At 39.9% G+C, this 71216-nt stretch overlaps 1 long non-coding RNA gene across 1 annotated transcript; it reads left to right on the forward strand.

Moving 5' to 3' along the window:
* The first annotated feature begins 16387 nt into the window (after positions 1–16387).
* LOC125372802 lies at positions 16388–31954 on the forward strand. Its single transcript, XR_007218235.1, has 2 exons — positions 16388–16470; positions 31882–31954. It is a non-coding gene; the product is annotated as an uncharacterized LOC125372802 (long non-coding RNA).
* Positions 31955–71216: the final 39262 nt, after the last annotated feature.

Here is a 71216-nt window from a genome sequence, read left to right on the forward strand (position 1 = left end):
TACTTTTCCCACACAGGACAAAAAGAAAAGTATGATAGAGAAGTATAAAGCGTAGTCGTTATAAAAGAGCGGAGGAATAGTTAAGCTATACATTTAGTACAGCAAGGGGTACTTCGAAAAAACAGAAATTAGATTTTTCAAAATGACGTCTAAAGAGGTTTTTTTAAGGTCGCTTGGAATACAAAGTGAAACCGCTGAACCAAACAATCGATCGGCGCTTTTAGTGGAAAAACAAATCCTTTGTTTGGAAGCACAGACGTTAATTGCTGATTATTATAAAAGAAAAGAAAAACTTCGAAATAAGGTGAGAAGAGTGTCAAGAAAAACACATACCTTCTGCAGAAAATATAAACGTCATTCGAAAACAAAGAACAAGAAAGTGGTTGTGAGAAAATTCAACAGAACACTGTTATGTGATTTACGTACCAACGATTCACTGAGTGAACTGTTTTCGTGTACAGTACGAGGATATTACGAAACTTGTGCAAGAAAATAGCAACTTAAGGATAAAACAAAGAACAAAAAAGTAGATGTGGGAAAATTCAATAGGATCCTGAAGAGTGATTTACTCATCAACGATTCGCTTCGTGAACTGTTTTCATGTACAGTAAAACTCGAAGATATTACGAAACTTATACGAGTAAAAACTTGAGGTTGTTGAAAAAAAAATGTAACTGACATACACTCGTTCGTATATAAGATTTCAGATAGTTCTATATAATGAAACTTGAAAACGTTGACAATTTAAAGAAAATTTATTGCATTTGTAGAGCTCAAGAGATAAATATGAACAGTTATTGTTAAACTCTAATTTGCTATGTTCTGAGCTTTTTCTTGTGTCATACACTGTATCGGGAAGCGATCGGCAAGTTAGTGATTTAGTTAAAAGTATATATTAATTGATCCTGACTGATTTATGTTTATATATATATGATATATGTAATCCGGAGAAGCATTTACATAAGCCAGCTCGGCTTGTTTGCTAAATACTGTTATGAACAATTGATGGAATAAATATGATTAAACCAAAATATGAACTGAGCGAATGGTTAATTCAAAACGGAATATATGGAGGAAATGATTAATGAAACAGTGTTGAACAGTCAAAAGGTAAGTTCACTTTATTTTCATTATTACTATTACATCAATAAGTTACATGACATAAAGCAGAAAACACACGAATTACACATCTGTTGATGGGTATAATGTATACTTTCTACTCAAGTTCTAACATAATGACGAAAACAAGTAACAGCGATATTATCTAGTTGGTGATCGTCTAAAAGCAACATTTAACCCTTAGTGTTACGTTAGCACACTGAAACAGATACAAAGTTAAAGAGTGATAGAAATGTTAATAGATAAAGGTTAATGAATGCCGCTATGAACAATAACATAATATTTTAACACTTATTGAAACGTGAATGAAGTAGAGAAAAATGTTTATAAATGAATTGACACCGGTGAAAGGGTTAACAGGTTCAGCGGTCAAAACCCACACACGAATAGATTTACTCTTGCGTGTAAAGAGTGGGGTGAGAGAGAGCTACCTCTAGTGTATTGATACTAATGTGCGGTGGTGACATAGTTACATGTTTGAACAGAGCGAATATATACAGAGCCAGCCTTACTGCTGGTCTCCTTTAGCAAAATTTGCTTCTATTGTGTGAAAGGTATTGACTGGCCTCTGTGGTATGCTCCACAAGAATGCTTTTGTTTGTTTCATTACTCTACGCTCCTTTAACACTTAGTGAAACGTGAATGAAGTAGAGAAAAATGTTTATAAATGAATTGACGTCGGTGATAGGGTTAACAGGTTCAGCGGCTAAAACCCACACACGAATAGATTTACTGTAAAGAGTGGGTGAGAGAGAGCTACCTCTAGTGTATTGATACTAATGAGCGGTGACATAGTTACATGTTTGAACAGAGCGAATATATACAGAGCCAGCCTTACTGCTGGTCTCCTTCAGCAAAATTTGCTTCTATTGTGTGAAAGGTATCGACTGCCCTCTGTGGTATGCTCCACAAGAATGCTTTTGTTTGTTTCTTTACTCTACGCTCCACAGGAATGCTTTTATTTGTTTCTTTACTCTACGCTCCACAGAAATGCTTTTGTTAGAAAAATTCCATGCTCCACAGGAATTTGTTGAAATTCTATGCTCCACAGGAATGCTTTTGTTGGTGCTCCACGCTCCACAGGAATGCTTTTGTCCGGAAGGTATTACTTTCTCTCTACTACTCTCTTAGTATTTACTTCTATCAAAGTATTTCCTCGTCTCTCAATGTTCAATCTGCTTCATAATTTTTCTGCGTGGCTGAGTGATCTGAGTATTATCTTCGGTTTTCGGATTTAAAGAGCTTTTTATTCTCACTCCATTATTCATTGTACAAAGAGGATTCATCATGCAACATATTTAAGGCTACCTTAGAAATAGCACGTATCTAAATAACTTGACTAAAATATATGAAACCACTTTAAACTTGTCCGTTTACAACATAACATTGATGTGCGCATATCAGGCGACTCGAACTTGGCCATCAAGTCATGAATATTAAAAAGCATCTCGTTACATGACACGGCAATACAAACTGAATCCTTATCGTGTCTTTATGTGAATTTCAATCAAGTATGAAACTTGAAATAAACGGCACAGTATGAGAGACACAGATTTAACTTTGTAAAAGTCAGTGAGTGAGTATGGTTTTACGACCCTTTTAGCAATATTCCGGCAATATCACAGCTGGGATTACCAGAAAAGTGAATCTCTATCACTGTACCCACTTCCGTTGTTTCATATTCTGTGACACCCCAGATACACTTGTTTCTGGTGATTTCATCAATGTCTCCTTGCTTGAAACGATGGTTTTCCCATACAACGAGTGACTGAGTGAATGTTGTTTTACACCACGCAGTCTGCAGTATGCCAGATTTATCGTCATGTTCGTCTTGGCATGGCAACCAGTGGTTGACAGCATGAGTAAGGATCAATGCCGTCGGGGTACGATGACACAAACCAGGATGGTCACACTTGTTAATGTGACTCCATACTCACTCACCCACTCACCCACCCACCCACCCACCCACTCACTCACTCACTCACTCACTCACTCACTCACTCAATCACTCAATCACTCACTCACTCACTCACTCACTCACCAAGCCACTCACTCACCCACCCACTCACTCACTCACTCACTCACTCACTCACTCACTCACTCACTCACTCACTCACTCACTCACTGCAAAGGCAACCGGTGATCTTGTGAAGAACAACAACCAACAACAAACAAACATGAGCATACCGTATCCACTCCCTAAAGCATGCTCAAAGCTGCCTTATGACGCCCTAGAAGGTAAACAATCAAAGTATTATCTCATCCACCCGGGTACCCATTCACTGCTGGTTGAACAGATTCATATTGCGAACAAAGTCCCTAACTAAGGAGACACCGCATGTGACACATGTGCTTCAGGAAGGGGTAGGAGTCGTATTTCATTGTTTAACAATGATTGTGACTGTGTTGCATCGTTTCTGTTGGGATTCGATGGACGCTCATTGTATTGTGTTTGGACAGTGATCAGTCGTCAGGAAGTTACTATATTGAGATGCTGGTGTCGTGTGTAAACTTCCGGTCCAGTTTACCGCGGACGGTAATAGTTTGTTATAGAAACCTCTGTAATGTTCTCGTGCCGTTATACTGGTGAAGGCTCTGTGTAGAACTTTCCAGTAGATAGTTGGGCTGTATATAAGGGGACAATAACGTGTTAACGTGTCTCTCACGCATTTTCATCACATCGGAACCAGCTTTCATGTGAGGATCACTCATCGTCCCTGATTCCCTGCCTAGCCCATCTCGGAAGCTTGACCACTGTCGCCACTGGGTGAATATGTATTATTATCACTGACTTTTGCTATCACCACTGTATTTTTGTATTTGGTACTGACCACAGCGAGTATTTATTGCCATTGAATATTGTACTACAACTCTATTGTTTACTGCAATTGTAATTGCTGTGCAGTAATTTGTATTGATTTGTAAACTTAATTACTTTTGTAATTACATTTGTTGATTGTATACCTCTTGTTGGTTGTTGATTGTTTCCACAAATAGTTATTTTACTTACAGATTTCGTTAGTTAGGCTTCACCCAATGTTCAAGCAATACACGACGGGGTACACTAAAAAAAGGGCTTCACATCTTCCCCATTTGGGTAATCAATGCTAGATCTCGCAGGCGCCCCATTAACTACCAGTAGTCACACACGACTGTTAATGGACACAATCTTACAATGTTATCAGCAAAGGCTGTTCAAAAGATTGTTAATTAAAGTGAAAGGGATATTAGTTGTACTGTAGTGTTATAGAAATATAAGGTGTAAAGGTTATTGATGCAAAAACATGAGGAGAAAAAAAAATTATTGTAAAAAAAACACATTTCTGCAGACAGACCCATTTTCAAACGGGGAAACTATCACAGGTCACAGGAAATAAGTCACGTGACTCGTTCACCCGAGAGTCAATATGAGGAAGTGTTTTGAAGTCACAGCACGCGTGTGCAGCCATGGGCGACGTGAGGGTGTCTGGAACAATACTGGTATTAATGGTATCCTATTGCTCTGGTAAGTAGATTAATGCGCACAAATAACAATTTGTCCTGTTCATCACATTACGTATTGTTTGATAATGATAATGGAAAGTGTGTCCGTCGCTAAAGTTCCTCCTTCCCACCTAATGCTTGACTCAAATGCAATTTACTGACAAACGTATTTTACTCGTTGTTAAGCAGGCGACCATTTATCAAACATGGATAACCCTAATCATGAATTTGAAAACTATTTTTCCATGACATTTTTGAATCTTGCAATCTGACTTGTCCTCCAGGGATGTAGAACTGGGAGATAAACCTCCTGTTTTCAATGTCGAGGTTTCACACGTAGATTAGATATGTTCCGCGTGTGGTTTCGAATTAAACAAAAGAAAATCGAATCAAAGTTCAAAACCTGTAATGATAACACAGGTGGTTTCCATTCTAATATGGCACAATTAGGAGTGTTCGGGTATCAGATGATATTTTCTGCAGGTTGCAATGGCGAATTTGGGATTACTGAAGATCGGTTTTAATCAGAATCTATATTCGCTCCATGTTCCCAAACCTAAACCTTCCCCATAATACAGGAACCACTTCATTGAGACGCAAAAATATCATCTAGGCAGATTTCCTGTGAGCATTATTCCATTTAATTCACTTCAGTTCAATGGTTTATTTTATGAAAGGCCATTGGCCCATATACAAGTGAGTTACATAGACATACAGTTACTTTACCAAATTTTGTAGTATACGGATATCACGACAACAACAACTGACGTAACACAAAAGCATGGTGAATGTATAAAGATACTTGTAGTTGATCGCTATACGCTTTGCTTGACAGCAGACATACATTCAAAGTTATTAAAAGATATACATGAAGATAACCAGGCCGGAAGATATTTCATTCTTATTTTGTTATATACAGGGCAAATAAACATAAAATGAAATTCGTCTTCAGCACCAAGGTTACAGACTGGGCAAATTCTTAGTGACTTTTCAATATCTAAAATATTCCTCTATTCTCTTTTTAATCACTCAGACCAAGCCCAAAGCGTATAAATGTATTGCGTTGGTGTTTGCATCTAAAATTTGAAAGATACGACTTTGGTTCAAGGAGAGACTTAATATTACGATATGTGTCGTATCTCGAACTTCCTAAAAGTGTAGAATGCCAATCCTGTCGGAACATATCTACAGTACGAGTACGAAATTGTTGTAAAAACATATTCATGTCACCAATAAATTGCGAGATCCATATGAATCCAAAGCCATAATTAATAAGAGTTAAGCATATACGGGAAGCCCATGTGTTCTTCCCAATATTATCAAGATATACCAGCATATTATAGGCTTTCCTTGGTAAACGATGTTCAGGTACACATAATAACTTCAGCAAATAGCGTAGTTATCGAGTACAAGATGTTATATATAGTGGGAACCTCCCACATTCACCATAAACCATATTACTGGGAGTTGACATGCCCAAATTAGGAAATCTTTTGTGAACCTTTTCGATAAAATAAAACTCTTGACAGCCCCATAATTCTTCGCCATACAATAAGGCACCATATTTCAATGAAACAATCCATGCCACTGGTAATTACATGGTGATACGGTTTTGAGGTCAGCTGTATTTGTTATAAACCTGTAGTGTTTTGAATGTGCTCTCTCTATATCACTGTATGGCTCTGGTATGGTGAGTCAAATATTTCCCTCAGCCGAAAGAATTAACTTATTTTTTAAATTTCCGCCGTCCATCTGTATTTCGCGCTTCTTGAAAAAAGTTTCAAGTTTGACAATTCAAATGTGTTTAGAAACACGGTCGTAAACATAAATGCGTTCTTCAAGTGAACTGGAAGCAACAATATGCTATTTATATCTCTGTGTTGCATATAGGATTAGATTCCACTGTAGGTCTCATATAAAGCGGGGAGCTGTGTTGATGTTTGAGAAAGTACATGGCATGAAAATCTGCGACAATTGCAAATAATGTCGGACTTTATTGTATAAATGCGTTTCAAATATTAAATCTGCTTATATCGTGTTTTATGCAGCATTTATAATTTGAAATAGGTCATTAGTAAGAGTGTCTTTTAATTACAATACGACTATATGTGACGGTTGCCTTCTTATCTGCAAGTGCTTTACTCTTGGACTCTTTTCCAATATTTAAGTTTTTCGACTATTTGCTCTCAATAGTCGACCAGACTATGTTTAAATGTTGTCAAATATTTGGTGTACATCGTCAAAGCCTTGAGACTGTATGTTAGCCCTTTGGTTTTACATTTTACGTTTTGACAACCTTGAATAGGTAATCGGGAACCTCTTTTTTCCTTCTGTTTCTTTTCCCGCCGGATGCCATTTGGGAAACCTGCGTGACTCTCTTATTGCCAATGCGACGTTGAATATGTACTCACTCTTCACACTGACGTTGTCCTGAACTTCACTGATCCTGAATTGAAAAAAAATATCTTTGTGAAATAAGCTCATGCACTTTTTTCTGTTATACTTCAGGTTCTCTCATTTGTGACACAGTGGATGTAAAAGAAATAAAAGGGGAAGTTGCTGACGTGTGTTACCATGTGGGGACTAAAGCGATCAAGTGTCCCAGAAATGAATCACTGCTGGTCAAACGCTTCTTTCAAAGAGCTGATGTAAGGGAGGGCGGTGACGACAAAAGTGCAGACTACAAATCCTGTTCACCTAAATTCACTGATGAACTTTATGATATTGGAGGCTGTTTATTAAACACGTCGGATGTGCTTCAGAAGAGGACCTATCAGGCCGCGATCACAGAGGTTCTTGAGGAGTGTAGTCAGAAGAGGTACTGTATCCTGGAGAGTGACAAGAATCCCTCAATCGATCATCTCAAGGAACTCCACGTGGGAGAGGGAAAGAAGCGCCCGTCACATCTGATGGTAGTGCATCAGTGTGTTAAGGGTAAATATCAGCCCGTTTTTTACAGTGACATATACATGTAGTGAAGATTTTTAACTTTAAGCGAGACTATGTTCCACGTTTGTTTTAGTTTGTGCCATGTTACCACTGAAACAATGTCTTTGTGTACTAGTTTTCAAGATGATGTTCATTACATAGATTGGCTCACATACTACAATAATGGAATCTGAATGTCACGAAGCAAACGTACCGAAACTGCCAGCTGACCAGACTATTCTAACCATTCAAGTCTCTATGTTGCTCTCTGTTTGATTCCTTTCTGTAATCGCGTTGTACTCTTTATAACGAGTTGACCCAAATATCGGACAGTCCAAAGTAAATTGATTTGTTTGTCGTTTAATGCAGCAATTAACAATATTCCAGTTGTACGACGGTCGGCCCAATATTAACTCGCCTCGCTCGACAAAGGTTGCTTGGGATCTATTCTAAGCCGGAATCAAGGAACATGCTGTACCCGGGGATTTGTCACTGGCAGCTGGAAACCCTACTGCAGTTGTCTTACCATTTATCACAATATCCGAGGATAACGTCATTAATACTTTCGGAAAATCTTTAATTGATCTCTGCGTATCCCTGAGTATTTATATTCTCAATGGGAGACATGGCACTGAGTCTAAGACAAGTAATTTTACATTTAATGGGAGTTGCGGGAGTAGTTTAGTTGATTATTGTTTAATGTCTACAGGAAATAATGATTATGTAAAAGAATGTAATGTTGAAAATAGGACCGAATCTAGTCATCTACCAATATCATTAGTTATGAAAACAATAGGATCATTTGATGAGAAGTCGACCAGTTATATGGAACAAAATATATGGAGTGATGATGAAGCAGGGGAGTTTGCTTTGAATATATCATCTAACGAATCTCTTAACCAAATAGAATATGCTCAATCTATCATACAACATAATGTTAACGAATCAATTGAAATTTTTACAAATGTTCTTCGTAAAGCAAGTAGTTGTTTCCGTAAAACTGTTAAATGTCGAAACTATATAAGCCGAAAATCGTGGTTTGATAATGAGTGCAGAAAGGGAAGAAAAGAAGAGAGACGTGCGCTTAGAAAACTGCGTTGCCAAAGAACAACTGTTAACTTTAGAAACTATAGATCGGTAAAAAATAAGAATAAGGCAGATCACATTTAGAAAACAGACTGTAAGTTATCTAGATAATTTAGTAAAACAAGACGGAAAAACTTTTTGGCGAAAAATTAGAAGTCGTCGGTATCAACATACTCCATGTAATATAAAGATAACGGATTGGTTTGATCATTTTTCAACACTGCATAGTGACCATATAGAGATTGATTGTGATATTAATATCTGTATGTCAAACAAATATGAAATGAATTTTGATGATGATTATAACAGGAAAATAAGCAACGATGAACTTATAAAAGCTATCAGCAATCTTAAAAATATGAAAGCTCCAGGTTTAGATCAAATTTTAGGGGAATATGTGAAAGCAGGACAATGATACTTTATTCCTTACCTCCTTGATTTATTTAATTATCTCTTTAAAAATGGTCTTTTTCCGGATTCGTGGAACATAGGTATAATTCTTCCTCTGCATAAGAGCCGTGACAAAACAAAGCCAGATAACTATAGGGGCATCACTTTAATGAATATATTAAGCAAACTCTATACATCAATCATTAATAATAGACTAACAAGTTGGGCAAATAGTTCTAAGAAAATATCGGAGGAACAAGCTGGCTTTCGCGAAGGTTACTCTACTTCTGATAATATTTTTGTTTTGAATGCTCTAATCGACAAGCATTTGTCTAAGCGTAAAGGTAGATTCTACGTCGCTTTCGTAGATTTTAAAAAGCGTTTGATTCCGTAGATACAAAATATTAATTATATCTCTTGGAACATATAGGTCTAAAAGGAAATATGTTTAATGCTATTAAATCTGTGTATGAAAAGGTTAGAAATATCGTAAAGTATAATGGACAATTTTCAGATATATTTGAATCTCACATAGGTTTAAAACAAGGGTGTGTTTTAAGCCCCTTATTATTTTCTCTGTATGTAAACGAACTCGTTCATACTTTAGACAACGAAAACATTAGAGGGGTACAACCTTTTCCTGAATATATAGAATTGTTGATACTTTTATTTGCAGATGATATTGTATTGTTTTCAGATACGATTTCAGGTTTACAAAACCAATTAAATACTCTCAATAAGTATTGTAACAAATGGAAATTTACAATTAATTTAGACAAAACAAAAATAGTGGTATTTAGAAAATATGGAATTTAAAAAAAACTACGAACGATGGACTTTAATAACCAAAATATCGAAATAGTAAAACACTATAAATATTTGGGTGTTATGTTTTACTCAAATATGAATATGATAAAAACAGTGAAATACACATGCCAAAAGGGTAAATTAGCACTTTATGAAATTTTATGATCATTAAATGAACTTGGGTGCTTGTCTTATGACATATTCTTCAAAATATTTGACGTAAAGATTAAGGCTATTTTATTATACGGTGCAGATATTTAGGGCACCAATACATTTGATCCACTTCAGAAAATTCAGATTTATGCATGTAAAAGATTTCTTGGTTTACCGTCACAAACTCCAAATGCTATGGCTGTGGGAGAATGTGGTAGATACCCGTTATATGTTGATTCATTTGTGCAATGTGTAAAATATTGGCTAAGATTAATACACATGTCAGATGATAGAATACCAAAAAAGTCGTATAATATGTTAAAACACTTTGATGAATGTGATAGGAGAAATTGGGTAACAAATGTTAGAGAGTCTTTATGTTTGATAGGTCTTGGAGAAGTCTGGTTCTTAAAAGGTGTTGGTAATATTGATTATTTAATAAGCATGATTAAACTTAGATTAAGAGATATTTCTCTTCAGGAGTGGCAAACAAAACTAAGAGAAAGTTCAAGATTCGATAGTTACAGTAAATACAAATTTTCATTAAATGCTGAACCATATGTGAATTGCAAAACATATTTTATGCATAGAAGATACATAGCTCTTTTAAGAACTGGAGGTGCAAAAATTTACATAAATGTTGGAAGATGGAAAAATGTTGAAAAAAGTAAACGAATCTTTCAGAATTGTAATTTAAATGAGCTAGAGGATGAATTCCACATAATAATGAAATGCCCATGTTTTAATGATTTGAGAAATCATTTTGTACCAAAGAAATATTTAAGGAAATGCACATCCAAATGTTTTGTTAATTTAATGAATGATTATGATCCAGCTATAGTAGAAAACTTGCTAAAATTCTGTAAAGCTTCACTTGTGAGGAGAGCATGTAATCATTAATTACTTTACACTATGTTATCATTGAATATACAAGTATGATGAACCGCCATCACCTTGATGGAAAATTTGTATTTTTGTATACTTTGTATATGAGCCTGAGGCTCAAAAAAATGGATCAATTAATATTTAAACGTTGTATATTTACGAAGGAGTGTATGCATGAATATATATAATTACATATACATAGTTTCAGATATGCGTACTTATATTCACATATGCAAATACATTCCTGTATATCATGTTTTAAGGAAAACATCATCCCTTGTTAAATCAAATGTATGACTCCTCATACAGTGAGTGAGAGTGGTGTTACACCGCTTTTAGCAATATTCCAGCAATATCACGGCGGGGGACAGATTGTACCCATATCGGGGATCAAACCCGGGTCTTCGGCGTGACGAGCGAACGCTTTAACCACTAGACTACCCGACCACCCCTCCTCATGAAGAACTTATCAATCGTGATATGACTTTTCAGAGCAAGCTGCCAGTGTCATGTTGTGTGACAGCAAGACCAGACACGGGAGACACACGGTAGACACACGGAAGACACACGGTAGACACACGGTAGACACACGGTTGACACACGGTGGACACACGGTAGTCACACGGTAGACACACGGTAGACACACGGTAGACACACGGTGGACACACGGTAGACACACGGAAGACACACGGTAGACACATGGTAGACACACGGTAGACACACGGTGGACATACGGTAGTCACACTGTAGACACACGGTAGACACACGGTAGACACACGGAAGACACACGGTAGACACGCGGTGGACACACGGTAGACACACGGTAGTCACACGGTAGACACACGGTAGACACACGGAAGACGCACGGTAGACACACGGTGGACACACGGTAGTCACACGGTAGACACAGGGAAGACACACGGTAGACACGCGGTGGACACACGGTAGACACACGGTAGACACACGGAAGACACACGGTAGACACACGATAGACACACGGTAGACACAGGGAAGACACACGTATCATAAGAATAAATGTGATCACTTTTCAGATGGAGAGGCAAGCATGACATTATGTGAAAAGATGACAACATCTGGTAAGGAGGTCTACATCAGCAGCAACCGACTGAAGATGTCATCTCTGGAAACAAGCACCTGCACCTGTACAGTCAGTGGGGCTGCGAGCCGCGTCACCCTGCTGGACGTCAGACTGGGCAACAGCCACGTGACCACACTGTCCATCAGGGACAAGACACGTACAGTGTACACCATCCATGGTGGCGACCTGGCAGTCCACTTCATGGAGGAGATTAACATCAGCCAATCAGAGTGGAGTTTACAGGTGGACGTTGTCCGTGACTATCTCCCTGACAAGATATGGATGAGAGTGGAAGGTAATTATTGAATAAGGCACCTTTGATGACAAAACGTGTAATGTTATCATTATAATTAAACGTCTTTGTTGATTCATTATCTTCCTTTTCTACAGGACACAACGGCTCTGACGTTACAGTCACATATAAGGGTATGTCCTTTGCTATTTCTACTTGGAGGGGGGGTGGGGTAGCCTAGTGGTTAAAGCGTTCGCTCGTCACGCCGAAGACCCGGGTTCGATTCCCGACATGTGTACAATGTGTGAAGCCCTTTTCTGGTGTCCCCCGCCGTGATATTGGTTAATTGTGTCGTAGTGCCATACTCACTCACTCACTCACTCACTCACTATTTCTACTTGTCTATATATGCTCGGTCACTCATTCAGCATAATTATTCAAAAAATTAAGCTGACATAATTAGAAAGTTAGATTGACACCAACGAAAAAACGAAACGTTATTAGTATCAACGTACAGTGCTAAGGAAATGAAAAATAATCTATCACGTATGTATAAGGTATGGTAACTTACTTACCACGAGCTGATGCGGTAAGAATGCGATTGTTTAATAAAATATATACTCTGTGGTCTGTTGGAGAGACTCAATTTTATTTATTCCAAATTCACCAAGTTATTCTTCTTCCATATCTGATTAAAACAGGTGTACCGCATCAAACAAAAGTAATACTTGAAGGAAGCACTTCTTTCTCCACCATAATAGATAGGGAGATTCCAATAATGATATTAGCTGTTGTAAGTTGCAAGCAGCTGAATTGAGGTTCCTAGACCATTCAGGGCATGTTGTATATGGAGAGGAAACAAAATGTGAGTTACAATGTTTATCGGGCATGGTTCAATGAATACATTCTTCTGACATCTTATTTATTTTCTTTCGTATGAGAAAACGTTAATTGGATAGAAAAACATAGTTTAAAACTTGAGTAGGTCAAACTGGACGTCTTTGTCCTACATCGTTATTGCATTGATCTATATGCCCCCATATCATTTTTTAAAAATTGTTTCAGAATCAGAGACTCGTGACACACATGGGGCGCCACGATCTTCGTCAGGTGAAGAGTGTTTGAATTATTGAGAAAATAGTACTATTGTATTTATCACTACATCTGTGGCAGGTGGTTAATATCTACATAGTTTACAAGTACATCATGAACGCATCTCGGGTTTGGGGGGTGGGGTTGGGGGGGGGGGGGGGTAGGAAGCTGGGATGAGCATAGACTGATGATTACTCTGAGGCATTGTGTCTTGTGGCAGTTCAGTAATCCACTGATGGTCGTTTTAAAAAATAAATCCTCCTAATTATGACTCCAGGTCAACACTGCAGCCATACTCGATGATTCCAGTAAAAGGGTTATTTTCTGTGTTGGGGGTCTTACGCTTGCAACTTGTGTCTTCATTTGTTTGTTTGTTGCTTAACACCGCACTCAGCAATATAACCTTTAGCGGCAAACATGGGTTGCTGAAGACCAATTCTACCCCGGATCTTTACGGGTCTAATCTGTCCCCAGGCACTCCGACGTCAGGATATTCTGTTTTGTACTGGATAACATATGTCCATTGTTTCCTTTTCATTGCAGGTCACACCCAGATTGTGTTTGTGTGCGTTGGCTTTGTCACAGGGTTTGCCTCTGTTGGTTTCATCATGGCTATTTGTGTTAAAAGGTAAATAATAAGAACACGGACTTGAACTAGTATTTGTCATAATGTTTTCATCCTGTGAGACATATCAACAAAAGCAGAAATACAACAATATTATCCATTCGTTCTGACTGAGCATTATCGTGTTTTAGGTCAGGACACGCGGGCTCCACGTCTAACGAAGGAGGCGATAAGGGCGTGGTCTACTACTCTCAACCGGATGAGTCACGTGTCCAGCAGCCAATCGGATCACCAGAAGGAGATGCTGCTGAACCTCACTACCACATGCCGGATGACCCACGTGACCAGGGAGCAGCAGGATGCAATGATTACTACCTGGTGCCTGTTCACCGACAGACACGATAAACCAGCCATTCCAGCCTTGCTGAAAAAGTGTCAATGCTTTGTCTTGCTTTGTTTATTGCACTATTATTAATGCACATAGTGATCATTTAGTGACATTTTATTCTATGGTGATGTCAAATGGGGTTTAACGTTGTTCATGTTTACTTCTATAGAGACGTGCATGCATGTGTGTGGCTACTGGTCCGGGCTTATGTCAGGTTTACAGCGCTCGCCCACTGAGATACCATGCCGTAGTTTAACACGGCCTCAGGCGGATTGAACAGACACCGATCTGACCAGTCATGGCTGTATGATGCTGAGCGCCAGGCAGGGTAACAACAAGAACCATCTTATAACAACTTTTGGTGTGACGGGGCCAGGGGATCGAACCACCGACCTTCCACTCTACGGACCATTGTTTATTGTGCATGGTGCTTGTAGACTATGTTATGTTTGGGAAAGGATAATGGAAAGGGTTTTGTCGATTTTAGTTATTGTAAACACCTTGTAATGGCATTGAACAGTGCATAAACATCTTGGTCTGAATTTTAAACAAAGGATTTAGGCTCGAAAAATAGAAAATTGGAGCTGCTCTTCCATATTTTATTACAGGAACCCTTGATGTAAGCACAGTTAATTCAAGGACAACTGACAGGACATTATTTTTGACTTATAAATTCCTTTTTTATTATAAACAACTTGTGAAAAAGACCTGTATCTCAAGGGATTGATTTCCCGCTGTATTTTATCAATTATTCTGGGTTTTTCTCGTCTACGTTTCACCATGCCCTGCCTGCAATAAAATCTGCCTCCTACCATGTGTTTGTCCATATGTGTATCAAAAAGAAAAGAGCCTTATGTTTGTAATTTGTAATGATCATTTGCATCCATTTCACTTTTAGAGCATATGCTAAGCACAATATGATGAAAAGTATTATAGATAAATGGGATTTTCGAGGTAGACCTTATCTATACAAGGCACAAAAGACTTGTGTAGAATCTCAAGTTCTTCTGTAACTTACTCAGCTATGCAATTTCTACCTATAATCAAAATGGAAGAACCTATGGGTACAGTTTAATTACACCTGTCTCTTTCTCCATTTACTTCCAGACAGTTTGGTTGGTGTAGATGCAGAGGAAACAATCCTTGTTTTGAAAACTTTACTTTGCTCAGTCTGTCAACCTGTGGTCAGTAAATTCCTCGACAGACGCAAAACACACATTTGAGTGTTGCGTCCCCGAGTCGTGCCAGGATCCGATGATGGAATGTTCGAATCCCACATACGCCCTGATTGTAGTCCTCTGTTTTTCTCTTATTTACCTGTGGTCGTGGGTTTCATCTGAGTTCTACACAGTGGACACAGTTCAGCAGCCGATGCATGCAATCAGCCGAGGCCAGCCACCCGATCCTTCCTGTCGCCTCCCGAGAGAGGCATAGGTTACTCCGGACCTAGTCTAACTATCAAGGATAAAAGCGAAAGTATATTGCCAAGTACCAAGAGAAAGCATCACTCGCGAACACCTGGTGTCATCACTGATTTTCAGTGATCTATTCATGTAATTTGTATCCCTCATTTTCCTTTTACGCCCAACATAAGTTGTATCAGTATCACGAGGGGTACATGTCGTTTAATGCGCCTTCCGAAAAACTAACGAGGGACGCATAAAACCTTATGATTGTTTCTATATTTGTTGTTTAACGCCGCACTCAGCAATATTCCAGCTATATGACGGCGGTCTGTAAGTAATCGAGTCTGGACAAGACAATCCAGTGATCGACATCAAAAGCATCGATCAATGCAATTGGGATACGATAACATGCATCAACCAAGTCAGCATGCCTTTCCACCCGATCCCGTTGGTCGCCTCTTACGACAAGCACAGTCGTCTTTGAATATGAAAAGGTTTTATGTCTTTAATTCACGACACTACACAGCTCCTGCTCCTTTGGAAATAGACATTTAGTTTAGTTGTTTAACGAGCCTGTGTCCGGCTTACAAGGAAGACGCAAATGACGGGACTGCATATTAGATCCGTTTCAATATTAGAGCCTGAAACATCAAGGCGGGATTTTGACAGATTCAACATTCTATTCAAGTGTAGAAAGACATAACCATATCTGAAACCTGCTGCATATGACTCACGAACACAATTGATAGGGAAATATTAACTCAAATGATTCGCGTACAGCCATGGAGACGGTCAGCGTGTTTGGATTATTGGTGTTACTGGCGAATTCCTGTCTCTGTAAGTAGATGTCTACACTGTTGCATCCTGATAGAACCAACTCTAAGAATCCTTCAAATCGTACTATCATTATTCGCTGGGACAAGTGAAGATCAGGGTTAGGATAGGTCTTCAGCAACCTATGCTTGTCGTAGGCTTGGGTGGTGAGGCTCGCAGATTAAGTTGCCAATTGCGTAGCTCGATGCTGGTCGTAAGAGGAGACTGAGCGATCAGGGTTGGTGATTTGTGTCATCGTACCCCGACGGCGTGGACCGTTGCTCATGATGTCAGCCACTTAATTGTCTGGTTCAGACCGCCGTCATATAGTTGGAATATTGCTGGGAGCGGCATTAAACAACACACAAACCAACAAACTAAACATTATTCGTATGTGTAGTGTTGTTGAATATGATTTCTTGCGGTTTTTAAAATTAATTTTATCCCACTTTGCCAATTCCGATGTTGACTGTAACTGATAATATACATAACCTACACGCATGCTCTTTTTGAAATTGTCCTTGATGGTAAAACATCAAATTGTTTGGACAAGGAATGAAAATGTAGAGGAGGGTGGTTAGTTGAGTCACTTTGTAGCATGTCACATATCGTTTATAGTAATTTACAGTTGGATTGATATATTGTTGACTTCTTGTTAGTAATCACTGAGATATAACTGACATAATTTTCAAAGAAGTTTTAATTCTAATCTTAACTGACTCAAGAAACAATCCGAATATATAACAACCTCCTTTAAAAGCAAATTCATTTCGTGTTGTAATAATAAATATATTTGTATGTGATTTAATAATGGTTTATTATTATTCACTATGTGACATTTTTAAATCCGGAATTAATTCGGAAAAAGTTACTGTGCTTCATATGAGTGAGTGAGTGAGTGAGTGAGTGAGTGATCGAGTGAGTGATCGAGTGAGTGAGTGAGTGAGTGAGTGAGTGAGTGAGTGAGTGAGTGAGTGAGTGAGTGAGATTAAACTCCCGTTAAACATTATTCCTGTTACATTAAGGCTCTCAGCTTAATATGGGGGGAGAACCTGAAGTGATGCAAGTCTCAGACGTTTACCACTTTGTTGAAACCCACGAGCACGTGTATGGTGCTGACAAACCTAGTAACATAATATGGGCGAACCGGAATTCGAACCGACAGTCAAAGAGGTTTCTGACGTGCCCAAGGGACGCAACTCTGCACAACTAATTGCAGCACCTTCTACCACAGGGACACCCATGCCTCGTGCTTCATATAAAGTGGTGAAAATCTTATGTTACTGAAAATACAGAATAATATTTTTACATTCTTCTGATCAATGTTGTATCATAAAATGTCACTGGCAAAACTCAGGAGACTAGGAGGCAGAGAGACAAGCAGGGTGGTGGTGTAACACCTCAATTAACAATGTCGTTATCGGGTAAGACCATCATTTGCGTTGATTCAGGCAGCGGCGAACCACTTAATATACCAGATGATAGAACACGGCCTGGGGGTTGTTGTTGCAAATGACAACCAATGATTGTCCCAATTGAGCTTTGCCAGCTGGTTCTGGTCCTGTCGTAGGCGTCGCTCAATCTCACTCCAGACATGTTGTATACAGGGGGAGAGGTATGGCGTCCTATGCCGTCATTACACTTCTACTCCCAAACTAAAACTAAAACGTTCTCCTGGACGCATTCGCATTAAAATATACATTATTTAATTTCAGAATACATGTACTTTTATTGAACTTTATATGACGTACAGTTACCTTTTCCGTTAGAATAGAATTTACATACAAGTTAACAATTGTATCATTGCCTTTGATTATAATAAGTACTTACCTCACTTTCTCATCTAGCCTTATTTTCTTGCTTCTTCTCAGAAGTCAAGTCAAGTGAAAAAGTTGATCGAATGTCGTTGCGAATATCAGTTTTCCTAGCCACTTTAAGTCAATTCCAGAGAGAAAGAATACCATAACATTCACAGGAAGTATTTAATTGTCCAGGTGAAAGTGCTCAAATTACACGCTCCGTAATCGGATTCCAAAACAAACTAGACCGCCTCCGTGGTCTCGTGGTAGCACGTCTGCTTGGAAAGAGGAAAGTCGGGGGTTCACCGTGTCATACCAAAACGCCAAAATATGATATTTGTTGTTACCCTGCCTAACGCTCGGCATGATGGATTTACATTTAAAACAAGGACTGGCCGTCTCTGTTTCTGAGTTGGGTATTCATGTTAAAGTGCGGCATGGTATCTGAGTGTGCTAGCACTGCAAGATCGACATAAGTCTGGACTCGTACAAGCAGCCACGAACGCACGCACGCACGCACGCACGCACGCACGCACATGCACGTCGCTATATAGGTGCAACAATCTTGAACGCGACTTTAAACCCCATTTCACCTCCTTCAAGGCTGAAGACGTCGGAGGCTGCTTCACAGTGCCTACGCTATCTGAACATTGACTATAAGCCGGCCGCATTGAGACCCCGACACCGAGTGGGGCAAACAATCAAGGAAGTCAAAGTAACTGAGGGCTTTAGAATTAAGGACTGACTGTAGAAACAAGACTGGATTGGACCCCTCGGACGGGTCGGGTAATTTCTCCAGACTCTAGTGGTGGGAAGGATCTCCCGGACACTGACCGAGAACCATCCCAGGTACGATCTAATCTCAGGGTCATGGCGAGGTGAATGTCGGCCTCCTGAATACGGTAAACCGGAACCACGGAGGATAAAGAGTGCTGAAATATGCATCGATGTCAACAACACCAGGCAACTGGGGCACCCCCGTGTGGTGGTCATTCAATGCATAGAGGTGAAGTAGACACGGGCAGGCTTGTCACCCATCTTGTCAAGGGCAATCCTCTTGCCCACTTCACGGGTGGCCCGAACATGAAGATTCCCCAGCAGAGTTCGAATGGCAGAGACACCGTGTAGTCCGAGTGCTCTGACAGCCAGGGGACACTTCTGTCATCAGCTGTATTGTAGGCACCACCGCAAAGAGGGACAATAACATTGGACGATGAATACTTCGACGGAGAGGCAGAAAACATAGGCTTTTCTGGTTGGTTGGTTTGTTGTTTTGTGCCGCACTCGGCAATTTTCCAGACATATGACGGTGGTCTGTATATAATCGTGTCTGGACCAGACAATCCAGTGATTGATATCATGAGCATCGATCAAGCCAAGTAATTACCTGCCGAAGATCCGCTATAGGAGTGGACCATAACTGATCCTCGAGAGAGCCGACGTCAACCAACAACCGTCCCCGGAGGACTTCGATTTGCCCTTACAAGAGTGATGCATGTCGGGCCTAGACGACTAAGAGCGCGGGGATTTCGATTTCCACTTACTAAGTTTGGCCAAATGAAGCAAACATAAACTTGAGCTCGGCCACGCTCTGGGCCACGTTGGCTCGCATACTACTCATCTGAGTTCGCATACTACTCATCTTAGCAGACAATTCCCCGTCTGTGATCATGCGATCCGCCGGCTGCGGGGACGTCGGCAACAGAGTTTAAAATGATCATCCAGGGGTAGACACGGAGGGAAACGGAGCCAGAGACGCCTATCTCAAACCCATCTTACACTGTTGTTTGGAGGCCATAGTCCGGTATAAAAGGATATCAAATTGCTTTGAAAAGCATACAGAGAATTTTAATGACTAACTATTGGCAAACAGTGTCACACGAGGTTGCACTAGTATGATAGTATTACTCAAAGGCAATATACTCGGATTATAAGAATGGCTTTAACTGAGCGGCATTATATAGTTGTTTGGAACGAAAGTTTCAACTGAATACATATTACTTGAATGAAGTTTAAAATGAACTTTCAAGTAAAATTATATTCACTGGCAATGCATATTCTGTTATAAACGGCCACGACCCATTAGAGACCTGACAAATTGATATTCTGGAGAGGTTGGTGTTGGTGTTGGTGTTGGTGTTGGGGTTGGGGTTGGGGTTGGTGTTGGGGTTGAGGTTGGAGTTGGTGTTGGTGTTGGGGTTGGTGTTGGTGTTGGTGTTGGTGTTGGGGTGTTATTTTATCGCAAAAATTAAATTGTCTCAGAAAAATCGTGAAAAAATAATTATACTTCACATTTTTGGAAAAATACAGAAAATGTCTGCCAATTTGACATTGTTGCATATGTGTTTTTAATTTTTTGTTTTAATTTGGGCTCATAGCTTTAAATATTAATAATATCTGGTATTGCATCTATAGCTGAAAACATATCTGGTCTCAAAACAAAATCCCAGACCCCCTCCCTGACTATCTTCAGATTTTCTTGATGAAGTGTTGAATAAGGCTTCAAACAAAACTATGTTCACTGGCGATGCATATGCTATTAAGATATTTGATGAATGTTAAAGAGAAATATTAGACACTGAAATCAGAATTTTAGTAAATATTTTCCCTGCGATCAATAACAGGAAATGTTCATTTTCTCTATTTCCTGTCAATCTTATATGCAGAGTCGGGGAGTTAATTTCTGGGGGAGTTTCTTGTCAGGGATAGAATATATCATATGCCACACTGGACAAAATATCATCCATTCCAAAAAATCCAAAACTTGGAAATACCACCATTCCAATTGGAAATATGACCATTCCAATATTTGGAAAGGTCATATTTCCAAGCTTGGATTTGTTTGGATTTGTTTGGATTTGTTTGGAAATGTTTGGATACAACATGTCATAATCATATCTGTTAAAAGTTGTACAACTTTTGACCTTATGTGAGATTAGTAATGACATGAAAGTAAATAATTAAGAGTATTTTGGCACTATGTACCACGAAAAGACCAAATCATGAGCAAATTTAACTAAAAGAAATTCTGTCATTTAAAGTGGCTACTCTTTATATTTAATTTCTTATCTTCCTTGTCTATAATCATATGACATTGACTTTGAACTTTGAACAATTAAACAAATATTTTGTTTTCCCATACCGCCTTACGGTTGTCGTAGAACAAAGACCGTTTCGAGAATATAGAGGGCCTCATTATTATAATTTGAACTAATATACATATGTACATAATAGTACTAGGTATAAATGAATTTTGATAATTGTTCGTACAAGAATATGAACTTCGAATTATCTTGGAATTATGCGCAACACATAGGGCTGAAAATTCTATAATTGTTCTGGAACTATCTGACGGTAATTCAAAACAGGGAACAAGATTTCGTCAAATGAAACATCTAGCCAGGAATGCAACGATTTAAATGCTGACAAAATGAATAAACATATCTGGAACAGAGTAGACTGTTCATGTGGACAAGTATATGCTACGTCTATTGCCAATGAAGTTTATCACCCCATGTTATAGCATTTGTTTCATATAAAAGATAGAAACCAAATAAATGGGACAATTAGTTGTTATGAATTAGCTTTACCTCTGTGACATATCACACAACCAAATGTGAATATGTTTATCAAATAATCAATTACAGTAATTAACCTAGTGTCCTTATTTATACACAATTTAATTACGTATTGGGGTACAATATATAATACACATATACACGGAATTATTTCTTATTTTGTCAATTTAATCATAACCCAAATCATACAAATCAAAATGTGAAAGTAGTGACTAACTTTATGATCAAGGGTATAAATACTCAATTGTATCTATTAATCCTAATAGCATAACAATAAACCCTGTGTATATACTGAGCATATTTAGATACATCCGGATCTACGACCGCAGCCATATAACCAATCAAGGAAAGTATATTAGATTGAATTACAAATGTGCTATCACTTAAACAAAATTTTCCGTTATCCACGTAAGCCTAAACCTGGGAGAAATAAAGTTCTGTTCGGTAACCTCCCAAAACCCCTACATCCCATTTCCCCTACAGCTTAAGACAACAAAGTTCACGGTCCATGGCTATGCTAATCCCTAGTCTGTTACCTATCTCATACAATGAAACAACCCAAGAAACACGAATAGATTGAGATAAACATTTAATTACGATTACGATATTATTCAAAATTCATAATACATTATAATAAAATGTTCATTTTTCAAAATTCATGATACATTATAACAAAATGTTCATTTTTCAAAATTCATAATACATTATGATAATTTCATCTCAAATGTTCAATTCACTCTTTATCCCGGCCTAAGGAGATGGCCAACCGCATCTAGAAACTGCATTGGGGATTTCACCTCTCTATTCAACTCGTCCTTCAGGCGGCAGAGACGGTTCTCCACCTCTCTGTACACTCTCTTCCTGCCTCTGTTCCACCTTCCTGACTACCGCCACAAATCGGTAGATGTTGGGATGTCGGCGAGGGAGACCTCGATTGAGTTGGTTATGAAAGCCTTCCAGGTTGTTGTTCGTCATGGGACCTGTTGTACCGTGATGGTTCCACAGTGGTAGAGGGAATCGTGCTCCGTGGTCGACCCAGGTAGTGACGATGTAGTCGTTGAAGGCGACAGCTCTTGGTACATCTGGTGTGTTGTCCATTGCGTCAACCCACGTGTCCTGGATCTTGTTCTGGGGGAGTAGGGGTGCTCATAAACCGGACCTTCTGGCTATCCTCAGGGGCATGGTTATGCTCTGCAGCATTCCTCATCACGGTTCCGACTGTCGTGAGTTCTTAGTGTGAAGATAACCATCAAATAGGATTTGGGGCTTTCCTCTCTGTGACATAACAAACTCAACATTGCGAAGACCAGCCATGTTGATGTCACGTTAGTCTTACTTACTTACTTACTTTGGAGATTTAACGTGCGCTTTCCGACTGATGCGTATTTCGCACACGGGCCCGGCCAGGCCATTTAATGTGTTTCCGAAAGGGGCGAAGGTGGTCTGTGCAACCCAAGAGGGGGGTTTTAGGGGTTGCTTATATAGAATTTGGGAATTTTGAGATTTGGAATAGATGCCGATGGGATTGGGGAGGAGAACTAAGGGAGCTGGGTATGGTGGATGTTTGTTTGTTTATGTGATTTTGATTTGGTAGGTTATTGTGTTTTTAGATGCGTTTTATTAGTTCCGTTTTTATTAAGAATACGCCTAAGGCCTTGAAGTTTTCTAGTTTATTTTGTGGGTTTAGTATTGCTTCTAGAGTTAGAGCCTTGTTTAGATTGAGGGTGGTTTGTAATGCGGTTCGATGTGTTAGGTAGTGTGTGCAGTGGATGAGTGCGTGTTCTGGGGTTTCTGGTTGTTTGCAGTGTGGGCAGTTACCTGAAGTGTGTTTTTTAAATTTTTTTAGGTGGTTATTTAGGTTGGTGTGTCCTGTTTGGAGTTTAGTGATTACTCTGTCGATTTTTTTGGATGGATGGAGAATTTTTGGTTTGGTTAGTGGTTTGCTGAGCACTTTTTTGATTTGGCTATTTGAGTTTAGATATAGGTTATGCCATTTTTTGTGATTTTTTGCTTGTTTACACTTTTAATTTCGGATTTTGAGATAGGTAAGTTTAAGCTTATTTCTGGGATTTTGAGGGATAGTTTAGCTGCTTTATCGGCGTTTTCATTACCGTATATTCCTACGTGAGCGGGTATCCACAAGAAGGTTATTTGTTTGCCTGCCTTAGTTAGGTCGTTGGAGCTTTTAAGTATTTGATTTATTAATTTAGGTCGGTTTTTGGTATTTTTGTTTTGGAGGGCTTGCAGTCCACTTAGGGAGTCGGTAAGTATTAGGATTTTTTTGTGGTTTTTGGATTCTTGATTATGGAGGGCTGAGGCCATGCCCATTAGTTCTGCCGTGAATATTGATTGGTTGTTTGGGAGTCGGAAGGATTGTGTGGTTTTAGTTGGTTGTGTGGTATGGACTCCGAAACCTGTGTGTTTGGAGGTCGGATCTGAGGATCCGTCCGTGTAAATGTGACACCAATTTGGCCAATTTTCGTGTATGTATGCTAGTGTGGTAGTTTTAGCTATGTTTGGGTCGGTTTGTTTATTTATTTGGCTAGCTAGTGTTGTGTCTATTTTGGGTATTTTAAGTTTAGGGGTGAAGATATTTGATTGTTTGCAGTTTTGTTTAAGATTTTTAATTTGGTGTTCATTTAGGTAGTTTGTTATTCTTTGGGATATTGGGGTAAGTAAGGGGTGTTTACGAGCTAGAGCTTGTTTTTTGGGGCTGATGTTTTGGTTTATTAAGTTTTGGATGAGAGGGTTTGATTGGGACGCGGCCCAGAAATTTAAGCTTAGCTGTTCCCTGCGTAGATTTAGTGGCATTTCTCCTGTTAAGGCCTGAAGTGAGGTGTAGGAGGTGCCATGTTGGGTGCGTGTAATTAGTTTGAGAGCCTGATATTGTATTGAGTCAAGTTTTTTAGATAGAGAGTTGTTTAGGGTGTTGTATATGGCGCAGCCGTAGTCTAGTTTTGATCTAATTAGTGATATGTAGAGAGAGAGGAGGGTATCTTTGGATGCTCCCCAGTTAGAGCCAGTTAGGCATCTTAGGGTGTTTAGGTCTTTACTGCATTTAGTTGTTAGGTTTTGGATGTGAGCATCCCAGGTGAGATGTTCATCGAAAATAAGTCCTAAGAATTTGGTTTGTTTTTGAAATTTGATTGTTTGGTTGTTTAGCTGGAGGCTTGGGGAGGCGGGTTTCATGTTTTTATGTTTGAATACTATTCCTGTTGTTTTTTCTGAGTTAAGGGAGAAGCCCCATTTGTCAGCCCATTGTTGTATTTTATTAAGAGATTTTTGGAGTAAATTTTGGACCATGTTCATGCTTTTAGTGCGGATCCAGATGGCTCCATCATCCGCGAATTTTGATGTGTTTACTTTAGGGGATAGGCCCTCTAATAGATCGTTTATCATTATATTGAAGAGGGTGGGGCTGAGGATACTGCCCTGTGGAGTACCATTTTCTAGGGGACATTGGACCGATAGAGTTTGGTCTATACCCACGGTTATTTTACGATTGTTTAGGAAGTCCTGGATGTAGTTTATTATCTGACCTTTGAGTCCTATTTTTTTAAGTTTTTGTATTAGCCCATCGTGCCATACCATGTCGAAGGCTTTAGAGAAGTCTAAGAAGATGCCTGTGGTATATTGTTTATTTAGTTGTCCTGTCTTAATATCTTGTTCTAGTCGGGCGAGGTTATCTAGGGTTGAGCGGCCAGGAGTGAAACCGCTTTGATCTGGGTTTATGATGTTATTTTGGGTTAAGTAATGTTGTAATCTATTTTTAGCCATTGATTCCATTACTTTACATAAGTTTGAAGTTAGGGATATTGGTCTATATGAGTTAGCTTGATTAGCTGGTTTATTAGGTTTAGGGATTGGTATGACTAGGGCCTGTTTCCAGGGAGTAGGAACCTGTCCGTTTAGGTAGATGAGATTGTATAGTTTGAGTAGTGCCTGGAGTAGTTTTAGGGGGTCACGTTAGTCAGTTTCAAGTATCTATATACTAAACCTAGCCATCTCAACTGTAAATCGTCTCATCTCAGTTTCTCAGTGTAATAATTGTTTCTTCCTATTGTTTTTGTAATTGCTAAATATTGTTTTCTCATCATACAGGCATCTTTCATTACACTTACATTAATTCTTCTTCTTTTTAAACTTTCCTTTAAGTCCCCTAATCCCCTAAAGCTCTACCCCTTTCATTTCTACTACCTCTACTCCAGACCTTTATCTCTCCTTTACGTGAGTTCATAATGCCAGACAGGTAAATGCCGCGTGTTGTTTTAACTAATTGTAGGGGAACTGGGTTGTAGGGGAAATGGGATGTAGGGGTTTTGGGAGATAACCTTCTGTTCTGTTCTGAAGACGCCGTCATGATTAGTTGGCGCCAGTCTAATCAACGTGAATATACAAACCGTGATGTTACTTGACCAGTTGATGACACCTGTCAAACTCAAAGTGCCCCTGGTCCTCCACCCACCATGTGTAATACTTTAGCGTACTTGATTGTTTAATTTGCAGTTATATCACTGTTAGGCTGAGTGATGAGAGAATACATTTTGTTGTTTTTGTTAACGATCGTTTCCATTTTCAACGTGGTAACCTTATAAGTGACTAACTTTTTAATCATGATGAAATGAAACATATTAAAATAATGAGAGGGACTGACGATCGCATTTTTCGCATAAATGTCATGCTCGCATTAATTTCATGATTTACTGAAGATAGATTTGAACATTTCTGAGCAACGATCATGTTTGGGTAAGGGAAGTAATCTTGTCTCCGCTTGCAATTGGATTCAGTTCCGAGATCGCAGCTTGACTGTTCGGTACGGCCGGAAGGCGGCATCCATGTTGTTCACGCTCCGCTGATCACGGGGCCTCATTTGTCTGTATTCTGCTTATGAGCCGGGATGCGCATGAAACACGGGTGTCAAAACGAATATATTTACCAATTATACGTATGGTCAATTAGCCAGTCCAAGAGACAATACCCCGGTTCTACCACCTTTAGGTGTAATTACGTTGCATGCCCCTGGTTCACGGTTCGTCTGATCTCCCGTCATAAAACCACGATGCCTATTTACCTGGAGCCTCCGACAGCGCCGACTTCCTGTGTAAATGTACGTACATGGCAATAAATGGTTTGACAGTTGTTTGACGGAATCAATCAATAATTATTGACACGGTGATGTAATTAAAATTTATCACTATTCACAACTCCTATTTTTATTTTTCTATTGTTCAGCTGTATTTTCGACAAGTTTTATTTGAATAAAAAACCTTCTCTTGTATTTATAAACCAAACCTAAAAACATTATATAAGAACAATTGTGTTTTTAAACCGTAAGTTTTCTATTAAAACAACCATGCAAGTAAGATTTCAGCCGTAATATTACTTTAGTCACTCAACAGATTACACATCTTATATGCTGCAAACGCAGCGAATGTAATGCTACTACGTCACAGCTGCCTCGGTAATTAAGGGCTGGAATGTTTTTGTGAAGGCAGTCATAATTTCCCCCCTCGCTGTATAAAGGCGGTCGCTAACCATATATGTCTATTTTTACTGTTTTGGGCTTGATTTGATTGTCCTTTGGTGAAAACAAATGTTCAATTGTGAAAGCAAACCCTTTTCCCCTGAACGTTGAAAGACAGCTGACTTTGTTTTTGTCTGAAACATCAACGTTTGGAGTCGTTTATATATAGAGGTTATCACGCGAGTGTGTTTGGGGATGGTAAATATCCTGAATTAGGAATAAACATTGTATTTAGCGAGCCTTGGCGAGCCAAATACATAGTGTTTATTCCTAATACAGGATATTTACCATCCCCAAACACACAAGCGTGATAACCTCTTTATCATATAATGTCATTCTTTAATTCTGTGCTTCAAAATTGCTTTCCCTCTCTCACAATCATTACCGAAACATTGCGAGTTTTCCCGGAATACGCGCATTAATATATACTACGTCATAGGGTAAGTGATGTGTCAGTCGGACAGTGACAGTAGCCAATATAGTTCCAACTGAAATCTGTTTCTTATACAGTGGCGAAGGAACATATACGCAAAACAACAATTGTTTGTATTTGCCTTTCGCGGCAATCCATCGGTCTGTCCGCTAGAGTAACTGCCCTTTGTCAAAGGGAAGCTACTCTAACCCTAGTCTATGAGACGTCACGGCCACGGTCAGACGTTGTTGACAGTCGGTCTGTCTAGCCATAACGTTAAGAAGTGTAGTCAGATGTACACAAAGCGACAAAACGAAACAAGGTAACAATTCGAACATATTTCGGCCAAATCCAACTATTTTAATTTGTGGAGAAGGTTTCAAGCCGCAGAGGGTTACAAGCACAGATATGGCTACTGATCCCGCTTGGCTAGGCCTCGTGCCCTCGCAAAATTCTTCGAAATGTATATCTCCAAAGTTGCTAAAACTTATAAAATGCCTTAGCTACGTCACAGTTGGACACTGATTTTCAGTATATTAGACTGTTCTTTTGTTAATGATAACATTTATCCCTGTAGTTTATCCAGATTCGGGATGGTTAATTCTGACTCGATCGCCGAATGACGAGGGCGACGCCATGTTTGTTTATAAACAGCGAAAGTAGTCCCTACTTGACCTTTGATATTTGCATCTCTATCCGCATATGACCCCAACGGATATCGTTTTTATCCGTTGGCTTTATCCTGCCGAGAAACCTACCCATTGTATGATAAATTCGGAAATCCATATTATGGTTAATATTTATAATATAATATCGACAATGGTAAAATTCATTATCACAGTTTAAGTGCTATTCACAAATGTATGTAAATCTACTTCGTGATGAATGAAGCATGGCAATAAATGTATGCATCTGATTCTTCATTTGTTCTGTATTCTTTGACGAGAATGAGTTTCGTTAATGATGATCACTCTCACAGATTTTTTGATAAGAGGATAGGACTTTAACTGGAGAATAGTTATGAAAAATATATATATAAGTATAGGCGGTCTGTGCACATGTGGTGAAACTGATACCTCATTGATTTGCTAATCGGGACTTGGAAATCATAGTCTGTCATAAAATTGATTTTAAAATATATGGTTTTGACTGTAGTACGTCCTGACATCATAATATTATGTTGTAAACAACTTATCTTATCTTAAAACAATTATTGATAACTTCCTTAATTCCAATTGTTCAATGAACAGAAGATTCACAGCTCTAGACGACTGTCTGTTTTGTAATTAAATGGCAGCTGCCATCCAGCCAAATACTTAATCTTGAGACCTATTAGTTGTCTCATAATTAACCAAAACATAAGCCCAAGAAACCAAACTCTAGCTCGCAAACACCCCTTACTCACCCCAATATCCCAAAGAATAACTAACTACCTCAATGAACACCAAACTCAAAATCTTAAACAAAACTGCAAAAAATAAAATATCTTCACCCCTAAACTCAAAATACCAAAAAATAGACACAACGCTAGCTAACCAAATAAATAAACAAACCGACCCAAACATAGCTAAAACCACCACACTTGCATACATACACGAAAATTGGCCAAATGGGTGTCACATATACACTGACGGATCTTCAGACCCGATCTCCAACCACACAGGCTTCGGAGTCCATACCACACAACCAGTTATATCCACACAATCTTACCGACTCCCTAACAACCGATCTATATTCACGGCCGAACTTATGGGCATGGCCTCAGCCCTGCATAACCAACAATCTAAAAACAACAATAAAATCCTAATTCTCACCGACTCCCTTAGTGGACTACAAGCCCTCCAAAACAAAAATACCAAAAAAAGACCTAAATTAATAAACCAAATACTTAAAAGCTCCAACGACCTAACAAAAGCAGGCAAACAAATAACCTTCTTGTAGATCCCCGCCCACGTAGGAATTTACGGCAACGAAAGCGCCGATAAAGCAGCTAAATTATCTCTTAATATACCAGAAATAAGCCTAAACCTACCCATCTCAAAATCAGAAATTAAAAGTGTAAACAAACAAAAAATAACCAAAAAATGGCATAATCAATATCAAAACTCAAATAGCCAAATCAAAAAAGTGCTCAGAAAACCACTAGCCAAATCTAAAATCCTACACCCCTCTAAAGAAATTGACAGAATAATTACAAAACTCCAAACAGGACACACGAACCTAAATAACCACCTAAAAAAACTTAAAAGACACACCACAGGCAACTGCCCCCACTGCAAACAACCCGAAACCACAGAACACGCACTCATCCACTGCACCCACTACCAAACACACAGAACCACTCTACAAACCACCCTCAATCTAAATAAGGTTCCTACTCTAGATGGAATACTAAACCCTCAAAATAAACTAGAAAACTTCAAGGCCCTAGGCGTATTCCTAATCAAAACAGACCTAATTAAGCGCATCTAAAAACTAATTAATCTACCAATCCAAAAATCCAATATACATACAAACACCCACCTCACCCGGCTCCCTTAGTTCCCTCCTCCACCCACCTCAGCATTTATTCCAAATTTAAAAATCTCAAAAATTCAATATAAGCAACCCCTAAAAGCCCCCTCTTGGGTTGCACACACCACTTTCACCCTTTTCGGAATACACTAAATGGTCCGGCCAGGCCCGTGTGCGAAATACGCTGCAGTGGGAAAGCGCACGTTAAATCTTCTATATCAGTCAGTAGTTGTCTCAGCACTACACCATCAGCAATCTAAAAAACAACCAAAAAATCCTCATCCTAACCGACTCCCTCAGTGGACTACAAGCCCTCAAAAATAAAAACACTAAAAACCACCCCAAACTAATAAATCAAATACTCAATAGCTCAAACAACTTAAGTAGGGCAGGTAAACAAATAGAGTTCATTTGGACCCCCGCTCACATAGTAATCTTTGGAAATGAAAAGGCAGATAAAGCAGCCCTTTAACTCCCAGAAATAAGCTTAAACTTACCCAGCTCAAAATCAGAAATCAAAAGTCTCACTAAACAAAAAATCAACAAAAAATGGCAAAATATATACCAAAACTTAAATAGCCAAATCAGGAAAGTACTCAAAAAAACCTAAATAAACCAAAAATACTACACCCATCCAAAAAAATCGACAGAATAATTACTAAACTACAAACAGGCCGCACCAAACTAAATAATCACCGTAAAATAGCTAATCTACACACAACAGGAAACTGCCCACATTGCAAACAACAAGAAACACCAGAACACGTACTCATTCACTGCACACACTACCAAACACATCGAACAACACTACAGACCACCCTAAATCTTAAAACCGGACTTACCACAGAATCAATCCTAAATCCATAAAATAAATTTGAAAAATTCAAAGCCTTAGGTTTATACCTAATTAAAACAGGACTAATTAGTCGCATTTAAACCCCAAATAAAATAATAAAACCAAAACTACCTTATCTAACAACCACCCAACACACACATCTCCCTAATTAGTTCGTCCCCCACCTACTCTTGGCATTCTTTCCAAATCTCAAAATTTCAAAATTACTAAATAAGCAGCCCCGAAAGCCCCTAATTCATAGTCTTTTTATTGTTCAAATTACTGATAAAACATATTTTAACTTGTTCCTTCTAACCATATTTTCAAACAATTCCAAACAATTCCAAACCATTCCAAGTCATTCCAAACATTTCCAATGTTGGAAATATGTTTGGAAATGTTGCCATTCCAATTTTGGATTTTTTGGAAAGATTGATCTTTCCAAGCTTTGGAAAGTTTGGAATGAGCGATCTTTCCAAAGCATTCCAACGTTCATTCCAAATAGGAATGGACGCTATTTGGTCTTGTGCCACTGCTTCAAGGTATACAGGTTTCTCCTCTGAAAGGTGCCTAATACTTGTTTAGGTCAGCCGTATTTGTCATAAACTTTCTTTATTTCTGCACATTGAAAACTGCGTGACTCTGTTATTGCGTTGAATATATACTCATTTTTCACACTGACGTTGTCCTGAATGTCCCTGTTTCTGAATTTAAAATACAAATCAATAATCTTTGTGAAATAATCTCATGCACTTTTTTCTGTTATACTTCAGGTTCCCTCATTTGTGACAAAGTGGATGTGGCAGAAATAGAAGGGGACGTTATTAGCGTTTGTTACAATGAGGGGAGTAAAGAGATCAAGTGTCCCAGAAATGAATCAGTGTTGGTCAAACACTTCTTGCAAAGAGCGCATGTAAGTAAGGACGGCGACGACATGGGTGCAGACTACAGATCCTGTGTAGAAAAATTCAATGATGAATACTATGACGTTGTGGAATGTTTGCTAAACGCATCGGGTGTGCATCAGAAGAGGGCTTATCAGGCAGCGATCACGGAGGTTCTGGAGGAATGTAGTCAGAAGAGGTATTGTATCCTGGAGAGTGACACGAGTTCCTCTGTCCATGGTCTGAAGGACCTCCCAGTAGGAGAGAGAAAGAAACGCCCGTCACATCTGGCTGTATTGCATCAGTGTGTTAAAGGTAAAGAGCTTGATATAGCTATGGAAATGTTTAGTGCAAGTTTTAATGTTAAGAGTATGCTCCACGTTGTAGACGTTGTGGTCCTACCCTCACCACTCACATTTGTATTATATATTCTGTTTTATTCCTTTCTGCATTCATATTGTACACGTAATAACAGACTGACCTAAAACATGTGATGACACTCCAAAAGATTATTTGTTTGTTTTACGCTAGATTCACCCTGCCCACCCTAACCTCATTCCACAAGATAACTGGGATCTATTCTAACATGGAATCACCACGTGGTTAATGTGTTATGAACAATTGAAACACTTTGATTCAATCACTGGCACCTGGGAACATTACTTTCTGAGTAATCTATCGTGTGATCGGAATCTGATATCACCACTCCACAGCTGTCTTAACATTTTTCACAAAGCCTTCTCATTTCCAAGGAGTGTACTCATCCATGTAAACACTAACAATTGTGACAATATTTGTATAATCTTGGCATATGAGAATAATCTTAAGATTATAATTATTTTCAGACGGGACTCAATCTAAAAAAGTATGAGAATCTGTACTTTACTAAGAAAGTGTTATCACAAATATATAACATTTGTTACATTTGACCCCTTTCTAAATGGCATTGTGTATTCAATTTTATCATTGGTTACTTGGAATTGATTTTAAACGTGTGCAAGCATACAAAATGGATAATAATGGCAACATATTTCCTATTATTTGTATAAAAAGTATAACATCGACAAATCGAATTATAATTATTTACTTTCTCAGACAAGTAGAGCATATAATTTCAGATCAAGTTGCGAGTGTCTTGTTGTGTGACAGCAAGACCAAAACGGGCAAGGAGGTCTACATCAGCAGCAACCGACTGAAGATGTCATCTCTGGAAACAAGCACCTGCACCTGTACAGTCAGAGGAGCTGCGAGCCGCGTCACCCTGCTGGACGTCAGACTGGGCAACAGCAACGTGACCACACTGTCCATCAGGGACAAGACACGTACAGTGTACACAATCCATGGTGGCGACCTGGCAGTCCACTTCATGGAGGAGATTAACATCAGCCAATCAGAGTGGAGTTTACAGGTGGATGTTATCCGAGACTATCTCCCTGACAAAATATGGATGACAGTGGAAGGTAATAATTTTCACAAGGTTCCATTGATTATAAAATAGTAATAATAGTTCAAATGTATACCATTGAGGCCAATTGATTAATTAATTTACTTCTTTTTCCACAGGACACAACGGATCTGACGTCACAGTCGCATGTACAGGTATGCCCTTTGCTACTTCCACCTTTCTAATGGTTGTTGTAACACAACACAATCACTCCAACGCCTAACTCTATATTATCTTCACCAATGGAAAAAGGAATGTTTATTCGTATGAAGTGTAAATGAGAGAGTGTAAATGGTTCAACCCCATGACACATTATTGATTATTCTATTGTAAGGCAATCATGATAATATCATCATCTATGTCATGTCTATGAGACTGACATTAGACAACTATTCTTCTAAAAATCTAAAATTCTGTATAACAAACACACCAGTGTGTTTTCTTGGGAAACGTCAGCACTCCGATAATCTAAATATTCTTGATCAGCAGGAGAATAATAATACGAAAACACAATGCCATTTAGAAAGAAGTCAAATGTAACAAATGTTATATTTGGGATAACACTTTCTCAGTAAAGTACAGATACTCGTACTACCCTCAAACCTAACCCCAACCCTCTGTCAATAATAACGACACGAGAATAATAATGACACGAATTATATTTCACACTTCGTCATATCACGTTTGAAAAGGAAGTGCTTAACTGCTTGGTTAAATGATATTATTATCGATTATCGATTTTTTTTTCGCCGAGAGAAGCAGCTTCAAACACCGATAGGACGCAATCAGTGCCACCAGGTAACGCCGTTCTTGGTAAGTGCATGTATCTGTTTGATTCGATTAATAGAATAATATTGTATACTTTCGGACACGTCTGTGGTAAAGTTCGTCTACCAACTGGTGTGCCAAGTTATATATATACCTCCTTTAAAATGTACAAATTTGTCAAATTATGTTTCAGATGGATCACAGCTTGTTTTCCTTCCTGTTGGGTTTTTGGTTGGATTTGTGACTTTTGGTATTATCTTCATCTTGTATATGGTACCACACCAAAACATTTTATTGCATGGACGTGTGTTAATATGAAAGACATTCGTGGCAAGACAAATCTATATTTTCCGAAACGAAATGTGTAAATTCATGATATGCATACAGACAAATCTATTTATAATAATCAATATACGTATATTATTAAATTGTTATCACAGAACCATCTATAAATTTTATTTTTACCCAGGAGACAAAGCAACCCGGCCTTTGTTTCACCTTCGCTACGGTTTACCCCTGAAGGGAATGACGCCCTTGAGCCCATCTACTCCTTACCCCATCAACATCGGGAGACGGATCCCCCTCGCCAACTTTCCACAAAGAGCTGTAGTCCCGATATCCACAACCAGGACGACCCCGACTACAGTGTGGCCCTCCAACCTAACACCAACCCTCTGTCACTGTCAAACCTAACCATCGACAAGAACAAGCTTCGATCCAACACAGAACCGTGAACAGTGAAGTAACTATGACATCCTTGCAATTTGTTGCCCGTACGCAGATAGAAAATATAATGTATAATTGATCTTATTGTTTGCTAGTAGCATATTATTTGGGCTTGGCTGCGTCCTACCAAAAGACGTTAAAATATGGTACTTGTTGTTACTCTGTCTGGCGCTAGGCATTAAGGGGGACTGGTCGGCTCGGAGTCAGTATACTGTGCCTTAGTAGGGCATTCATGTTAAACTGCGGCTTGGTATCTCAGTGTGCTAGCACTATAGATCGGCATCAGTCCCGACTAGTACAAGCAGCCACACACACAAACACGCGTGCATGAATGTGGCTATATAAGTGCAATAATCTTGGACGCGACGTTATTTTAAACCCCATTTCACCCCACCAGACCCTCAATTACAAGAAACCAGGCCTTGTTTCCTTAGGCAAAATATGAGACATACTCGGAAATGTATGAGTATGATCGGTCGTGTACAGTAACAGAGACATAACCTTTTCTATATTCGATTTTACATTATACTTTCAGTTCTTCCCTATTTTCAAATCATTACCTAATATTTCGTGATAACAAGGAGGAAAAATGAATCTGGCTTTTTTAAGACTTAGTGTGTTTTATACAATGCTCCTGAAACCATTGCTTTACATGGCACGCACTTGTTTAACAGCCGATAATGAATAGCGAAAGCGATTCTATTAAGGAAACATATATATACTAGCGGAAAAAGTAACTGTGCTTCATATAAAGTGGTGTGAATGTTGTTACTGAAAATATACAAAATAATATTTGGTCAGTCGTCTGATCAATGTCTTATCCTAACAATGTCATTGCCAGAACCCATAATGGTAACACTAGACATGGAGGCTCGCCCTCTAAGTTTGTTTGTTTTGTTTGTTTGTTGTTTAACGCCGCACTCAGCAATATTCCAGCTATATGACGGCGGTCTGTAAAATAATCGAGTCTTGACCAGACAATCCAGTGATTGACATCATGAGCATCGATCCACGCAATTGAGATCGATGACATGTATCAAACAAGTCAGCGATCCTGACCACCCGATCCCGTTAGTCGCCTCTTACAACAAGCATAGTCGCCTTTTACGGCAAACATTGATTGCTGAAGACCTATTCTACCCCTCATCTTCATGGGTCTCGCCCTCTAAGAGCGGCGGTGTAACAACTCTGTTAACAATGTCAATATCGGATGTAACAACCATTTTAGTAGATATTGGCAAGGCAGCGGCGGCACATTACAAGTGGTCAACCGACCTCGAGGGGTACATGGTGTGATGTGCCCTGTGTGTGAGCCTATGTACACAAGGTTCATCACACCTTATGCCCCGTGAGATCGGTTGACAGCGAACAGGCCCGGAATATATGTCCGCCTTTTTACTGAGTTAGCCAAACTCGAAGCAGGAGGACGCAAACAAACCGAGTTACTTGCCTTTAACCAAGCATTCGGATAAACGTCGGTTCATTTCAACTCAACGATACTCGAGATATGGAAGTTACCTACGATGTGTTCCGATTGATTTCTCAATCTCATCCGAGACATCTTCTATGTGGGAGAGTTCTGGAGAAATAGCCGCCCATGGCTGTACGTTGTTACCTGTGTACAGAATGTTTAGCTAGTGGAATGTTCAGTTCGTTTTTAACTGTGTAAAGTATGTTTAGCTAGTTGAATGTTCAGTTCGTTGTTACCTATGTACAGTATGTTTAGCTAGTGGAATGTTCAGTTCGTTGTTGTCCGTGTACAGTATGTTTAGATAGTGGAATGTTCAGTTCGTTGTTGTCTATGTACAGAATGTTTAGTTAGTGGAATGTTCAGTTCGTTGATACCTGTGTACAGTATGTTTAGCTAGTTGAATGTTCAGTTCGTTGTTGTCTGTGTACAGTATGTTTAGCTGGTGGAATGTGCAGTTCGTTGTTGTCTGTGTACAGAATGTTTAGATAGTAGAATATTCAGTTCGTTGTTGTCTGTGTACAGTATGTTTAACTAGTGGAAAGTTCAGTTCGTTGTTGTCTGTGTACAGCATGTTTAGCTAGTGGAATGTTCAGTTCGTTGTTACCTGTGTACAGTATGTTTTGCTAGTGAAATGTTCAGTTCGTTGTTGTCTGTGTACAGCATGTTTAGCTAGTGGAATGTTCAGTTCGTTGTTGTCTATGTACAGAATGTTTAACTAGTGGAATGTTCAGTTCGTTGTTGTCTGTGTACCGAATGTTTAGCTAGTGGAATGTTCAGTTCGTTGTTGTCTGTGTACAGTATGTTTAGCTGAAGGAATGTTCAGTTCGTTGTTAACTGTGTAAAGTATGTTTAGCTAGTTGAATGTTCAGTTCGTTGTTGTCCGTGTACAGTATGTTTAGATAGTGGAATGTTCAGTTCATAGTTTCCTGTGTACAGAATGTTTAGCTCGTTGAATGTTCAGTTCGTTGTTAACTGTGTAAAGTATGGTTAGCTAGTTGACTGTTCAGTTCGTTGTTGTCTGTGTACAGTATGTTTAGCTGGTGGAATGTGCAGTTCGTTGTTGTCTGTGTACAGAATGTTTAGATAGTAGAATGTTCAGTTCGTTGTTGTCTGTGTACAGAATGTTTAGCTTGTGGAATGTTCAGTTCGTTGTTGTCTATGTACAGTATGTTTAGCTGGTGGAATGTTCAGTTCGTTGTTGTCTGTGTACAGTATGTTTAGCTAGTTGAATGTTCAGTTCGTTGTTACCTATGTACAGTATGTTGAACTAGTGGAATGTTCAGTTCGTTGTTACCTGTGTACAGTATGTTTTGCTAGGTGCATGTATCTGTTTGATTCGATTAATAGAATAATATTGTATACTTTCGGACACGTCTGTGGTAAAGTTCGTCTACCAACTGGTGTGCCAAGTTATATATATACCTCCTTTAAAATGTACAAATGTGTCAAATTATGTTTCAGATGGATCACAGCTTGTTTTCCTTCCTGTTGGGTTTTTGGTTGGATTTGTGACTTTTGGTATTATCTTCATCTTGTATATGGTACCACACCAAAACATTTTATTGCATGGACGTGTGTTAATATGAAAGACATTCGTGGCAAGACAAATCTATATTTTCCGAAACGAAATGTGTAAATTCATGATATGCATACAGACAAATCTATTTATAATAATCAATATACGTATATTATTAAATTGTTATCACAGAACCATCTATAAATTTTATTTTTACCCAGGAGACAAAGCAACCCGGCCTTTGTTTCACCTTCGCTACGGTTTACCCCTGAAGGGAATGACGCCCTTGAGCCCATCTACTCCTTACCCCATCAACATCGGGAGACGGATCCCCCTCGCCAACTTTCCACAAAGAGCTGTAGTCCCGATATCCACAACCAGGACGACCCCGACTACAGTGTGGCCCTCCAACCTAACACCAACCCTCTGTCACTGTCAAACCTAACCATCGACAAGAACAAGCTTCGATCCAACACAGAACCGTGAACAGTGAAGTAACTATGACATCCTTGCAATTTGTTGCCCGTACGCAGATAGAAAATATAATGTATAATTGATCTTATTGTTTGCTAGTAGCATATTATTTGGGCTTGGCTGCGTCCTACCAAAAGACGTTAAAATATGGTACTTGTTGTTACTCTGTCTGGCGCTAGGCATTAAGGGGGACTGGTCGGCTCGGAGTCAGTATACTGTGCCTTAGTAGGGCATTCATGTTAAACTGCGGCTTGGTATCTCAGTGTGCTAGCACTATAGATCGGCATCAGTCCCGACTAGTACAAGCAGCCACACACACAAACACGCGTGCATGAATGTGGCTATATAAGTGCAATAATCTTGGACGCGACGTTATTTTAAACCCCATTTCACCCCACCAGACCCTCAATTACAAGAAACCAGGCCTTGTTTCCTTAGGCAAAATATGAGACATACTCGGAAATGTATGAGTATGATCGGTCGTGTACAGTAACAGAGACATAACCTTTTCTATATTCGATTTTACATTACACTTTCAGTTCTTCCCTATTTTCAAATCATTACCTAATATTTCGTGATAACAAGGAGGAAAAATGAATCTGGCTTTTTTAAGACTTAGTGTGTTTTATACAATGCTCCTGAAACCATTGCTTTACATGGCACGCACTTGTTTAACAGCCGATAATGAATAGCGAAAGCGATTCTATTAAGGAAACATATATATACTAGCGGAAAAAGTAACTGTGCTTCATATAAAGTGGTGTGAATGTTGTTACTGAAAATATACAAAATAATATTTGGTCAGTCGTCTGATCAATGTCTTATCCTAACAATGTCATTGCCAGAACCCATAATGGTAACACTAGACATGGAGGCTCGCCCTCTAAGTTTGTTTGTTTTGTTTGTTTGTTGTTTAACGCCGCACTCAGCAATATTCCAGCTATATGACGGCGGTCTGTAAAATAATCGAGTCTTGACCAGACAATCCAGTGATTGACATCATGAGCATCGATCCACGCAATTGAGATCGATGACATGTATCAAACAAGTCAGCGATCCTGACCACCCGATCCCGTTAGTCGCCTCTTACGACAAGCATAGTCGCCTTTTACGGCAAACATTGATTGCTGAAGACCTATTCTACCCCTCATCTTCATGGGTCTCGCCCTCTAAGAGCGGCGGTGTAACAACTCTGTTAACAATGTCAATATCGGATGTAACAACCATTTTAGTAGATATTGGCAAGGCAGCGGCGGCACATTACAAGTGGTCAACCGACCTCGAGGGGTACATGGTGTGATGTGCCCTGTGTGTGAGCCTATGTATACAAGGTTCATCACACCTTATGCCCCGTGAGATCGGTTGACAGCGAACAGGCCCGGAATATATGTCCGCCTTTTTACTGAGTTAGCCAAACTCGAAGCAGGAGGACGCAAACAAACCGAGTTACTTGCCTTTAACCAAGCATTCGGATAAACGTCGGTTCATTTCAACTCAACGATACTCGAGATATGGAAGTTACCTACGATGTGTTCCGATTGATTTCTCAATCTCATCCGAGACATCTTCTATGTGGGAGAGTTCTGGAGAAATAGCCGCCCATGGCTGTACGTTGTTACCTGTGTACAGAATGTTTAGCTAGTGGAATGTTCAGTTCGTTGTTACCTATGTACAGTATGTTTAGCTAGTGGAATGTTCAGTTCGTTGTTGTCCGTGTACAGTATGTTTAGATAGTGGAATGTTCAGTTCGTTGTTGTCTATGTACAGAATGTTTAGTTAGTGGAATGTTCAGTTCGTTGATACCTGTGTACAGTATGTTTAGCTAGTTGAATGTTCAGTTCGTTGTTGTCTGTGTACAGTATGTTTAGCTGGTGGAATGTGCAGTTCGTTGTTGTCTGTGTACAGAATGTTTAGATAGTAGAATGTTCAGTTCGTTGTTGTCTGTGTACAGTATGTTTAACTAGTGGAAAGTTCAGTTCGTTGTTGTCTGTGTACAGCATGTTTAGCTAGTGGAATGTTCAGTTCGTTGTTACCTGTGTACAGTATGTTTTGCTAGTGAAATGTTCAGTTCGTTGTTGTCTGTGTACAGCATGTTTAGCTAGTGGAATGTTCAGTTCGTTGTTGTCTATGTACAGAATATTTAGCTGGTGGAATGTTCAGTTCGTTGTTGTCTGTGTACAGAATGTTTAGCTAGTGGAATGTTCAGTTCGTTGTTGTCTGTGTACAGTATGTTTAGCTGAAGGTATGTTCAGTTCCTTGTTAACTGTGTAAAGTATGTTTAGCTAGTTGAATGTTCAGTTCGTTGTTACCTATGTACAGTATGTTTAGCTAGTGGAATGTTCAGTTCGTTGTTGTCCGTGTACAGTATGTTTAGATAGTGGAATGTTCAGTTCATAGTTTCCTGTGTACAGAATGTTTAGCTAGTTGAATGTTCAGTTCGTTGTTAACTGTGTAAAGTATGGTTAGCTAGTTGAATGTTCAGTTCGTTGTTGTCTGTGTACAGTATGTTTAGCTGGTGGAATGTGCAGTTCGTTGTTGTCTGTGTACAGAATGTTTAGATAGTAGAATGTTCAGTTCGTTGTTGTCTGTGTACAGTATGTTTAACTAGTGGAAAGTTCAGTTCGTTGTTTTCTGTGTACAGCATGTTTAGCTAGTGGAATGTTCAGTTCGTTGTTGTCTGTGTACAGCATGTTTAGCTAGTGGAATGTTCAGTTCGTTGTTGTCTATGTACAGAATGTTTAACTAGTGGAATGTTCAGTTCGTTGTTGTCTGTGTACAGAATGTTTAGCTAGTGGAATGTTCAGTTCGTTGTTGTCTATGTACAGTATGTTTAGCTGGTTGAATCTTCAGTTCGTTGTTTGTCTACAGAATGTTTAGCTGGTGGAATGTTCAGTTCGTTGTTGTCTGTGTACAGTATGTTTAGCTAGTTGAATGTTCAGTTCGTTGTTACCTATGTACAGTATGTTGAACTAGTGGAATGTTCAGTTCGTTGTTACCTGTGTACAGTATGTTTTGCTAGTGGAAAGTTCAGTTCGTTGTTGTCTGTGTACAGAATGTTTAGCTAGTGGAATGGTCAGTTCGTTGTTGTCTATGTACAGAATGTTTAGCTAGTGGAATGTTCAGTTCGTTGTTGTCCGTGTACAGTATGTTTAGATAGTGGAATGTTCAGTTCGTTGTTGTCTGTGTACAGAATGTTTAGTTAGTGGAATGTTCAGTTCGTTGATACCTGTGTACAGTATGTTTAGCTAGTTGAATGTTCAGTTCGTTGTTGTCTGTGTACAGTATGTTTAGCTGGTGGAATGTGCAGTTCGTTGTTGTCTGTGTACAGAATGTTTAGATAGTAGAATGTTCAGTTCGTTGTTGTCTGTGTACAGTATGTTTAACTAGTGGAAAGTTCAGTTCGTTGTTGTCTGTGTACAGCATGTTTAGCTAGTGGAATGTTCAGTTCGTTGTTACCTGTGTACAGTATGTTTTGCTAGTGAAATGTTCAGTTCGTTGTTGTCTGTGTACAGCATGTTTAGCTAGTGGAATGTTCAGTTCGTTGTTGTCTATGTACAGAATGTTTAGCTGGTGGAATGTTCAGTTCGTTGTTGTCTGTGTACAGAATGTTTAGCTAGTGGAATGTTCAGTTCGTTGTTGTCTGTGTACAGTATGTTTAGCTGAAGGTATGTTCAGTTCCTTGTTAACTGTGTAAAGTATGTTTAGCTAGTTGAATGTTCAGTTCGTTGTTGTCTGTGTACAGCATGTTTAGCTAGTGGAATGTTCAGTTCGTTGTTACCTGTGTACAGTATGTTTTGCTAGTGAAATGTTCAGTTCGTTGTTGTCTGTGTACAGCATGTTTAGCTAGTGGGATGTTCAGTTCGTTGTTGTCTGTGTACAGAATGTTTAGCTAGTGGAATGTTCAGTTCGTTGTTGTCTGTGTACAGTATGTTTAGCTGAAGGAATGTTCAGTTCCTTGTTAACTGTGTAAAGTATGTTTAGCTAGTTGAATGTTCAGTTCGTTGTTACCTATGTACAGTATGTTTAGCTAGTGGAATGTTCAGTTCGTTGTTGTCCGTGTACAGTATGTTTAGATAGTGGAATGTTCAGTTCATAGTTTCCTGTGTACAGAATGTTTAGCTAGTTGAATGTTCAGTTCGTTGTTAACTGTGTAAAGTATGGTTAGCTAGTTGAATGTTCAGTTCGTTGTGGTCTGTGTACAGTATGTTTAGCTGGTGGAATGTGCAGTTCGTTTTTGTCTGTGTACAGAATGTTTAGATAGTAGAATGTTCAGTTCGTTGTTGTCTGTGTACAGTATGTTTAACTAGTGGAAAGTTCAGTTCGTTGTTTTCTGTGTACAGCATGTTTAGCTAGTGGAATGTTCAGTTCGTTGTTACCTGTGTACAGTATGTTTTGCTAGTGGAATGTTCAGTTCGTTATTGTCTGTGTACAGTATGTTTAGGTAGTGGAATGTTTAGTTCGTTGTTACCTGTGTACAGTATGTTAAGCTTGTGGAATGTTCAGTTCGTTGTTGCCTGTGTACAGTATGTTTAGCTAGTGGAATGTTCAGTTCGTTATTGTCTGTGTACAGTATGTTTAGGTAGTGGAATGTTTAGTTCGTTGTTACCTGTGTACAGTATGTTTAGCTTCTGGAATGTTCAGTTCGTTGTTGTCTGTGTACAGTATGTTTAGGTAGTGGAATGTTCAGTTCGTTGTTGCCTATGTACAGTAAGTTTAGCTAGTGGAATGTTCAGTTCGTTGTTGCCTATGTACAGAATGTTTAGCTAGTGGAATGTTTAGTTCGTTGTTACCTGTGTACAGTATGTTTAGCTTGTGGAATGTTCAGTTCGTTGTTGTCTGTGTACAGTATTTTTAGCTGGTGGAATGTTCAGTTCGTTGTTGTCTGTGTACAGTATGTTTAGGTAGTGGAATGTTCAGTTCGTTGTTACCTATGTACAGTATGTTTAGCTAGTGGAATGTTCACTTCATTGTTGCCTATGTACAGAATGTTTAGCTAGTGGAATGTTCAGTTCGTTGTTGCCTATGTGCAGAATGTTTAGCTCGTGGAATGTTCAGTTCGTTGTTGCCTATGTACAGAATGTTTAGCCAGTGAGTGAGTGAGTGAGTATGGTTTTACGCCGCTTTTAGCAATATTCCAGCAATATCACGGTAGGGGACACCAGAAATGGGCTTCACATATTGTACCCATGTCCGGAATCGAACCCGGGTCTTCGGCGTGACGACCTAACGCTTTAACCATTAAGCTACCCGACCGCCCCGTTTAGCTAGTGGAATGTTCAGTTCGTTGTTGTCTGTGTACAGTATGTTTAGCTAATGGAATGATCTGTTCGTTGTTGTCTGTGTACAGTATGTTTAGCTGGTGGAATGTTCAGTTCGTTGTTGTCTGTGTACAGTATGTTTAGCTAGTGGAATGTTCAGTTCGTTGTTGTCTATGTACAGTATGTTTAGCTGGTGGAATGTTCAGTTCGTTGTTGTCTGTCTACAGAATGTTTAGCTGGTGGAATGTTCAGTTCGTTGTTGTCTGTGTACAGTATGTTTAGCTAGTGGAATGTTCAGTTCGTTGTTGTCCGTCTACAGAATGTTTTACTAGTGGAATGTTCAGTTGGTTGTTGTCTATGTACAGTATGTTTAGCTAGTGGAATGTTCAGTTCGTTGTTGCCTATGTACAGTATGTTTAGGTAGTGGAATGTTTAGTTCGTTGTTACCTGTGTACAGTATGTGAAGGTAGTGGAATGTTCAGTTCGTTGTTACCTGTGTACAGTATGTTTAGCTAATGGAATGTTCAGTTCGTTGTTGTCTGTGTACAGTATGTTTAGCTAGTGGAATGTTCAGTTCGTTATTGTCTGTGTACAGTATGTTTAACTAGTGGAATGTTTAGTTCGTTGTTGTCTGTGTACAGTATTTTTAGCTAGTGGAATGTTCAGTTCGTTGTTGTCTGTGTACAGTATGTTTAGCTAGTGGAATGTTCAGTTCGTTGTTACCTGTGTACAGTATGTTTAGCTAGTGGAATGTTCAGTTCATTGTTGCCTATGTACAGTATGTTTAGCTAGTGGAATGTTAAGTTCGTTTTTACCTGTGTACAGTATGTTTAGCTAGTGGAATGTTCAGTTCGTTGTTACCTGTGTACAGTATGTTTAGGTAGTGGAATGTTTAGTTCGTTCTTACATGTGTACAGTATGTTTAGCTTGTGGAATGTTCAGTTCGTTTTTGTCTGTGTACAGTATTTTTAGCTGGTGGAATGTTCAGTTCGTTGTTGTCTGTGTACAGTATGTTTAGCTAGTGGAATGTTCAGTTCGTTGTTGTCTGTGTACAGTATGTTTAGCTGGTGGAATGTTCAGTTCGTTGTTGTCTGTGTACAGTATGTTTATGTAGTGGAATGTTCAGTTCGTTGTTGTCTATGTACAGTATGTTTAGCTGGTGGAATGTTCAGTTCGTTGTTACCTATGTACAGATAGTTTAGCTAGTGGAATGTTCAGTTCATTGTTGCCTATGTACAGTATGTTTAGGTAGTGGAATGTTTAGTTCGTTGTTACCTGTGTACAGTATATTTAGCTAGTGGAATGTTCAGTTTGTTGTTGTCTGTGTACAGTATTTTTAGCTGGTGGAATGTTCAGTTCGTTGTTACCTGTGTACAGTATGTTTAGCTAGTGGAATGTTCAGTTCATTGTTGCCTATGTACAGTATGTTTAGCTAGTGGAATGTTAAGTTCGTTTTTACCTGTGTACAGTATGTTTAGCTAGTGGAATGTTCAGTTCGTTGTTACCTGTGTACAGTATGTTTAGGTAGTGGAATGTTTAGTTCGTTCTTACATGTGTACAGTATGTTTAGCTTGTGGAATGTTCAGTTCGTTTTTGTCTGTGTACAGTATTTTTAGCTGGTGGAATGTTCAGTTCGTTGTTGTCTGTGTACAGTATGTTTAGCTAGTGGAATGTTCAGTTCGTTGTTGTCTGTGTACAGTATGTTTAGCTGGTGGAATGTTCAGTTCGTTGTTGTCTGTGTACAGTATGTTTATGTAGTGGAATGTTCAGTTCGTTGTTGTCTATGTACAGTATGTTTAGCTGGTGGAATGTTCAGTTCGTTGTTACCTATGTACAGATAGTTTAGCTAGTGGAATGTTCAGTTCATTGTTGCCTATGTACAGTATGTTTAGGTAGTGGAATGTTTAGTTCGTTGTTACCTGTGTACAGTATATTTAGCTAGTGGAATGTTCAGTTCGTTGTTACCTATGTACAGATAGTTTAGCTAGTGGAATGTTCAGTTCGTTGTTACCTGTGTACAGTATGTTTAGGTAGTGGAATGTTTAGTTCGTTGTTACCTGTGTACAGTATGTTAACCTTGTTGAATGTTCAGTTCGTTGTTGTCTGTGTACAGTATTTTTAGCTGGTGGAATGTTCAGTTCGTTGTTGTCTGTGTACAGTATGTTTAACTAGTGGAATGTTCAGTTCGTTGTTGTCTGTGTACAGTATGTTTAGGTAGTGGAATGTTTAGTTCGTTGTTACCTGTGTAGAGTATGTTAAGCTTGTGGAATGTTCAGTTCATTGTTGTCTGTGTACAGTATGTTTAGCTAGTGGAATGTTCAGTTCGTTATTGTCTGTGTACAGTATGTTTAGGTAGTGGAATGTTTAGTTCGTTGTTACCTGTGTACAGTATGTTTAGCTTGTGGAATGTTCAGTTCGTTGTTGTCTGTGTACAGTATGTTTAGGTAGTGGAATGTTCAGTTCGTTGTTACCTATGTACAGTATGTTTAGCTAGTGGAATGTTCACTTAATTGTTGCCTATGTACAGAATGTTTAGCTAGTGGAATGTTCAGTTCGTTGTTGCCTATGTGCAGAATGTTTAGCTAGTGGAATGTTCAGTTCGTTGTTGCCTATGTACAGAATGTTTAGCTAGTGAGTGAGTGAGTGAGTATGGTTTTACGCCGCTTTTAGCAATATTCCAGCAATGTCACGGCAGGGGACACCAGAAATGGGCTTCACATATTGTACCCATGTCCGGAATCGAACCCGGGTCTTCTGCGTGACGAGCTAACGCTTTAACCATTAGGCTACCCGACCGCCCCGTTTAGCTAGTGGAATGTTCAGTTCGTTGTTGTCTGTGTACAGAATGTTTAGCTAGTGGAATGTTTAGTTCGTTGTTACCTGTGTACAGTATGTTAAGCTTGTGGAATGTTCACTTCATTGTTGCCTATGTACAGAATGTTTAGCTAGTGGAATGTTCAGTTCGTTGTTGCCTATGTGCAGAATGTTTAGCTAGTGGAATGTTCAGTTCGTTGTTGCCTATGTACAGAATGTTTAGCTAGTGAGTGAGTGAGTGAGTATGGTTTTACGCCGCTTTTAGCAATATTCCAGCAATGTCACGGCAGGGGACACCAGAAATGGGCTTCACATATTGTACCCATGTCCGGAATCGAACCCGGGTCTTCTGCGTGACGAGCTAACGCTTTAACCATTAGGCTACCCGACCGTCCCGTTTAGCTAGTGGAATGTTCAGTTCGTTGTTGTCTGTGTACAGAATGTTTAGCTAGTGGAATGTTTAGTTCGTTGTTACCTGTGTACAGTATGTTAAGCTTGTGGAATGTTCACTTCATTGTTGCCTATGTACAGAATGTTTAGCTAGTGGAATGTTCAGTTCGTTGTTGCCTATGTGCAGAATGTTTAGCTAGTGGAATGTTCAGTTCGTTGTTGCCTATGTACAGAATGTTTAGCTAGTGAGTGAGTGAGTGAGTATGGTTTTACGCCGCTTTTAGCAATATTCCAGCAATGTCACGGCAGGGGACACCAGAAATGGGCTTCACATATTGTACCCATGTCCGGAATCGAACCCGGGTCTTCTGCGTGACGAGCTAACGCTTTAACCATTAGGCTACCCGACCGTCCCGTTTAGCTAGTGGAATGTTCAGTTCGTTGTTGTCTGTGTACAGAATGTTTAGCTAGTGGAATGTTTAGTTCGTTGTTACCTGTGTACAGTATGTTAAGCTTGTGGAATGTTCACTTCATTGTTGCCTATGTACAGAATGTTTAGCTAGTGGAATGTTCAGTTCGTTGTTGCCTATGTGCAGAATGTTTAGCTAGTGGAATGTTCAGTTCGTTGTTGCCTATGTACAGAATGTTTAGCTAGTGAGTGAGTGAGTGAGTATGGTTTTACGCCGCTTTTAGCAATATTCCAGCAATGTCACGGCAGGGGACACCAGAAATGGGCTTCACATATTGTACCCATGTCCGGAATCGAACCCGGGTCTTCTGCGTGACGAGCTAACGCTTTAACCATTAGGCTACCCGACCGTCCCGTTTAGCTAGTGGAATGTTCAGTTCGTTGTTGTCTGTGTACAGAATGTTTAGCTAGTGGAATGTTTAGTTCGTTGTTACCTGTGTACAGTATGTTAAGCTTGTGGAATGTTCACTTCATTGTTGCCTATGTACAGAATGTTTAGCTAGTGGAATGTTCAGTTCGTTGTTGCCTATGTGCAGAATGTTTAGCTAGTGGAATGTTCAGTTCGTTGTTGCCTATGTACAGAATGTTTAGCTAGTGAGTGAGTGAGTGAGTATGGTTTTACGCCGCTTTTAGCAATATTCCAGCAATGTCACGGCAGGGGACACCAGAAATGGGCTTCACATATTGTACCCATGTCCGGAATCGAACCCGGGTCTTCTGCGTGACGAGCTAACGCTTTAACCATTAGGCTACCCGACCGTCCCGTTTAGCTAGTGGAATGTTCAGTTCGTTGTTGTCTGTGTACAGAATGTTTAGCTAGTGGAATGTTTAGTTCGTTGTTACCTGTGTACAGTATGTTAAGCTTGTGGAATGTTCACTTCATTGTTGCCTATGTACAGAATGTTTAGCTAGTGGAATGTTCAGTTCGTTGTTGCCTATGTGCAGAATGTTTAGCTAGTGGAATGTTCAGTTCGTTGTTGCCTATGTACAGAATGTTTAGCTAGTGAGTGAGTGAGTGAGTATGGTTTTACGCCGCTTTTAGCAATATTCCAGCAATGTCACGGCAGGGGACACCAGAAATGGGCTTCACATATTGTACCCATGTCCGGAATCGAACCCGGGTCTTCTGCGTGACGAGCTAACGCTTTAACCATTAGGCTACCCGACCGTCCCGTTGAGCTAGTGGAATGTTCAGTTCGTTGTTGTCTGTGTACAGTATGTTTAGCTAATGGAATGATCTGTTCGTTGTTGTCTGTGTACAGTATGTTTAGCTGGTGGAATGTTCAGTTCGTTGTTGTCTGTGTACAGTATGTTTAGCTAGTGGAATGTTCAGTTCGTTGTTGTCTATGTACAGTATGTTTAGCTAGTGGAATGTTCAGTTCGTTGTTGTCTGTCTACAGAATGTTTAGCTGGTGGAATGTTCAGTTCGTTGTTGTCTGTGTACAGTATTTTTAGCTAGTTGAATGTTCAGTTCGTTGTTGTCCGTCTACAGAATGTTTTACTAGTGGAATGTTCAGTTCGTTGTTGTCTCTGTACAGTATGTTTAGCTAGTGGAATGTTCAGTTCGTTGTTGTCTGTGTACAGTATGTTTAGGTAGTGGAATGTTCAGTTCGTTGTTGTTTATGTACATAATGTTGAACTAGAGGAATGTTCAGTTCGTTGTTGTCTGTGTACAGAATGTTTAGCTAGTGGAATGTTCAGTTCGTTGTTGTCTGTGTACAGTATGTTTAGCTAGTTGAATGTTCAGTTCGTTGTTGTCCGTCTACAGAATGTTTTACTAGTGGAATGTTCAGTTCGTTGTTGTGTATGTACAGTATGTTTAGCTGGTGGAATGTTCAGTTCGTTGTTGTCTGTGTACAGAATGTTTAGCTAGTGGAATGTTCAGTTGGTTGTTGTCTATGTACAGAATGTTTAACTAGTGGAATGTTCAGTTCGTTGTTGTCTGTGTACAGTATGTTTAGCTAGTGGAATGTTCAGTTCGTTGTTGTCTGTGTACAGTATGTTTAACTAGTGGAATGTTCAGTTCGTTGTTACCTGTGTACAGTATGTTTAGCTGGTGGAATGTTCAGTTCGTTATTGTCTGTGTACAGTATGTTTAGGTAGTGGAATGTTTAGTTCGTTGTTACCTGTGTACAGTATGTTTAGCTTGTGGAATATTCAGTTCGTTGTTGTCTGTGTACAGTATTTTTAGCTGGTGGAATGTTCAGTTCGTTGTTGTCTGTGTACAGTATGTTTAGGTAGTGGAATGTTCAATTCGTTGTTACCTATGTACAGTATGTTTAGCTAGTGGAATGTTCACTTCATTGTTTCCTATGTACAGAATGTTTAGCTAGTGGAATGTTCAGTTCGTTGTTGCCTATGTGCAGAATGTTTAGCTAGTGGAATGTTCAGTTCGTTGTTGCCTATGTACAGAATGTTTAGCCAGTGAGTGAGTGAGTGAGTATGGTTTTACGCCGCTTTTAGCAATATTCCAGCAATATCACGGCAGGGGACACCAGTAATGGCCTTCACATATTGTACCCATGTCCGGAATCGAACCTGGGTCTTCGGCGTGACGAGCTAACGCTTTAACCATTAGGCTACCCGACCGCCCCGTTTAGCTAGTGGAATGTTCAGTTCGTTGTTGTCTGTGTACAGTATGTTTAGCTAATGGAATGATCTGTTCGTTGTTGTCTGTGTACAGTATGTTTAGCTGGTGGAATGTTCAGTTCGTTGTTGTCTGTGTACAGTATGTTTAGCTAGTGGAATGTTCAGTTCGTTGTTGTCTATGTACAGTATGTTTAGCTAGTGGAATGTTCAGTTCGTTGTTGTCTGTCTACAGAATGTTTAGCTAGTGGAATGTTCAGTTCGTTGTTGTCTGTGTACAGTATGTTTAGCTAGTTGAATGTTCAGTTCGTTGTTGTCCGTCTACAGAATGTTTTACTAGTGGAATGTTCAGTTCGTTGTTGTCTATGTACAGTATGTTTAGCTGGTGGAATGTTCAGTTCGTTGTTGTCTGTGTACAGAATGTTTAGCTAGTGGAATGTTCAGTTCGTTGTTGTCTGTGTACAGTATGTTTAGCTAGTTGAATGTTCAGTTCGTTTTTGTTTATGTACAGAATGTTGAACTAGTGGAATGTTCAGTTCGTTGTTGTCTGTGTACAGAATGTTTAGCTAGTGGAATGTTCAGGTCGTTGTTGTCTGTGTACAGTATGTTTAGCTTGTTGAATGTTCAGTTCGTTGTTGTCCGTCTACAGAATGTTTTACTAGTGGAATGTTCAGTTCGTTGTTGTCTATGTACAGTATATTTAGCTGGTGGAATGTTCATTTCGTTGTTGTCTGTGTACAGAATGTTTAGCTAGTGGAATGTTCAGTTCGTTGTTGTCTATGTACAGAATGTTTAACTAGTGGAATGTTCAGTTCGTTGTTGTCTGTGTACAGTATGTTTAGCTAGTGGAATGTTCAGTTCGTTGTTGTCTGTGTACAGTATGTTTAACTAGTGGAATGTTCAGTTCGTTGTTACCTGTGTACAGTATGTTTAGCTAGTGGAATGTTCAGTTCGTTATTGTCTGTGTACAGTATGTTTAGGTAGTGGAATGTTTAGTTCGTTGTTACCTGTGTACAGTATGTTTAGCTTGTGGAATGTTCAGTTCGTTGTTGTCTGTGTACAGTATTTTTAGCTGGTTGAATGTTCAGTTCGTTGTTGTCTGTGTACAGTATGTTTAACTAGTGGAACGTTCAGTTCGTTGTTGTCTATGTACAGAATGTTTAACTAGTGGAATGTTCAGTTCGTTGTTCTCTGTGTACAGTATGTTTAGCTAGTGGAATGTTCAGTTCGTTGTTGTCTGTGTACAGAATGTTAAGCTAGTGGAATGTTCAGTTCGTTGTTACCTGTGTACAGTATGTTTAGGTAGTGGAATGTTCAGTTCGTTGTTACCTGTGTACAGTATGTTTAGCTAGTGGAATGTTCAGTTCGTTGTTACCTGTGTACAGTATGTTTAGCTAGTGGAATGTTCAGTTAATTGTTGCCTATGTACAGTATGTTTAGGTACTGGAATGTTTAGTTCGTTGTTACCTGTGTACAGTATGTTTAGCTAGTGGAATGTTCAGTTCGTTGTTACCTGTGTACAGTATGTTTAGCTAGTGGAATGTTCAGTTCGTTGTTGTCTGTGTACAGTATGTTTAGCTAGTGGAATGTTCAGTTCGTTATTGTCTGTGTACAGTATGTTTAGGTAGTGGAATGTTTAGTTCGTTGTTACCTGTGTACAGTATGTTTAGCTTGTGGAATGTTCAGTTCGTTGTTGTCTGTGTACAGTATTTTTAGCTAGTGGAATGTTCAGTTCGTTGTTGTCTGTGTACAGTATGTTTAACTAGTGGAACGTTCAGTTCGTTGTTAACTGTGTACGGTATGTTTAGCTTGTGGAATGTTCAGTTCGTTGTTGTCTGTGTACAGTATTTTGAGCTGGTGGAATGTTCAGTTCGTTGTTGTCTGTGTACAATATGTTTAACTAGTGGAACGTTCAGTTCGTTGTTACCTGTGTACGATATGTTTAGCTAGTGGAATGTTCAGTTCGTTGTTGTCTGTGTACAGTATGTGTAGCTAGTGGAATGTTCAGTTCGTTGTTGTCTGTGTACAGCATGTTTAGCTAATGGAATGTTCAGTTCGTTGTTGTCTATGTACAGAATGTTTAGCTAGTGGAATGTTCAGTTCGTTGTTAACTGTGTACGGTATGTTTAGCTTGTGGAATGTTCAGTTCGTTGTTGTCTGTGTACAGTATTTTGAGCTAGTGGAATGTTCAGTTCCTTGTTGTCTGTGTACAATATGTTTAACTAGTGGAACGTTCAGTTCGTTGTTACCTGTGTACGATATGTTTAGCTAGTGGAATGTTCAATTCGTTGTTGCCTATGTACAGAATGTTTAGCTAGTGGAATGTTCAGTTCGTTGTTGCCTATGTACAGAATGTTTAGCTAGTGGAATGTTCAGTTCGTTGTTGCCTATGTACAGAATGTTTAGCTAGTGGAATGTTCAGTTCGTTGTTGCGTGTGTACAGTATGTTAAGCTAGTGGAATGTTTAGTTCGTTGTTACCTGTGTACAGTATGTTTAGCTAGTGGAATGTTCAGTTCGTTGTTGCCTATGTACAGAATGTTTAGCTAGTGGAATGTTCAGTTCGTTGTTGCCTATGTACAGAATGTTTAGCTAGTGGAATGTTCAGTTCGTTGTTGTCTGTGTACAGTATGTTTAGGTAGTGGAATGTTTAGTTAGTTGTTACCTGTGTACAGTATGTTTAGCTTGTGGAATGTTCAGTTCGTTGTTGTCTGTGTACAGTATTTTTAGCTGGTGGAATGTTCAGTTCGTTGTTGTCTGTGTACAGTATGTGTAGCTAGTGGAATGTTCAGTTTGTTGTTGTCTGTGTACAGAATGTTTAGCTAGTGGAATGTTCAGTTCGTTGTTACCTGTGTACAGTATGTTTAGCTAGTGAAATGTTCAGTTCGTTGTTACCTGTGTACAGTATGTTTAGCTAGTGGAATGTTCAGTTCGTTGTTGCCTATGTACAGAATGTTTAGCTAGTGAGTGAGTGTGTGAGTATGGGTTTACGCCGCTTTTAGCAATATTCCAGCAATATCACGGCGGAGGACACCAGAAATGGGCTTCACACATTGTACCCATGTCGGGAATCGAACCCGGGTCTTCGGCGTGGCTAACTAACGCTTTAACCATTGGGCTACCCGACCGCCCCGTTTAGCTAGTGGAATGTTCAGTTCGTTGTTGCCTATGTACAGAATGTTTAGCTAGTGGAATGTTCAGTTCGTTGTTGCCTATGTACAGAATGTTTAGCTAGTGGAATGTTCAGTTCGTTGTTGCCTATGTACAGAATGTATAGCTGGTGGAATGTTCAGTTCGTTGTTGCGTGTGTACAGTATGTTTAGCTAGTGGAATGTTCAGTTCGTTGTTGCGTGTGTACAGTATGTTTAGCTAGTGGAATGTTCAGTTCGTTGTTGCGTGTGTACAGTATGTTTAGCTAGTGGAATGTTCAGTTCGTTGTTTCCTGTGTACAGTATGTTTAGCTAGTGGAATGTTCAGTTCGTTGTTGCCTATGTACAGAATGTTTAGCTAGTGGAATGTTCAGTTCGTTGTTGCGTGTGTACAGTATGTTTAGCTAGTGGAATGTTCAGTTCGTTGTTTCCTGTGTACAGTATGTTTAGCTAGTGGAATGTTCAGTTCGTTGTTGCCTATGTACAGAATGTTTAGCTAGTGGAATGTTCAGTTCGTTGTTGCCTATGTACAGAATGTTTAGCTAGTGGAATGTTCAGTTCGTTGTTGTCTGTGTACAGAATGTTTAGCTAGTGGAATGTTCAGTTCGTTGTTACCTGTGTACAGTATGTTTAGCTAGTGGAATGTTCAGTTCGTTGTTACCTGTGTACAGTATGTTTAGCTAGTGGAATGTTCAGTTCGTTGTTGCCTATGTACAGAATGTTTAGCTAGTGAGTGAGTGTGTGAGTATGGGTTTACGCCGCTTTTAGCAATATTCCAGCAATATCACGGCGGAGGACACCAGAAATGGGCTTCACACATTGTACCCATGTCGGGAATCGAACCCGGGTCTTCGGCGTGGCTAACTAACGCTTTAACCATTAGGCTACCCGACCGCCCCGTTTAGCTAGTGGAATGTTCAGTTCGTTGTTGCCTATGTACAGAATGTTTAGCTAGTGGAATGTTCAGTTCGTTGTTGCCTATGTACAGAATGTTTAGCTAGTGGAATGTTCAGTTCGTTGTTGCCTATGTACAGAATGTATAGCTGGTGGAATGTTCAGTTCGTTGTTGCGTGTGTACAGTATGTTTAGCTAGTGGAATGTTCAGTTCGTTGTTGCGTGTGTACAGTATGTTTAGCTAGTGGAATGTTCAGTTCGTTGTTGCGTGTGTACAGTATGTTTAGCTAGTGGAATGTTCAGTTCGTTGTTTCCTGTGTACAGTATGTTTAGCTAGTGGAATGTTCAGTTCGTTGTTGCCTATGTACAGAATGTTTAGCTAGTGGAATGTTCAGTTCGTTGTTGCGTGTGTACAGTATGTTTAGCTAGTGGAATGTTCAGTTCGTTGTTTCCTGTGTACAGTATGTTTAGCTAGTGGAATGTTCAGTTCGTTGTTGCCTATGTACAGAATGTTTAGCTAGTGGAATGTTCAGTTCGTTGTTGCCTATGTACAGAATGTTTAGCTAGTGGAATGTTCAGTTCGTTGTTGCCTATGTACAGAATGTTTAGCTAGTGGAATGTTCAGTTTGTTGTTACCTGTGTACAGTATGTTTAGCTAGTGGAATGTTCAGTTCGTTGTTACCTATGTACAGTATGTTTAGCTAGTGGAATGTTCAGTTCATTGTTGCCTATGTACAGTATGTTTAGGTAGTGGAATGTTTAGTTCGTTGTTACCTGTGTACAGTATGTTGAGCTAGTGGAATGTTCAGTTCATTGTTACCTGTGTACAGTATGTTTAGCTAGTGGAATGTTCAGTTCGTTGTTGTCTGTGTACAGTATGTTTAGCTAGTGGAATGTTCAGTTCGTTCTTAACTGTGTACGGTATGTTTAGCTTGTGGAATGTTCAGTTCGTTGTTGTCTGTGTACAGTATTTTTAGCTGGTGGAATGTTCAGTTCGTTGTTGTCTGTGTACAATATGTTTAACTAGTGGAACGTTCAGTTCGTTGTTACCTGTGTACGATATGTTTAGCTAGTGGAATGTTCAGTTCGTTGTTGTCTGTGTACAGTATGTGTAGCTAGTGGAATGTTCAGTTCGTTGTTGTCTGTGTACAGCATGTTTAGCTAATGGAATGTTCAGTTCGTTGTTGTCTATGTACAGAATGTTTAACTAGTGGAATGTTCAGTTCGTTGTTACCTGTGTACAGTATGTTTAGCTAGTGGAATGTTCAGTTCGTTGTTGTCTGTGTACAGAATGTTAAGTTAGTGGAATGTTCAGTTCGATGTTACCTGTGTACAGTATGTTTAGCTGGTGGAATGTTCAGTTCGTTGTTACCTGTGTACAGTATTTTTAGCTAGTGGAATGTTCAGTTCGTTGTTACCTATGTACAGTATGTTTAGCTAGTGGAATGTTCAGTTCATTGTTGCCTATGTACAGAATGTTTAGCTAGTGGAATGTTCAGTTCGTTGTTGTCTGTGTACAGTATGTTTAGCTAGTGGAATGTTCAGTTCGTTTTTGTTTATGTACAGATTGTTGAACTAGTGGAATGTTCAGTTCGTTGTTGTCTGTGTACAGAATGTTTAGCTAGTGGAATGTTCAGGTCGTTGTTGTCTGTGTACAGTATGTTTAGCTTGTTGAATGTTCAGTTCGTTGTTGTCCGTCTACAGAATGTTTTACTAGTGGAATGTTCAGTTCGTTGTTGTCTATGTACAGTATGTTTAGCTGGTGGAATGTTCATTTCGTTGTTGTCTGTGTACAGAATGTTTAGCTAGTGGAATGTTCAGTTCGTTGTTGTCTATGTACAGAATGTTTAACTAGTGGAATGTTCAGTTCGTTGTTGTCTGTGTACAGTATGTTTAGCTAGTGGAATGTTCAGTTCGTTGTTGTCTGTGTACAGTATGTTTAACTAGTGGAATGTTCAGTTCGTTGTTACCTGTGTACAGTATGTTTAGCTAGTGGAATGTTCAGTTCGTTATTGTCTGTGTACAGTATGTTTAGGTAGTGGAATGTTTAGTTCGTTGTTACCTGTGTACAGTATGTTTAGCTTGTGGAATGTTCAGTTCGTTGTTGTCTGTGTACAGTATTTTTAGCTGGTTGAATGTTCAGTTCGTTGTTGTCTGTGTACAGTATGTTTAACTAGTGGAACGTTCAGTTCGTTGTTGTCTATGTACAGAATGTTTAACTAGTGGAATGTTCAGTTCGTTGTTCTCTGTGTACAGTATGTTTAGCTAGTGGAATGTTCAGTTCGTTGTTGTCTGTGTACAGAATGTTAAGCTAGTGGAATGTTCAGTTCGTTGTTACCTGTGTACAGTATGTTTAGGTAGTGGAATGTTCAGTTCGTTGTTACCTGTGTACAGTATGTTTAGCTAGTGGAATGTTCAGTTCGTTGTTACCTGTGTACAGTATGTTTAGCTAGTGGAATGTTCAGTTAATTGTTGCCTATGTACAGTATGTTTAGGTACTGGAATGTTTAGTTCGTTGTTACCTGTGTACAGTATGTTTAGCTAGTGGAATGTTCAGTTCGTTGTTACCTGTGTACAGTATGTTTAGCTAGTGGAATGTTCAGTTCGTTGTTGTCTGTGTACAGTATGTTTAGCTAGTGGAATGTTCAGTTCGTTATTGTCTGTGTACAGTATGTTTAGGTAGTGGAATGTTTAGTTCGTTGTTACCTGTGTACAGTATGTTTAGCTTGTGGAATGTTCAGTTCGTTGTTGTCTGTGTACAGTATTTTTAGCTAGTGGAATGTTCAGTTCGTTGTTGTCTGTGTACAGTATGTTTAACTAGTGGAACGTTCAGTTCGTTGTTAACTGTGTACGGTATGTTTAGCTTGTGGAATGTTCAGTTCGTTGTTGTCTGTGTACAGTATTTTGAGCTGGTGGAATGTTCAGTTCGTTGTTGTCTGTGTACAATATGTTTAACTAGTGGAACGTTCAGTTCGTTGTTACCTGTGTACGATATGTTTAGCTAGTGGAATGTTCAGTTCGTTGTTGTCTGTGTACAGTATGTGTAGCTAGTGGAATGTTCAGTTCGTTGTTGTCTGTGTACAGCATGTTTAGCTAATGGAATGTTCAGTTCGTTGTTGTCTATGTACAGAATGTTTAGCTAGTGGAATGTTCAGTTCGTTGTTAACTGTGTACAGTATGTTTAGCTTGTGGAATGTTCAGTTCGTTGTTGTCTGTGTACAGTATTTTGAGCTAGTGGAATGTTCAGTACCTTGTTGTCTGTGTACAATATGTTTAACTAGTGGAACGTTCAGTTCGTTGTTACCTGTGTACGATATGTTTAGCTAGTGGAATGTTCAGTTCGTTGTTGTCTGTGTACAGTATGTTTAGCTAGTGGAATGTTCAGTTCGTTGTTGTCTGTGTACAGTATGTTTAGCTAGTGGAATGTTCAGTTCGTTGTTAACTGTGTACGGTATGTTTAGCTTGTGGAATGTTCAGTTCGTTGTTGTCTGTGTACAGTATTTTGAGCTAGTGGAATGTTCAGTTCCTTGTTGTCTGTGTACAATATGTTTAACTAGTGGAACGTTCAGTTCGTTGTTACCTGTGTACGATATGTTTAGCTAGTGGAATGTTCAATTCGTTGTTGCCTATGTACAGAATGTTTAGCTAGTGGAATGTTCAGTTCGTTGTTGCCTATGTACAGAATGTTTAGCTAGTGGAATGTTCAGTTCGTTGTTGCCTATGTACAGAATGTTTAGCTAGTGGAATGTTCAGTTCGTTGTTGCGTGTGTACAGTATGTTAAGCTAGTGGAATGTTTAGTTCGTTGTTACCTGTGTACAGTATGTTTAGCTAGTGGAATGTTCAGTTCGTTGTTGCCTATGTACAGAATGTTTAGCTAGTGGAATGTTCAGTTCGTTGTTGCCTATGTACAGAATGTTTAGCTAGTGGAATGTTCAGTTCGTTGTTGTCTGTGTACAGTATGTTTAGGTAGTGGAATGTTTAGTTAGTTGTTACCTGTGTACAGTATGTTTAGCTTGTGGAATGTTCAGTTCGTTGTTGTCTGTGTACAGTATTTTTAGCTGGTGGAATGTTCAGTTCGTTGTTGTCTGTGTACAGTATGTGTAGCTAGTGGAATGTTCAGTTTGTTGTTGTCTGTGTACAGAATGTTTAGCTAGTGGAATGTTCAGTTCGTTGTTACCTGTGTACAGTATGTTTAGCTAGTGGAATGTTCAGTTCGTTGTTACCTGTGTACAGTATGTTTAGCTAGTGGAATGTTCAGTTCGTTGTTACCTGTGTACAGTATGTTTAGCTAGTGGAATGTTCAGTTCGTTGTTGCCTATGTACAGAATGTTTAGCTAGTGAGTGAGTGTGTGAGTATGGGTTTACGCCGCTTTTAGCAATATTCCAGCAATATCACAGCGGAGGACACCAGAAATGGGCTTCACACATTGTACCCATGTCGGGAATCGAACCCGGGTCTTCGGCGTGGCTAACTAACGCTTTAACCATTAGGCTACCCGACCGCCCCGTTTAGCTAGTGGAATGTTCAGTTCGTTGTTGCCTATGTACAGAATGTTTAGCTAGTGGAATGTTCAGTTCGTTGTTGCCTATGTACAGAATGTTTAGCTAGTGGAATGTTCAGTTCGTTGTTGCCTATGTACAGAATGTATAGCTGGTGGAATGTTCAGTTCGTTGTTGCGTGTGTACAGTATGTTTAGCTAGTGGAATGTTCAGTTCGTTGTTGCGTGTGTACAGTATGTTTAGCTAGTGGAATGTTCAGTTCGTTGTTGCGTGTGTACAGTATGTTTAGCTAGTGGAATGTTCAGTTCGTTGTTTCCTGTGTACAGTATGTTTAGCTAGTGGAATGTTCAGTTCGTTGTTGCCTATGTACAGAATGTTTAGCTAGTGGAATGTTCAGTTCGTTGTTGCGTGTGTACAGTATGTTTAGCTAGTGGAATGTTCAGTTCGTTGTTTCCTGTGTACAGTATGTTTAGCTAGTGGAATGTTCAGTTCGTTGTTGCCTATGTACAGAATGTTTAGCTAGTGGAATGTTCAGTTCGTTGTTGCCTATGTACAGAATGTTTAGCTAGTGGAATGTTCAGTTCGTTGTTGCCTATGTACAGAATGTTTAGCTAGTGGAATGTTCAGTTTGTTGTTACCTGTGTACAGTATGTTTAGCTAGTGGAATGTTCAGTTCGTTGTTACCTATGTACAGTATGTTTAGCTAGTGGAATGTTCAGTTCATTGTTGCCTATGTACAGTATGTTTAGGTAGTGGAATGTTTAGTTCGTTGTTACCTGTGTACAGTATGTTGAGCTAGTGGAATGTTCAGTTCATTGTTACCTGTGTACAGTATGTTTAGCTAGTGGAATGTTCAGTTCGTTGTTGTCTGTGTACAGTATGTTTAGCTAGTGGAATGTTCAGTTCGTTCTTAACTGTGTACGGTATGTTTAGCTTGTGGAATGTTCAGTTCGTTGTTGTCTGTGTACAGTATTTTTAGCTGGTGGAATGTTCAGTTCGTTGTTGTCTGTGTACAATATGTTTAACTAGTGGAACGTTCAGTTCGTTGTTACCTGTGTACGATATGTTTAGCTAGTGGAATGTTCAGTTCGTTGTTGTCTGTGTACAGTATGTGTAGCTAGTGGAATGTTCAGTTCGTTGTTGTCTGTGTACAGCATGTTTAGCTAATGGAATGTTCAGTTCGTTGTTGTCTATGTACAGAATGTTTAACTAGTGGAATGTTCAGTTCGTTGTTACCTGTGTACAGTATGTTTAGCTAGTGGAATGTTCAGTTCGTTGTTGTCTGTGTACAGAATGTTAAGTTAGTGGAATGTTCAGTTCGATGTTACCTGTGTACAGTATGTTTAGCTGGTGGAATGTTCAGTTCGTTGTTACCTGTGTACAGTATTTTTAGCTAGTGGAATGTTCAGTTCGTTGTTACCTATGTACAGTATGTTTAGCTAGTGGAATGTTCAGTTCATTGTTGCCTATGTACAGAATGTTTAGCTAGTGGAATGTTCAGTTCGTTGTTGCCTATGTACAGAATGTTTAGCTAGTGAGTGAGTGAGTGAGTATGGTTTTACGCCGCTTTTAGCAATATTCCAGCAATATCACGGCGGGGGACACCAGAAATGGGCTTCACACATTGTACCCATGTTAAGAATCGAATCCGGGTCTTCGGCGTGACGAGCTAACGCTTTAACCATTAGGCTACCCGACCGCCCCGTTTAGCTAGTGGAATGTTCAGTTCGTTGTTGCCTATGTACAGAATGTTTAGCTAGTGGAATGTTCAGTTCGTTGTTGCGTGTGTACAGTATGTTTAGCTAGTGGAATGTTCAGTTCGTTGTTACCTGTGTACAGTATGTTTAGCTAGTGGAATGTTCAGTTCGTTGTTGCCTATGTACAGAATGTTTAGCTAGTGGAATGTTCAGTTCGTTGTTGTCTGTGTACAGAATGTTTAGCTAGTGGAATGTTCAGTTCGTTGTTGTCTGTGTACAGAATGTTTAGCTGGTGGAATGTTCAGTTCGTTGTTGCCTATGTACAGAATGTTTAGCTAGTGGAATGTTCAGTTCGTTGTTGCCTATGTACAGAATGTTTAGCTAGTGGAATGTTCAGTTCGTTGTTGCGTGTGTACAGTATGTTAAGCTAGTGGAATGTTTAGTTCGTTGTTACCTGTGTACAGTATGTTTAGCTTGTGGAATGTTCAGTTCGTTGTTGTCTGTGTACAGTATTTGTAGCTGGTGGAATGTTCAGTTCGTTGTTGTCTGTGTACAGTATGTGTAGCTAGTGGAATGTTCAGTTTGTTGTTGTCTGTGTACAGAATGTTTAGCTAGTGGAATGTTCAGTTCGTTGTTGCGTGTGTACAGTATGTTAAGCTAGTGGAATGTTTAGTTCGTTGTTACCTGTGTACAGTATGTTTAGCTAGTGGAATGTTCAGTTCGTTGTTGCCTATGTACAGAATGTTTAGCTAGTGGAATGTTCAGTTCGTTGTTGCCTATGTACAGAATGTTTAGCTAGTGGAATGTTCAGTTCGTTGTTGTCTGTGTACAGTATGTTTAGGTAGTGGAATGTTTAGTTAGTTGTTACCTGTGTACAGTATGTTTAGCTTGTGGAATGTTCAGTTCGTTGTTGTCTGTGTACAGTATTTTTAGCTGGTGGAATGTTCAGTTCGTTGTTGTCTGTGTACAGTATGTGTAGCTAGTGGAATGTTCAGTTTGTTGTTGTCTGTGTACAGAATGTTTAGCTAGTGGAATGTTCAGTTCGTTGTTACCTGTGTACAGTATGTTTAGCTAGTGGAATGTTCAGTTCGTTGTTACCTGTGTACAGTATGTTTAGCTAGTGGAATGTTCAGTTCGTTGTTACCTGTGTACAGTATGTTTAGCTAGTGGAATGTTCAGTTCGTTGTTGCCTATGTACAGAATGTTTAGCTAGTGAGTGAGTGTGTGAGTATGGGTTTACGCCGCTTTTAGCAATATTCCAGCAATATCACGGCGGAGGACACCAGAAATGGGCTTCACACATTGTACCCATGTCGGGAATCGAACCCGGGTCTTCGGCGTGGCTAACTAACGCTTTAACCATTAGGCTACCCGACCGCCCCGTTTAGCTAGTGGAATGTTCAGTTCGTTGTTGCCTATGTACAGAATGTTTAGCTAGTGGAATGTTCAGTTCGTTGTTGCCTATGTACAGAATGTTTAGCTAGTGGAATGTTCAGTTCGTTGTTGCCTATGTACAGAATGTATAGCTGGTGGAATGTTCAGTTCGTTGTTGCGTGTGTACAGTATGTTTAGCTAGTGGAATGTTCAGTTCGTTGTTGCGTGTGTACAGTATGTTTAGCTAGTGGAATGTTCAGTTCGTTGTTGCGTGTGTACAGTATGTTTAGCTAGTGGAATGTTCAGTTCGTTGTTTCCTGTGTACAGTATGTTTAGCTAGTGGAATGTTCAGTTCGTTGTTGCCTATGTACAGAATGTTTAGCTAGTGGAATGTTCAGTTCGTTGTTGCGTGTGTACAGTATGTTTAGCTAGTGGAATGTTCAGTTCGTTGTTTCCTGTGTACAGTATGTTTAGCTAGTGGAATGTTCAGTTCGTTGTTGCCTATGTACAGAATGTTTAGCTAGTGGAATGTTCAGTTCGTTGTTGCCTATGTACAGAATGTTTAGCTAGTGGAATGTTCAGTTCGTTGTTGCCTATGTACAGAATGTTTAGCTAGTGGAATGTTCAGTTTGTTGTTACCTGTGTACAGTATGTTTAGCTAGTGGAATGTTCAGTTCGTTGTTACCTATGTACAGTATGTTTAGCTAGTGGAATGTTCAGTTCATTGTTGCCTATGTACAGTATGTTTAGGTAGTGGAATGTTTAGTTCGTTGTTACCTGTGTACAGTATGTTGAGCTAGTGGAATGTTCAGTTCATTGTTACCTGTGTACAGTATGTTTAGCTAGTGGAATGTTCAGTTCGTTGTTGTCTGTGTACAGTATGTTTAGCTAGTGGAATGTTCAGTTCGTTCTTAACTGTGTACGGTATGTTTAGCTTGTGGAATGTTCAGTTCGTTGTTGTCTGTGTACAGTATTTTTAGCTGGTGGAATGTTCAGTTCGTTGTTGTCTGTGTACAATATGTTTAACTAGTGGAACGTTCAGTTCGTTGTTACCTGTGTACGATATGTTTAGCTAGTGGAATGTTCAGTTCGTTGTTGTCTGTGTACAGTATGTGTAGCTAGTGGAATGTTCAGTTCGTTGTTGTCTGTGTACAGCATGTTTAGCTAATGGAATGTTCAGTTCGTTGTTGTCTATGTACAGAATGTTTAACTAGTGGAATGTTCAGTTCGTTGTTACCTGTGTACAGTATGTTTAGCTAGTGGAATGTTCAGTTCGTTGTTGTCTGTGTACAGAATGTTAAGTTAGTGGAATGTTCAGTTCGATGTTACCTGTGTACAGTATGTTTAGCTGGTGGAATGTTCAGTTCGTTGTTACCTGTGTACAGTATTTTTAGCTAGTGGAATGTTCAGTTCGTTGTTACCTATGTACAGTATGTTTAGCTAGTGGAATGTTCAGTTCATTGTTGCCTATGTACAGAATGTTTAGCTAGTGGAATGTTCAGTTCGTTGTTGCCTATGTACAGAATGTTTAGCTAGTGAGTGAGTGAGTGAGTATGGTTTTACGCCGCTTTTAGCAATATTCCAGCAATATCACGGCGGGGGACACCAGAAATGGGCTTCACACATTGTACCCATGTTAAGAATCGAATCCGGGTCTTCGGCGTGACGAGCTAACGCTTTAACCATTAGGCTACCCGACCGCCCCGTTTAGCTAGTGGAATGTTCAGTTCGTTGTTGCCTATGTACAGAATGTTTAGCTAGTGGAATGTTCAGTTCGTTGTTGCGTGTGTACAGTATGTTTAGCTAGTGGAATGTTCAGTTCGTTGTTACCTGTGTACAGTATGTTTAGCTAGTGGAATGTTCAGTTCGTTGTTGCCTATGTACAGAATGTTTAGCTAGTGGAATGTTCAGTTCGTTGTTGTCTGTGTACAGAATGTTTAGCTAGTGGAATGTTCAGTTCGTTGTTGTCTGTGTACAGAATGTTTAGCTGGTGGAATGTTCAGTTCGTTGTTGCCTATGTACAGAATGTTTAGCTAGTGGAATGTTCAGTTCGTTGTTGCCTATGTACAGAATGTTTAGCTAGTGGAATGTTCAGTTTGTTGTTGTCTGTGTACAGAATGTTTAGCTAGTGGAATGTTCAGTTCGTTGTTGCCTATGTACAGAATGTTTAGCTAGTGGAATGTTCAGTTCATTGTTGCCTATGTACAGAATGTTTAGCTAGTGGAATGTTCAGTTCGTTGTTGTCTGTGTACAGAATGTTTAGCTGGTGGAATGTTCAGTTCGTTGTTGCCTATGTACAGAATGTTTAGCTAGTGGAATGTTCAGTTCGTTGTTGCGTGTGTACAGTATGTTTAGCTAGTGGAATGTTCAGTTCGTTGTTTCCTGTGTACAGTATGTTTAGCTAGTGGAATGTTCAGTTCGTTGTTGCCTATGTACAGAATGTTTAGCTAGTGGAATGTTCAGTTCGTTGTTGCCTATGTACAGAATGTTTAGCTAGTGGAATGTTCAGTTCGTTGTTGCGTGTGTACAGTATGTTTAGCTAGTGGAATGTTCAGTTCGTTGTTACCTGTGTACAGTATGTTTAGCTAGTGGAATGTTCAGTTCGTTGTTGCCTATGTACAGAATGTTTAGCTAGTGGAATGTTCAGTTCGTTGTTGCCTGTGTACAGTATGTTTAGCTAGTGGAATGTTCAGTTCGTTGTTGCCTATGTACAGAATGTTTAGCTAGTGGAATGTTCAGTTCGTTGTTTTCTATGTACAGAATGTTTAACCTGTGGAATGTTCAGTTCTCTGCAATGACAATTGCGGATTTCTCACTCAGCGCAAATGTTCAAAAAGCAATCAACACATTCGTTCGATGAACATAAAGATCGTTTTGTCGGTGTTAGTGCATTCATCTGCGTTAATAACGGTTTTACCGTTTTAGTTGTGTATTTTACTGAACTGTATTAAAGTATGATCGTGTGTTAACCCGATATCCATTCCATGCATTGTCCAATGGTTATGTGTATCATTTTCATGTTTGGCTGGCTTTGCAGAACACTTTATAAAGCTTTATGACTTTCATTAATCATGATGTATTAATATCTCATGTAATGTCGTACATGAAAAAGGTCATTGGACAGTCATATTCATCATAACACCTAGTTGTAGTATCACATCCTTTTCGCAGGCAGATTCATCATCATGATAAGGAATGTCCATACTGTCACAGCAGATACATATGTCCCATGATTGTGTTCATATCAGATGTAAGCGAACAGTTTCCATTTTACAGAGAAATATCTATTTCCTGAAATCGTGTCCTTTCATTTCCTTCTCTTTTGTGCTCGTGTTGTATGACAAACAGTCACAGTGAGTATGCACAAGGACAAGGATTTAGATACCACTTGATACGCAGTAGCGTCTATTCCCGCACGAGTGGTTCAGGCCTTGTTGTGGAAGGGGGCCGTGTTCGCGAAGATTTCATAACTCACATATCTTGACACGAACTTAAGACCGTGTTATGGAACAGGGGTCATAACTATTGTTACCATCGTCCGCTGCATAATCCCGCATAACTTAACGTCAGATAAATCAGAGGTGTTGTGTGGCCCCGTGGCTTCATTCATGCCAACATCAAACCATCAGTCGAAGTATTCAATCTCCTGGTGAGTGGATGGTGTACAGATGGTTGTCGATATATCAGAGAAAGTTATCCCTATGGGGGTTCCGGGGTAATAAAAAGATCCCACCAACCTATGCTGGTCGTTGGAGGAGATCGTGTGATCAGGGTCAAACAAACAAACAATATTCTACCCTCGACCTTCACGGGTCCATTACCTTTCTAACTCATGGAATAAAATGATCTTACTGCTGGAGTGCAGATTTAACCACACACACAAAAACAACAAAAAGAGTTATATTTATACAGCTGTTCTCTTTGTTTGTTTGTTGTTCACCCCGCACTCACAAATATTCTAGCTATAATCGAGTCTGGTCCAGACAATCGAGTGATTGACATCATGAGCATCGATCCACGCAAATGGGATACGGTGACATGCGTCAATCAAGTCAGCGAGCCTGACCACCCGATCTCGTTGGTCGACTCTTACAACAATCATAGTCGCCTCTTACGACAAGCATGGGTTGCTGAAGACCTATTCTAACCCCGATCTTCACGGGTCCATTGTATTGAGCACCAATATCAGACATTAACTTGTTTTCGTTGTCAAACAGAGTATGCAGCGCCTGATGTTACAACGCACAGCCTCGTATCCCCGGCAAAACATCATCTGTCTTAATGAGTATGCGATTAGACGAAAGTTGACTGAGTGCACCAGGTTTAAAAAATGTTTAGTTGAATATTTCCTTGTATATAGATCTTGACCTTTTTCATGTTTACAGTACAAGTTTTTCAGTTTATTCCGGGTAGGTTGAATATTCAGTTTCATTTGTCGTTTATATGTTTTATATCAAAATGTTATACAGTAAACTACGGTTATAACGAACTCAAAGGGACTACTATTTTTAGTTCGTTATAACCGTAGTTCGTTATAAGCATATATACAGCATAACTACAGCAAATAGTCGGGACCAAAAAGTTAGTTCGTTATATCCGTCAGTTCGTTATAAGCGTGTTCGTTATAACCGTAGTTTACTGTATATGCAGCTCTATGCAGCTTAATCTTCATTAATGACTGCTCATATATGACGCATAGCTTGGATTTATCTTTTGTTGTATTTGATAAAAGTACAGTATGTCTACATGTCATATCCTTGCATGGTTTTATTTGATTACTGTAATACATATTTTTCTACATATTCTTTTAATAAAAAAACAGTGTTTTACTGCCAGTGACGTGTCATGTTATAACTGGAAGGGGGGTGGGGGAGACTATAAATTCCATGTTCTTATTTACTTTTAAAACGTTATTAGTTTAAAATGAGTTCAATACAGCAGGAGAAAATGTTATCATATATACAAGGAATGTTTATTTATAGTTTTATAGTCCAATGGGGACGCTGGAGAAATCCAGTGGTTACTGCGTTCGCTCGTCACGCCTAAGACCCAGGTTCAATTCCCCACATGGGTAAAATGTGTGAAGCCAATTTCTGGTGTCGCCGTGATATTGCTGGAATATTGCTACAAGCGGCGTAACACAATACTCACTAACTATAGTCCAGTGAAGTCACAGAAAGTAAAGGTTAATTATTATGGCTGCTTGCTGTTGCCTCCCTTATCAAGCTGGCACGCCGTCATATACAACAAAATATGTCCAAAGCGGCGTGAAACCCCACTTTCTCAGTGACTATTCAAACAAACAAACACAACGTGAGGTTCATTCTTATACTAATTTACCATCTCATAAGCGCGTGGGGACACAGTCACGTGACACCAGCACGAGACTTCAAAGTGGACGACCATCCTTTAGTCATAACTACGGAATTAGTCTATGATTTAAATGTGAACGCCCAATCCCTTTAGTTCCTGTTGTGACGGAAGAGATTTACAACGTGTAGTCAAGGACGATTGTCCTGTAGTCACAATTGTGAAATTGGCTCATTATTTAAATGTGAGCGACCCACATCTGTAGCTGTCCATGCAGCAAATATGGTAATAAAATAACTGTAAAAGATCACGGTAGCTGTGGTCAGTGTGGACAATTAGGTACAGAAGAACATCATTTATTTCATTGCCAAGCTGTGAATGAGTTTGGACAATGTTTCTTTGTCTCAACCCCAACACGTTTTGGTGATGTTACTTGTACAGACAAATGTCAAGGAGTAATTAATAACTTTGAATTCATCACAGGCAGAGTTGTACGTGAACTTCATGATACTTCATGATAATATTTGGAAACTTGTCAGAAGACAATTCTGTTCAATGTGACACTAGCGATGTTAAACCCAAATCACTCACTAACTATAACTGTTTATATTTCAACGACCTAACAGAAAGTTGATACTCCTACTTTTTGCTATTTCATGAGCGTATGACCTAAATGTGCACACAGTCACGTGCCACCGGTTGTGTCGCGGAAGAAAACAGGGCTCCGTTCCACAAAGCTGTCGTAGCGATAAGGAAACTCGTAACTACCATACTTTTACAAACACTTGGAACGGGACCGTGATACTTAAACGGGAAATAGTAAGTATACCAAGTTAGAATGAAAACGCGACTCAGATTGTGTTGTCGCCGGACGTTTCTTATTTCGTCGTGAGTTAAAGGTGAACACCCCAACTATCCAGGTCTTGTCGTGAGTTGAAGGTGAACACCCCAACTATCCAGGTCTTGTCGTGAGTTAATGGTGAACACCCCAACTCTCCAGGTCTTCTCGTCAGTTAAAGGTGGACACCCCAAATCTCCAGGTCTTGTTGTGAGTTGAAGGTGAACACCCCCACTCTCAAGCTCTTGTCGTGAGTTGAAGGTGAACACCCCAACTCTCCAGCTCTTGTCGTGAGTTAAAGGTGAACACCCCAACTTTCCAGGTCTTGTCGTTAGTTACAGGTGAACACCCAAACTCTCCAGGTCTTGACGTGAGTTAATGGTGAACACCCCAACTCTCCAGCTCTAGTGAGTTGAAGGTGAACACCCCAACTCTCCAGGTATTGTCGGGAGATAAAGGTGAACACCCCAACTCTCCAGCTCTTGTCGTGAGTTAAAGGTGAACACCCCAACTTTCCAGGTCTTGTCGTGAGTTGAAGGTGAACACCCCAACTCTCCAGGTCTTGTCGTGAGTTAATGGTGAACACCCCAACTCTCCAGGTCTTGTAGTGATTTTAAAGTGAACACCCCAACTCTCCAGTCTTGTCGTGACTTAATGGTGAACACCCCAACTCTCCAGGTCTTCTCGCGAGTTAAAGGTGAACATCCCAACTCTCCAGGTCGTGTCGTGAGTTGAAGGTGAAGAGCCCAACTATCCAGGTCTTCTCGTGAGTTAATGGTGAACACCCCAACTCTCCAGGTCGTGTCGTGAGTTGAAGGTGAACACCCCAACTCTCCAGGTTTTGTCGCGAGTTAAAGGTGAACATCCCAACTCTCCAGGTCGTGTCGTGAGTTGAAGGTGAACAGCCCAACTATCCAGGTCTTCTCGTGAGTTAATGGTGAACACCCCAACTCTCCAGGTCGTGTCGTGAGTTGAAGGTGAACACCCCAACTCTCCAGGTCTTGTCGCGAGTTAAAGGTGAACATCCCAACTCTCCAGGTCGTGTCGTGAGTTGAAGGTGAACAGCCCAACTATCCAGGTCTTCTCGTGAGTTAATGGTGAACACCCCAACTCTCCAGGTCGTGTCGTGAGTTGAAGGTGAACATCCCAACTCTCCAGGTCTTGTCGTGAGTTAAAGGTCAACACCCCAACTCTCAAGGTCTTATCGTGAGTTAAAGGTGAACACCCAAACTCTCCAGGTCTTGTCGTGAGCTAAAAGTGAACAACCCAACTCTCCAGCTCTTGTCGTGAGTTAAAAGTGAACGCCCCAACTCTCAAGCTTCCCATGAGTTAATGATGAACACACCAACTCTCCAGGTCTTGTCGTGAGTTGAAGGTGAAAACCCGAACTCTCCAGGTCTTGTCGTGAGTTGAAGGTGAACACCCAAACTCTCCAGGTATTGTCGTGAGTTGAAGGTGGACACCCAAACTCTCCAGGTCTTGTCGTGAGTTGAAGGTGAACACCCCAACTCTCCAGGTCTTGTCGTGAGTTAAAGGTGAACACCCAAACTCTCCAGCTTTTGTCATGAGTTAAAGGTGAACACCCCAACTTTCCAGGTCTTGTCGTGAGTTGAAGGTGAACACCCCAACTCTCCGGGTCTTGTCCTGAGTTGAAGGTGGACATCCTTACTATCCAGGTCTTGTCGTCAGTTAAAAGTGAACACCCCAACTTTCCAGGTCTTGTCGTGAGTTGAAGGTGAACACCCCAACTCTCCAGCTCTTGTCGTGAGTTAAAAGTGAACACCCCAATTCTCCAGGTCTTGTAGTGAGTTAAAGGTGAACACCCCAACTCTCCAGGTCTTGTCGTGACTTAATGGTGAACATCCCAACTCTTGTCGTGAGTTAAAGGTGAACACACCAACTCTCCAGGTCGTGTCGTGAGTTGAAGGTGAATACCCCAACTCTCCAGGTCTTGTCGTGAGTTGAAGGTGAACACCCCAACTCTCCAGCTCTTGTCGTGAGAGACGACATGCTAAAATAGATTGGTTGTCAGGCTCAGTGACTTGGTTGATTGCCTGTCATCGTAGCCCGGCGTTGTGGGACGTTGGTTATTATCAATTACTGGCCTGCTGTAGCGAAAATAATGAACACACAACACATAGAACGTTTTTGTTTGTTTTGTTTGTTGTTTAAGAGCGCACTCAGTAATAGTCCAGCTATATGACGGTGGTCTGCAAATAATCGAGTCTGGACCAGACAATCCAGTGATTGATGTGAAGAGCATCGATCCACGCAATTGGGATACGATGACATGCATCAACCAAGTCAGCGAGCCTGACCACCCGATCCAGTTAGTCGCCTCTTACGACAAGCATAGTCGCCTTTTACGTCAAGAGTGGGTTGTGAAATAACTGAAAATAATTTCACACATACCCAGGACCCAACAGGCATATTACATATTTGGCAATTGCGTTGATATGAAATGAAACCTGAGGAGATCCAGAAAAGCATCCTTGGGAGAGAGATGGGGAGCTGCTCCAGCCTCCTGTGTGGTGGACTGCATCATGTTTCCCCGTCCCGGTCTGATGGCGATGACGAGGGTGAGGCCGACAACCAGGGCCACGACGGTGTTGCTGATGTAGTAGGCGAGCGTCACGACACCCATTTTACCAGCTGACTTGCCATCCAGATTTGCGATTCCTTGAACATTAACATCGTAACAAATATGTCCCAGGTCCTTACGCCAACGATTCAAAACACAGGAGTAACAAGCATGAAATACTCTTATCCCCCGCCAAAATGACATGTCCGGTTGTGTGCAATGCATTAGCTCCTGTAAACTATGTTCACTGGACCTTTTTGTAAATGGCCTAATTGGAGCACTAAAAAAGTTATCACTTTTGTTGTTTTGACATCTGCAGTTTATGATAGAATACGTAACTGTCTACCCTGTGTCTACCGTGTGTCTTCCGTGTGTCTACCGTGTGTCTTCCGTGTGTGTACCGTGTGTGTACCGTGTGTCTTCCATCTGTCTACCGTGTGTCTACCGTGTGTCTACCGTGTGTCTCCCGTGTGTCTCCCGTGTGTCTACCCTGTGTCTACCGTGTGTCTTCCGCATGTCTACCGTGTGTCTTCCGTGTGTCTACCGTGTGTCTTCCGTGTGTCTACCGTGTGTCTCCCGTGTGTCTACCGTGTGTCTACCGTGTGTCTGCCGTGTGTCTACCGTGTGTCTTCCGTGTGTCTACCGTGTGTCAACCGTGTGTCTACCGTGTGTCTGCCGTGTCTCTACAGTGTGTCTACCTTTTGTCTACCCTGTGTCTACCGTGTGTCTACCATTTGTCTACCCTGTGTCTACCGTGTGTCTGCCGTGTGTCTACCGTGTGTCTACCGTGTGTCTGTCGTGTGTCTGCCGTGTGTCTGCCGTGTGTCTCCCGTGTGTCTACCGCGTGTCTACCGTGTGTCTGCCGTGTGTCTTCCATGTGTCTACCGTGTGTCTACCGTGTGTCTACCGTGTGTCTACCGTGTCTACCGTGTGTCTTCCATGTGTCTACCGTGTGTCTACCGTGTG

Source organism: Haliotis rufescens, unplaced genomic scaffold (assembly GCF_023055435.1).
Source record: "Haliotis rufescens isolate VD_foot unplaced genomic scaffold, xgHalRufe1.0.p SCAF_48, whole genome shotgun sequence".
Taxonomy (NCBI): Eukaryota; Metazoa; Mollusca; class Gastropoda; order Lepetellida; family Haliotidae; genus Haliotis; species Haliotis rufescens.